Source organism: Pinus tabuliformis, chromosome 8 (genome assembly GCF_031772625.1).
Source record: "Pinus tabuliformis cultivar Carrire ecotype Pingquan chromosome 8, CPIR1, whole genome shotgun sequence".
Lineage (NCBI taxonomy): Eukaryota > Viridiplantae > Streptophyta > Pinopsida > Pinales > Pinaceae > Pinus > Pinus tabuliformis.
In genome coordinates, this window is record NC_142294.1 from 1,813,072,638 (window position 1) to 1,813,144,726 (window position 72,089).

Here is a 72,089-nt window from a genome sequence, read left to right on the forward strand (position 1 = left end):
TTGAGTTAAGCTAAAGTTCCAAGACACGTAGGTACACCATACATCACTAACCCTGATAGCGGGGCTTTGGAGCCACTGCTCACTCCTCAAAGAAAAGACTACAGACTCTCAAAGCTATGTGGGAGGAGCCAAGGTGAAAAGTATTTTGCATGTACAAATGAGGGGTACATATAGCCAAGGGTGAAACTGACCCTTGTGATTATTCGACTTCCCTCATGACTATTTGACTTACATAACTCTTCAACTTACATGACTCTTTGAATTCATTCATGCGTTTCTTAGACTTGCATGTTACATTACATTGATTACATAATTATGACCCAAAGTAGTGATGTGGCCGAGGTGAATCATGGCACAACTCGACATGACACTACTGGTGGTGGTGTCCATGTCGAGCTGCAGTGCTGTTGAGTGATGTGAGTGCTCTTGGTGTATCATAGCTTCCCATTTGCATGACAAGGTGTGCAAAGTCTTTGATGATCTTGGTTCGATTGATGTTTCACATACATGTCTCTCCTTCGCTTGTACTTGGCATGCTTCATGTGTTCATCTTTTCGAGAACAAGTCTCTTGGCATACACTCCTTGTTCATTATGTTCATCATCATGCCATGTATCATCCATGTACCTATATCTGTAGTCACTCATGACAAGACGACATCAAATCCATAAATCTCCTATTCTACCATGGTGCATCATCTTTCGTTTTTTATTCCAGGTGACCGGGAGAGAGGACAAGGCTCTGAAACTGTTTAGAGCACATTTCAGGTCAGGATGCGGGCTTTGGGCACTGTTAGGGAAAATTGCACAAAGATCACTCGGAGGCTGAGATGGGCAGTGCAGATCAGAAGTGACTATTTGCGGGATCTAGCTCAGCTAAAGGGCAGATCTGTGAAAATTTTCTAGGGAGGCAGTGTAGGCAGCAGGGAGGACACTAACAGTGAAAACTGCATAGATTATCCGGGGAGGTTGGCAGCGGGCTGCGGGAGCTTGTTGGCCAAAATTGTGCAGAACTGGGAGGCTGGCCTGCAAGACACCTCTGTGTAGTTTCTGGGCTGAGTGGGTTGTCGGGTAGCTGAAGGACAACCCATGAAAACTGTGTAGTTTTCATGAGGAGTAGCAGGTTGGCTGACAGAACTACACAAATTTTGAAGACAGTGCATTGATAGGAAGTGGGTGCGTGGCCTTCATGTCTGCGCAATTTCTTCATTCAGTGGAGGCAAGCATGCTAGAAGCTTCTACACAATTTTTTGGAGGAGTAAAGCTCAGGGTCACTGCTCGGTCAAACTCTCTAGTTGACCAATGGGAAGCTTGATATATTTGCTTGGGGGAAACGTAGATTGAGATGGCTTGATGAGCAACTTCTGCGTTGTTCTAGGTGACTGTCAGTTGTGTTGATTCTAGGATTTCGCATTCCAGACTGCCTGAGAGGCAGCCTCAAGGTCTGTGCAATTCTGGGTAGTAGTACATGATCACTAAGGGCTGAGACTATGAAGTGCAGCTCAGTGGAGGTCCAACTAGGGGAGGGGGTCCAAATCGACACAGTTTCAATAAAATGAGTAAGTGTGTGAACGAGTGAACCCGTCTATACATGACCTTGCGAACACACACTTAACATGACTTGATGACAAGACATCTCAAATCAATAAGACAACATATGCTCATTGTGATTGACTACAGGACTGTCTAATGATGACAGCAACAAGTGCAACACTATGGATAGCCCTTTGGATGACTGTGATGAAACTTGACCGATAGTGCTTACAACATCATGTGTGAGTGAGAAAGTTGTTTACATAGCGAGCATAACTCAAACACAAACCTTCAACATCACCAAAACAAGGTTGCAAGCATGAAATATCAATCATCATGTCGAAGATGACAGTTGGTTAATGTTATATCCCTTATTAATATTGTTGTGCCCCTATTGTCTCCATATTGTTATTACTGTGCCCCATAGAATCCCTCTATTGTTATTTTTGTGCCTTTCTATTATTATTGTTAGCTCAGCTGGGTTATATTGTGACTCCTTAGACTCCTATATATAGAAAGGATGTTTTGTAATTTGAATCATCAAGGAATCATTGATTTGTATAATGTACAGGAGGTTGCCCCCTCGAAGAGGCTGAATTATAAGGCGTTGATCTATCTTTTCTATCTTTTTGCGAGCTGGTTTCATAACATTTGGTATTAGAGATTTTGGATTTTAGGGTTTCGCTGCTCCAAATAGGTCATCGTGGAATTTTCGCTATAAATTTTTTCAGCGACGTTTCAAAGGAAAAAAAAAAACCCATTTGAGATGAAATCGCATTGAACCTTAGATCCGAATTTCAAAGCTTTTCGCATTATATTTGCAGAGATATGATCTGAGGAAGTTGGTCTTTTTGAAGACTCCTGAATTACATTCCAAACAGGTGACCTGGGGAGAATCGTCATAACTTCCTCTCTGTGCATCGGATTGAAATTTCGTAAGAAGTTGTAGAAATAGGATGGACTATAGTTTCTTGTGTATATTTTTCAGATCCAAAGGTCGAAACAGGGACACGTGGCACGTCGTACAAGTTAGCTCTACTGAACTAGTCTATAATCAGGTCACTGCGGGAGATTTGGCATAACTCTTCCTTGGAGAATCCAATTTGGATCAGACTAGTGGCATTGGAAAGAGGACATAGAGGGCTACTGTAGATCTCAATTTCAAAACTGGATGATCGAAAATTACAGAGATACATCAGAGGTAATATCAAGCTCCTACAAAGTGAAAAAAGGTGTGTAGATTTTTCTAAATTCTTGCTTAAGTTTGGTTTGAAAAATTATTTTGAAGGAATTCAAAGGGCATAGTAGAGCATTATTATCGGTAACTGATGCCTCGAGGAAATAAAATGTAAACACCTAGTAAGAAACCTAAAAGCTCTAGCATGACTCATGAAGAAGAAGAAGAAATGCTACATGATATATCAAAATTACAAGACCAAGTGCAACAAATGTCACTCTCACAAAAGCTAACAGAAGCTAAGATAAATGGCATGGAAGCTTAGATGGACAATTTGAAGATAGATTTCAACACAAATTTGAAGACATGCATGACGGATTTGAAGACAGTTTTGACAAATTTTCTACAAGAAATACTTACTAATGGTGAAAGGGTAGTAAAGGAAACTCATGATGCGAACAAAAGAAATGTTACTCATGATTTCATAGACTCTAATGTTCGATTGAAGACCCACCATATTCCAAAAATTGATATGAGGAAGTTTGATGGCAAGGATCCCGCAACATGGATATTACAGATGGATCAATTTTTTGATCTCAATAATGTGCAAAACACACAAAAGGTACATATTGCAACTTTATATTTGGAACCAAATCAGTTTATATGGTATTAATGGCTTTGCTCTCGTAAACAAATTATCACTTGGGCAATCTTTACGGAAGAATTAACAGCACATTATTAGGATACAAAAAGCAACACTTTTTTTAGCCAATTGATAAGTCTCAAACAAAAGGGTTCAATAATGGAGCACATTGAGGAGTTCCAAAAATTGAACATAATGGTAAAAAATATTTTAGAGGAGCATAGGATTGATGTGTTCATAGGGACTTTAAAGGATAATATCCAACATGATGTTCACCTTTGGGAACTTGATTCATTAGAGAAGGCATTCAGGTTAGCAAGAAAAATGGAAAGCAAAATTATGGCAACCAGGAAGCATACCACTCACAACTATAAAGATGGAAGTGTTGTTGCCCCTAGTCTTCCACAACCTATAAGGTTGACACCACAACAATTGGAAGAAAAAAGAGCAAAAGGGCTTTGTTACAGTTGTGATAGGAAATACACTAAAGGTCATAAGTGTGCTGAAAAGAAATTATTCTACATAGATTGTGAAGAGGAAGAAGAAAAGGATCAAGAAAGGTCAAAAGAAGAGGATATACTCTAGGAACAAAGCCTAGATAAAGAAGAAATGAATCTAACCATATCTTGTAATGCATTGGCTGGAATTACCACTCCTCAAACCATCAAGATAGAAGGACAAATCAAGAAGAAAAAGGTAATAGTGTTGATTGATTCAGGAAGTACCCACAATTTTATTCATTGTAAGGTAGCAAAAGAATTGAATTGCTTCCTATATCCAGCACCAGAGTGTCAAGTGATGGTGGAAAATGGAGGAACAATAAATTGCTCTGCAAATTGCCATAATATCAAGCTATCCATGGGAGAATATGTATTGACTAGCCCAATGCTTTCCATTCCAATGGGAGGTGATAATGTTGTACTAGGAGTCCAATGGCTACAATCCTTGGGTACAATAGCTTTTAATTTTCAAGAACTTTTCATGAAATTTTTTGTGGAAGGAAAGGAATTTGAATTAAGGGGTATTGCAGGGAAATCAGGAAAGATAATCAGCTCTAACAGTATGAAAAAGCTTCTAAAAAAGGAACAAAGAGGTGTAATTGCACAATTATGTTCGCTAGATGTTTCCACATCGAAATCATCTATTTCTCCAGATCTCCAAAATGTCTTGGACAATCATTCCAAGGTATTTGAGACTCCCAAATTTCTCCCACCTATTCATGATCATGATCATGCTATTCATCTAATTCCAGGAAGTGTTCCTCCAAACATCAGGCCGTACAGATATCCTTATGCCCAAAAGAGTGAAATTGAACATATGGTTGCAGAAATGCTAGAGGCTGGTATAATTCAACCTAGTCAAGGTTCTTTCTCTGCTCCAGTAGTATTGGTACACAAGAAGGATCTATCATGGTGCATGTGTTCGGATTATAGGGAGCTCAACAAGCTCACTATTAAAGATAAGTTTCTCATTCATGTCATTGATGAATTACTGGATGAATTGCATGGATCAATTTACTTCACCAAGTTGGATCTTCGTTCAGGATATCATCAAATCAGAATGAAGACATTCCGAAAACAACATTTAGAACTCATGAGGGTCATCATGAATTTTTGTTCATGCCTTTTGGCCTTACCAATGCACCTTCTACATTTCAGGGTTTGATGAATTCCATTTTCAAACCCTTCCTTAGAAAATTTGTGTTAGTATTTTTTGATGACATACTAATCTACAACAAGTCTTGGAAGGATCATGTTGAACATGTTGACAGGGTGCTACAAATATTGGAGGAGAAACAATTATATGCAAAAAGATCCAAATGTTTCTTTGGAGTACAAGATGTGGAATATCTGGGTCATATTGTATCTCATGAAGGAGTTGAGGTAGACCCTAGCAAAATTAAAGCCATTAAGGAATGGAAAATCCCCACATCCATAAAGCATCTACGAGGATTTCTCGGGTTGACAGGGTATTATCGCAAGTTTGTTAAGAATTATGGGAGAATAGCAACACCTCTAACAACATTATTGAAGAAAGATGCATTTTCATGGACTCTAGAAGCAACAAAGGCCTTCAAACATCTTAAAGAAGCAATGTGCCAAGCATCGGTCTTAGCTACACTTGACTTCAAAAAAACCTTTATTGTGGAATGTGATGCTTCAGGAAATGGAATTGGTGTTGTTTTAATGCAAGATGAAAGACCCATTGCTTTTGAAAGTCGTCCAATCAAGGGAAAGTTTTTACAAAAAGCTATTTATGAGAAGGAAATGGTGGCAATACTACATGCACTTAAGAAATGGTGACCCTACCTAATGGGAAGACATTTCAAGGTAAAAACGGATCATGATAGCCTTAAATACTTTTTAGAACAAAGATTATCCTCTGAAGAGCAACAAAAGTGGGTCACAAAGATGTTGGGTTATGACTTTGAAATCATCTACAAAAAAGGGAAGCAAAATGTGGTGGCCATTGCACTCTCAAGAAAGGATGACGATGTGGAAGCATTGTTGTGTGCCATTTCTATTATCCAACCAGATTGGATAAACGAAGCAAGGGAGGAATGGAAGAACGATGAAGAAGTGTGGGCACTTATTCGAAAGTTACAACAAGATTCTAGTACATCTGATACATTTAGCTGGAAAAATGATTCGTTATGGTACAACGATCGCTTATACCTCTGTAAGAATTCCCAACTTAAGCAAAAGATTCTTATGGAATTGCACACTTCTCCCTTAGGAGGGCACTCAGGATTTTTAAAAACTTACCACAGGGTTAAGAAGGAATTTTTTTGGGATGCCCTTAAATCGAATATTCAAAAGTTTGTGGCGAAATATTTGGTTTTCCAACAAAATAAAGTTGAAACAATTAAGATCCCAGGTCTATTACAACCTTTATCCTTTCCAAGCCAACGTTGGGAGGAGGTTTCAATGGATTTTATCATAGGTTTATGCAATTCTGAGGGAAAGAGTGTCATCATGGTGGTAGTTGACAGACTTACTAAGTATGCACACTTTTGTGCATTATCACATCCATTTAAAGCCAGTACAGTTTCTACTGCATTTATGGAAACAATTCAAAAGTTACATGGAAACCCAAAGATTATTGTAAGTGACAGAGATCCCATTTTCACTGGAAATTTTTGGACAGAATTATTTTCTTGTCTTGGTACTCAGTTAGCTTATCTTATCATCCTCAATCTGATGGGAAAACTAAGATAGTAAACAAATGTTTGGAAGGATATCTTCGTTGCTTTTTATCTGATAAACAGACACAATGGGTCAAATGGTTGCCTCTGGTTGAATGGTAGTATAACACGTCCTTCCATACAGCAAGAAAAATGACCCCATTTATGGCACTTTATTGATATCATCCACCATCCATCACATCATATTTAAAAGAAAATTCTAAGGTTCAAGAAGTGGAACATCACATCGAGCATCAACAACAAGTCCTTCAACTCTTAAAGGATAACCTCGTGTTGGCACAGAATAGAATGAAACAATAGGCAGATCAACATCGCAGCGAAAGAAGTTTTGATGTAGGTGATTGGGTATTCCTACGGCTACAACCATATAAACAAATGTCCCTCAAGCAAGCTAAGAAGGATAATAAATTATCACCAAAGTATTATGGTCTGTACAAGGTGTTGCAAAAGATTGGCACTATGGCATACAAATTGGAGTTTCTTGCAACTTCTCGAGTGCACCCAATTTTCCATGTTTCATGTTTAAAGAAGGTTATAGGCGACAAGCTCCTAGTTCAAACAATATTGCCAGAACTTGACGAGGAAGGAAAAATTATATTGGAACCAGAAGCAGTCACAGAAACAAGAACTCGACAACTACGAAATCGATCAATTTTGGAGTATCTCATTAAGTGGAAGAACTTATCCGTTTAAGATTCCACATGGGAGGATGAGAATTTTATACAGAATCATCCATAACTACTCAAGCGTTGGGAAAACACTTTTTTGAAGGAGAGGGGCATGTTAGGTCCCTATAACATTAGTGATTACCCCATTATTATTGTAGTTGTATCCCTTATTAATATTGTTGTGCCCCTATTGTCCCCATATTGTTATTATTGTGCCCTATAGAATCCCTCTATTGTTATTTTTGTGCCTTTATATTATTATTGTTAGGTTGGCTGGGTTATATTGTGACTCCTTAGACTCCTATATATAGAAAGGAGGTTTTGTCATTTGAATCATGAAGGAATCATTGATTTGTATAATGTAAAGGAGGTTGCACCCTCGAAGAGGCTGAATTATAAGGCTTTGATCTATCTTTTCTATCTTTTTGTGAGCTAGTTTCATAACAGTTAAACAATGAAAAGAAAGAAAGCCATGTAGAGGAAACACATGAAATGACCTTTTGTGTTTGTGCACAGGCATGTTACTGAGGACAAGATAATATGAAAATGACAAGCAGTCCTGCAAACTTAACTAAGAGGTGTACTTCGCAAGGTGTTCTTTATTTACCATCATTACTCTCAAGATGATCGAGCATCTGACAGAGTTTGCATGCGGTCCTAATCTTTTCCATTACTCGGTCTCTTGGACCTTCTCCTCAATGCCTTGGGAATGATCTCAACATGTCATCTTTTCCTGTAGTCACAGGGTGATAGATCAACATAGTTTTAGTGGGAAGTGACTGCTGCTAGAATGAGGCCTTGGGAGGCCTATCTGCGTAGTTTCAGCATGCAAGACCGACAAGACAACTTGGACAACTCTGCGCAGTTTTGAGGTTCAGGACACTATTATGGGATGAGGGTCCTGGGAAGACACCTCTACGTAGTTTCTGAATTCAGTGTAGCTAGACTGCTCTGTGCATTTCTAGAGAGCAGTGCTGACTGCTTGATTGCTCTGCGCATTTATGGAGAGTAGTGTTGACTGCCTAGCTACTCTACGCATTTCTGGAGAGTAGTGCTGACTGCCTGGCTGCTTTGCGCATTTCTGGAGAGCAGTGCTAACTGCCTGACTACTCTGCGCATTTCTGGAGAGCAGTGTTGACTGTCTGATTGTTCTACACATTTCTAGAGAGAAGTGTTGTTTAGGATCTCTACGGGCTACAGGGTTTCAACAAGTAAGCGAGGAATCTTGATGGTTGTAGAAGCAAAGTGCCAAGTTCCGGGAAGCTGAATGAGGCTAAGATGCTTGGGAAGTTAACTAAGTGTGATATCACAGATTGATTGGAAAGTGCCACTATAGATTGTCTCTTACTCATCCTACTGACTGCATATCTAAATAGGTTAAACACATACCCACTTGTAGATCTTCTCTCATCGAAATCTCCAGCCCAGTTTGCATCAACAAAGCCACGAATGTACAAAACTCTGTCTTGTTGGGTGTGGAGTCTGATTATCTTCTTTATTCGGAGGTATCACCACATTGTACCCCAGTTCGTAATGTGGCAACAACACCGCCCGTAATATTTGCGCTACAAGGGGGGTCTAGGTGGGGCGACAACGATCTTTAGGAGCAACGCCCTCGAAGCTAAAAATAGATGTAAAATTGCCTTGTAAAATGTTGTAATTTTGTAGTCAATCTGGGTTGTTCATTAGGTGGAGATCTGACGATATAAGTTATGTTTAATTTAGGGGTTTTTGCCCTAGAAGGCAACCCCTCTCTAAATATGAGGGAATTGTATTGCATCTATGTAGATCTGTATTCTGAGTGAGAAAGAGAGAGGAGGTTCAGTGAGAGAGAAGAGGGAATTACAACAGATCTGTTGTAGGTTGTATCTCTTCAGTTTGTTGGATAATATAAAAGGAAATACTAATTGTTTCCCGTGGACGTAGCCCAAATTGGGTGAACCACATATATCTGTGTCTCTCTTGTTTTATGTGTTTATATTTCTGCAATATATTTTATGTGTTCCATTGCTCTGTAATATATAATTCTCTAACATGTCAAACCTTGGTCTTCCTTGGTAGCACAAAGCATAATGACTAATGCCACACAAATACCTAAAAACCTGCTTCACTGCTGTCCAATGCCCCTTCCCTGGTTTTGACATAAAACTGCTCAATACTCCCATTGCATGTGTAGTGTTTGGTCTAGTACAAACCATTGCATACATTAGGCTACGGACTACACTTGCATATGGAACACAAAACATGTCCACTTCCTCTTCTTGTGTCTTGGGACACTATTCAACAGATAACTTTACACCTCCAAGAATAGGAACCTTCACCGGTTTACTATCCTGCATATTAAACCTTTGCAGTATTGTCTCGACATACTTCCTCTGGTTTAACCATAGCTTCCTCTTTGCCGATCTCGTTTAATTTCCATGCCCAAAATATAGTTTGCAGCACCAAGATCTTTCATGTCGAATTTGGAGGACAATTCGGTCTTCAAATCTTGGATAATTTCTTTGTCATTTCCAACCAACAACATATCATCCACATACAAGACTAAATAAATAACACGGTCACCAATTAATTTAAAATACACATAGTGATCTGCGTTGCTTCTGGTGAAGCCAAGTCCCTGTATAAATGTACCAAATTTCTGATACCACATCCTTGGTGACTGTTTTAACCCATACAAATACTTTTTTAACTTGCATACCAGTTCATTTTTACCCTTCACCGCAAAGCCTTCAGGTTGCTTCATATAGATCTCTTCTTCCAGATTCCCATGAAGAAATGTTGTCTTCACATCCATTTGTTCTACCTCAAAATCAAAAGCAACAACAATAGATAAAAGTAATCTAATAGAAGTTACCTTGGAAACAAGAGAAAAAATATCACCAAAATCAATTCCCGACACCTGGGAATAACCTTTTTCTACCAACCAGGATTTATATTTCTCCACCTTTCCTTCTGCATTCATCTTCTTCTTAAACACCCATTTGCTACCAATGGGTTTCCTTCCAGCTGGCAATGCCACCAGATCCCAAGCCTCATTTTTATGCAAATATGCCATTTCATCAACCATGGTCTCTTTCCAGAGTTTGCCATCCTCCAAATCTACTGTTTCCCTCACATTTTTGGGATCATCATCAGTAATATATAAAGAAAAATTTGAATAGAAAGCAGATGGACTATACCTTTTTGGCTGCCTTCTTTCTCGAACCGATCTTCTCACAGCTAGAGTTTGTGGCTCTTCATCTTCTGATTCCTCTTCTGCTATAGAGTCTAATTCTTCCTCCTTTAGATCAAACTCTATCTTCTCATGTTCCTTTGGTAGGAATTCATGTTTAATAACATCTTTCACCTCTCTAAACACCACATATCGATTGTACACAACCTTCCTTGTTTCTGGGTTCCAAAGCTTATAACCTTTTAAACCATCCTTATACCCAATAAAGATGCACTTTTCAGATTTACTATCCAACTTTGTTCTTTTCTCCTTTGGAACATGTACATATGCATCACATCCAAATACCCTCAGATGTGAAAGAGAAGGTTTCTTACCAATCCACACCTCTTGTGGAGTCTTATCCTCCAACGTTGATGAAGGTGATCTATTGACCAGGTAACATGCAGTCTCCACCGCATCTTCCCAGAATTCCTGTCCTAACTCGACACCACTGAGCATGCTTCTTGCCCTTTCCATCAACGTCTTGTTCATTCTTTCTGCAACTCCATTTTTCTCAGGTGTGTGTGGAGTAGTCTTTTGTCATGCTATACCACACTTATTACAGAACTCTTCAAATTCCTTCTTGCAATACTCTCCATCGTTATCTATCCGCAACACCTTTATCTTCTTCCCTATCTGGTTTTCCACCAGAGCCTTAAATTCTTTAAACTTGTCAAAGACTTCATATTTCTTCTTGAGGAAATATATCCATGTATTCCTTGAGAAGTCATCTATAAATTATACATAGTACAAAAAATTTCCTAGTCATGGAACCAACACACGTCCAAACACATCACTGTGCACAAGCTCTAATCTCTGTTTTGACCTATTACCACCAGAGGGGAAACTCACCCGATTCTGCTTCCCATATACACAATTTTCATAGAAATCAAAATCCAGAGAGCTATTAGACATACCTTCTACCATACCATTACCATGAATTATTCGAAGGCCCTTTTCTCCAATATTTCCAAGCCTTTGATGCCATAGCATGGTTTTTTCTCCAGAGACCACTAGATTTTATGCTCCACTTTTAGGAACCACAGAACTGTTGCACCCATCAATAATAGTGCTAACTTGAAGCTTGTACAGAGTTCCAATCCAAACTCCCTGCATCAATACCAGTGCTCCTTGAACCATATTGTAGGTATCTTTCTCTAACATTGTTTTCACACTTGCATCATCCAACTTTCTTACAGAAATCAAATCTCTGGCCAATGCAGGAATATGCAGAACACTCGAAAGTGTTATAATCCTTCCACCTTGCAACTTCAACTTGACTTTTCCATGACCAATGATTCTAGCCTTCCTGTCATCCCCTAAGAATACATCACCACCATCATATTTCTCATACTCGCAGAACCACTCTCCACAAGGAGTGAAGTGAAAGGATGTGCCTGAGTTAATCAACCATGCCTCATGATCTACATGTGTACTTGAAGAAGAAGCCAAGTACACATCCCCACCTTCACTGAGGTGGTTTTCATCTCTACAAAAGAAGCATCATTAGATCCCTTTACTTTCTCAGGAGCTTTAGATTTACAGTCCCTTTTGAAGTTCCCTTCCTTTCCGCATTTCCAGCACACCTTTATAGTTTTTCCAGGAGATTTGGATCTCCCTCTAGATTTAGATCTCCCACTGGAGGACTTATTTTTGTTTCTATTCTGGGACTGTCCTCGTACAGACAAGGCATCACCATTCTGACCCTCCATATTTTTCCATATCATCTCCTTTGACAACAAGGATGAGACTATTTCATCAAACTGCAACGCAGTTGCATTGCTACCTATTGCAACAACCAGACTATTCCACGAATCTGGTAGAGAACACAACAACCTGATGCACTTATCTTCATCTAAAATTTTAATATCAATAGATAATAACTGGCTTACCATAGTATTAAATGTATTAAGATTCTTTGTCACCAAGTCTCCATCTTTCATCCTCATGTTATATAGCTTTTTCTATAGAAACAATTTATTCACCGTAAACTTAGATTGATACAAAGTCCCTAACTTGTCCCACAAAACCATTACCAAAGCTTCCCTTGATACATTCAACAATACTAAATCTGAGATACACAATCATATTGTGCTCTTTTCGTTCTGATCCAACTTTGTCTAGTCATTAGTTGACATTGTTTTTGGTTTAATACCCAAATCTACCTTGATCCACTGATATTTATCCATTAGTAGATCCTCCATCTTGATTTTCCACAACTCAAAACTTTGGCCATTAAATTTCTCGATCTCTATCTTCCACTGCTCACCATCTTCTTTCACCACAAGAATCGATCCCGCAGATCTACCACAGGCCTAAGAAAAACCCCTCAGCAGCAAAGTCATCCCCTTGAAGCTAAAACAACTCTGATGCCAAATGTAGGTTTTAACCTCGTATAGAAATTACCTACATACGAATTCTAAAAGTAGAAAATAAACAATGGCGAGAGTAGAAAACATAAATTAGATATACACAGAGATTTTCCCCTGGATCCCAAAACCGGGACTACTAGATTGATTTTTCATTATGTTCCTTTCAATGTTACAATACATATATACACATGCGGAAGCATCATTAACCTTAGATTAGAACATAACCGCAGTTCCCTTGATCGGATCTACAAAATACCATGGACACTAAACCATCATGCCCAAAACCATGTGCGAAATCCATGCACAAAACCATAGGTAGGTCCGCCCACCTAATATAGGGTCCAATTTTTATTTTTATTTATTTATTTATTTTTATTTTTATTTTTATTTATTTTTTTTATTTATTTATTTTTTTTCGGGGTGCTGCCCCTTTGTTTTATGTTTTAGAATTCGTATGCAAGTAATTTCTACGGTTATGTTTTAGAATTTGTATGTAGGTAACTTCTGTATGAGGTTAAAACCTACACCCTAGACCCAGTGCATACTCCCGACAGGGGGGCAACCGCTCCCCCTGTGACCCCCGGGCAACACCCCGCACAACGTACAGGGGAGGCTACCGCCCCCCTGTGACTTCCCTATACATGGGCTAGTCGTGGAAAGAATATAACACAACCCAACAAGACTCACTTCCACCCTCTCCCTTTGCAGTGAAAGAACTTTGACACAAGCGACAATAAGCACTCACCAGGCACACGAACCTCGTTGTTTGAAGATAAAGCAAACCACTCTTAGGTGCTAACAAGAAAGAGCTAAGGGATATATTTAAGATAATGGAAACCAGGCCATCGTACTGGATGAGACTCCTACACCAAACGGTGTGAGGTCTTGTTGGGACTTCATATTAGGGATATCCCCTGAATGTTGGCGGATCCAGCTCCGTCAACAAGTGCAAAAGTAATATTTTCTCGAGTGGAAAAGTCATGAACTGAAAAATATCCTTCCAACAGATTTAACCATTTATCTACAACATTTGCATCGAAGTTAACTTGTACCTTAAAAGGAGTGGCGCCTCCAGAGTGGCTACTAGATGAAAATGCATTGCCTGTGGGTAGCCGTCGAAGGATCTGGGCAAGGTTATCCATCGTTGCATCCTTTTGTCGCTCGAGGGTTTCCTCGAGTAACATTTTGAAAGGATCTCCTGCCCCCTCATCTTTATTTTCTTCTGCCATGTGAGGTCGTCAAGTTTTGCGAGTCTGATCTTGTAATGGTTCAACCAGATCAAGCCCTAACTCCTTATACCCTGACCTCGTCGGGGATATTCAAAGAAAAACAAAGAAATAACATACTGCTCTGATACCATTGATCCAAACTTAAACATGAACACAACAACTTAAAAATATAATCATAAACACAGAGATGCAACAGAAAAACAATTCATTTCATTAATAGAAAAATACTCAACTATGCTTAGAAACATAATGGAAATAAGATAGCTCGAGCGATGTTAGCTTATCTTTGAGAAGAGATGTGGTGGCTACATGCCTCTGAACTATGTTACAATGAGGCTTAAGGGCCTATTTATTATTGGAGAACATGAAAAAACCCTAAACAACCAAAACCCTAACCCCTAGGAGATGTAACACCAAGAGTTTGTGGGCCCCCTTGGGGTTAGTTGGGAAACCAACTTCCTGGGGTCGTAACTTGGTCATATTATCTTCGTTTGGTGTGTACAATACCTTGTTGGAAAGGTCTCTTTGAGTACTACAGGTTTCACCATAGGCCTTTACCTATGGCAATGGGCCTGTCACGGACCCCAAAAAACATCGTTTAGGGGGTCAAAACTGCTCCGGAAGTTCAAGACCTGAAAAACTGCTAAAAATAGTAAATGATGAAGTGAAGAAGGAAATAGATGAAACTCACTGGAGGGTGTAAGTGGAATAGGCGGGTGGCCACCAATATACACCTAGATCAAAGAGTTTGGTCATTTATTTCTCTTCGTGTTGCTGAAGACTACTCAGATTCACCTCCTTCTGCATTGATGTACAAACAATCTTCTCATCCACATTCGAGCTACTTTCAACTTGGTTGCTCGAATTAGTGGCCATGAGATTCTTCTTCTTATTATCTTTCTTCTTGTTCTTCGGGTTTAGCTCTGGATGCAACTTCCAACACTTCTCCTTTGTATGGCCATCAATGTTGTAGTGGTTGTTAGGATCTTTGCAAGGGTGTGTTGTGGCTGTTGTCTTTTTATCTTTTCCCCTATTTTGCTTCTTCTTCCCCTCCTTAAAAGCGTCTTGTTGCTCCTTTTGCTTCGATCCACTTGATTACGCTCTTTTCAGGGCTATGTTCTCTAGGTATTGTTAATCCAAGTTGGATCATTATATTTTTTGTCATCCATCTCGATCCATTTGCAGTGGAAAAAGTGGAGGAATCAGCTCATGGGACTATTTTTACTGGTGGGACGCAGTTTGGCGAAATAGGGCCTAAAACCTTCCGAGAGCATTTTGAGGCATCAAACAACTTTTTTGGGGGGTAAAACATTACCACTTAAGCGCAAGACCTTTTCAAGCTATTCTATACATAAAAAGATTTCCAGTGACGCAAGAATTGCGTCAATCAGAGTCTGTATGCAAAAATTATGCCACTCAGAAGTTGACCTTCCTGTTTTCATACCTATAGTTTGGGAGGATGCCGTGTCAACCCCCATTATTCATGGAAAAGGGTCTAGCCACATGTTTGTGATGTAAAAGACTCTATAAGAGTCTATTTTGTAACTCTAGTTAAGAGTTGATTTAGTTAAACTTAACCACTAGTAGGCTATCAGGTTGTGTTATAACCGGGCCACTAGGAGGAAGAGGCATTCCATTCTTTCGAGAGCATTTTGTTCCATAGTTGAGAAAAGATAGCCATGAGAGATATGAGGTAGAGCACACAAAGAGGATCTATGCACTGTAGCAGCCCACGGGCCACAAACATTACTTCTTTGTATCTGCAACCATATTTCCAAACAGAGAAAGAGAGCGAAGCGGCCTCACCTTCCAGCTGGGTTTTCTCCGAAAGGGTTTCCTAGAGAGCATATCTTGTGCCTTATGTGTGTGAGAGCTTATTTTGTTGTTCTCTTCTTTTCTGCATAATTTACTTTTACATGCATGCATTAATTACAGTAAGATCTACAGATCGATAAATTAAATAAAACTATAATATTGTATAATATGAGGCTTTTAATAGAATACTGTCAGATATGTCATGATGAATTGTCCAGTGGAATATCCACGACAGTTTACAGATCAATTGTGCTTGTACACAAGCCTCATCCACCATTTTAGGCTTGAAAAACATCACTTGCTCACGTAGATGGCAGTGCAGACTCCCTAAATACTTGAGGAGTACATCTGGGTTCTTTGGAGAGATACCCAACATTATAGCCATCTTTCTAATTTTATGGTGTACTCCTGCATGCTTTGGCCCAACTTTCGCCTAAAGTAATGCCACCGGATCCACTGGTATTACACGTATCCAATGGGATAAAACTGTGACTTAATGAGGGTTTTGAAATCCTCCCACTTAGTCACTAGAGGTTCTCTCTGCAACCTCAGGGTTTCCATGTGGCTCTCCCACCAAGTCAGTGCATGGCCCTCCAATTTCAGTCGCGTGAATGAGATCTTCTGCCCTTCCTTGATTTGATGGAAACTGAAATTAAAATTCCAGTTGATGCAACCAGTGGTTCAACTTTAGAGCATCGATCTTACCATGGTATAATTTGATATTGACTTTTTCTTCTACTTTAAATAGGGATTAATTCATGACACTCGAATTGGGTTGATCTATTCTGGGTTCTTTCTTCGGCTAATTATCTGTGTATTCCGGATCTCCCAATCCCCCTTTTGATTTTTCCTCTACATTCGAACCCCCTTCTTCTCCAAATATCCCCATGTTATTGCTTAGGGTCACCATGAGGAGGTTTACATTGCGGTTTATATCCGTGACTTGTTCTTCAAGTCGCGGAAACCTCACCTCTACGGGATCATGAGGTGCGTTTACAAATTCGTCACCCATGATTAGGATTTTACGATTTTCGGCCTTCTCAATCTAGATACCTTCAATCTCCACAAAATACCCAAAGAAACCTGCTCTGATACCAAATGATCTATAAATTTCCGTGGGTATTCCACTGGACAGTTCGTCACAACATATATGATAATATTATATTAAAAATATGAGATTCTACACTATTACAATTTTATTTAATTTCTAGATCTATAAAATCAATTGTAATTAGTGCATGCATGTAAAATGTAAATCAAGAAAAAAAAGTAGAGAACGAAAAAATAAACTCACACACAGATAATACGCAAAATATGCTCTCTGGGAAACCCTTTCGGGAGAAAACCCGGTCGGAAGGTGAGGCCGCTTCGCTCTCTTTCTCTGTCTGGAAATATGGCTGTAGATACCAAGAAGTAATGTTTGTGGCCTGTGGGATGCTACAGTGCACAAATCCTTTGTGTGTGCTCTACCTCCTATCTCTCCTGGTTATCTTTTCTCAACTATGGAACAGAATGCTCTTGAAAGAATGCATTGCCTCTTCCTCCTAGTGGCCCGGTTATAACACAACCCGATAGCCTACCAGTGGTTAAGTTTGACTACATCAATTCTTAATTAAAGTTACAAATAGACTCTTCTAGAGTCTTTTACATCACAAACATGTGGCTAGCCCCTTTTCCATGAATAATGGGGGTTGATGCGGCATCCTCCTGAACTATAGGTGTGAAACCATGAAGGTTAACTTCTGAGTGGCATAACTTTTGCATACGGACTCCGATTTACGTGATTCTTGTGTTGTTGGAAATATTTTTGTGTGTAGAATAGCAAGAAAAGGTGTCTCTCTTTAGTGACAAAGTTTTACCCCTAAAAAACGTCGTTTGATGCCTCAAAACAATCCCAAAATGTTTTAGACCCCATTTTGTGAAACTAGGTCTCGTCAGTAAAAACAGTCCCTTGAGTTGATCCTTCACTTTTTCCACTTCAAATGCATCGAGATGGATGACAAAAAATATAATGATCCAATTTAGATCATACGTCGAGCATGGGCTTTATGTTTATATCCGCGATTTGTTCTTTGAGTCGCGAAAACCTCACCTCTAAAGGATCATGAGGTGTGTTTACAAATTCGTCGCCCATGATTAGGGTTTTACGATTTTCAGCCTCGTCGATCTAGATCCCTTAAATCTCCAAAAATACCCAAAGAAACCTACTCTGATACCAAATCATCTATAAATTTCTATGGGTATTCCGCTGGACAGTTCGTCACAACAGATTTGATAATATTATATTAAAAATATGAGATTCTACACTATTACCGTTTTATTTATTTTCTAGATCTATAAAGTCAACTGTAATTAGTGCATGCAAGTAAAACGTAAATCAAGAAAAAAGTAGAGAACAAAAAAATAAGCTCACACACACATAATACGCAAAATATGCTCTCTGGGAAAACCTTTCGGGAGAAAACCCAGTTGGAAGGTGAGGTCGCTTCGCTTTCTTTCTCTCTCTGGAAATATGACTGCAGATACAAAGAAGTAATGCGTGTGGCCCGTGGGATGCTACATTTCACAAATCCTTTGTGTGTGCTCTACCTCCTATCTCTCCTGGTTATCTTTTCTCAACTATGGAATAAAATGCTCTTGAAAGAATGCAATGCCTCTTCCTCCTAGTGGCTTGGTTATAACACAACCCAATAGCCTACTAGTGGTTAAGTTTGACTACATCAATTCTTAATTAAAGTTACAAAATATACTCTTCTAGAGTCTTTTACGTCACAAACACGTGGCTAGCCCCCTTTCCATGAATAATGGGGGTTGACGTGGCATCCTCCCAAGCTATAAGTGTGAAAACATGAAGGTTAACTTCTGAGTGGCATAACTTTTGCATTTGAACTCCGATTGACGTGATTCTTGTGCCATTGGAAATATTTCTATGTGTATAATAGCGCGAAAAGGTGTCTCTCTTTAGCGACAAAGTTTTACCCCTAAAAAATGTCGTTTGATGGCTCAAAACACTCGCAGAAGGTTTTAGACCGCGTTTCGTGAAACTACGTCTCGTCGGTAAAAGCGGTCCCTTGAGTTGATTCCTTCACTTTTTCCACTCCAAATGCATCGAGATGGATGAAAAAAAATATAATGGTCCAATTCAAATCATATGTCAAGTATGGGCTTTATAGCCATCTTTCTAATTTTGTGGTGTACTCCTGCATGCTTTGGCCCAACTTTCGCCTAAAGTAATGCCACCGGATCCACTGGTATTACACGTATCCAATGGGATAAAAATGTGACTTAATGAGGGTTTTGAAATCCTCCCACTTAGTCACTAGAGGTTCTCTCTCTAACCTCAGGGTTTCTATGTGGCTCTCCCACCAAGTTAGTGCATGGCCCTCCAATTTCAGTCGCGTGAATGAGATCTTTTGCCCTTCCTTGATTTGATGGAAACTGAAATAAAATTCCAGTTGATGCAACCAGTGGTTCAGCTTTAGAGCATCGATCTTACCATGGTATAATTTGATATTGAATTTTTATTCTACTTTAAATAGGGATTAATTCATGACACTTGAACTGGGTTGATCTTTTCTGGGTTCTTTCTTCGGCTAATTATCTATGTATTCTCGATCTCCCAATCCCCCTTTTGATTTTTCCTCTGCATTCGAACCCCCTTCTTCTCCAAATATCCCCATGTTATTTCTTAGGGTCACCATGAGGAGGTTTACATTGCGGTTTATATTCGTGACTTGTTCTTCAAGTCGCGGAAACCTCACCTCTACAGGATCATGAGGTGTGTTTACAAATTCGTCACCCATGATTAGGATTTTACGATTTTCGGCCTTGTCAATCTAGATCCCTTCAATCTCCACAAAATACCCAAAGAAACCTGATCTGATACCAAATGATCTATAAATTGCCGTGGGTATTCCACTGGACAGTTCGTCACAACATATATGATAATATTATATTAAAAATATGAGATTCTACACTATTACAGTTTTATTTAATTTCTAGATCTATAAAATCAATTGTAATTAGTGCATGCATGTAAAATGTAAATTAAGAAAAAAAAGTAGAGAACGAAAAAATAAGCTCACACACAGATAATATGCAAAATATGATCTCTGGGAAACCCTTTCGGGAGAAAACCCAGTTGGAAGGTGAGGCCGCTTCACTCTCTCTCTGTCTGGAAATATGGCTGTAGATACCAAGAAGTAATGTCTGTGGCCTGTGGGATGCTACAATGCACAAATCCTTTGTGTGTGCTCTACCTCCTATCTCTCCTAGTTATCTTTTCTCAACTATGGAACAAAATGCTCTTGAAAGAATGCATTGCCTCTTCCTCCTAGTGGCCTGGTTATAACACAACCCGATAGCCTACCAGTGGTTAAGTTTGACTACATCAATTCTTAATTAAAGTTACAAAATAGGCTCTTCTAGAGCATTTTACATCACAAACATGTGGCTAGCCCCTTTTCCATGAATAATGGGGGTTGACGCGGCATCCTCCCAAACTATAGGTGTGAAACCATGAAGGTTAATTTCTGAGTGGCATAACTTTTGCATACGGACTCTGATTTACGTGATTCTTGTGTTGTTGGAAATATTTTTGTGTGTAGAATAGCAAGAAAAGGTGTCTCTCTTTAGTGACAAAGTTTTACCCCTAAAAAACGTCGTTTGATGCCTCAAAACACTCCCAAAATGTTTTAGACCCCATTTTGTGAAACTAGGTCTCGTTGGTAAAAACAGTCCCTTGAGTTGATCCTTCACTTTTTCCACTCCAAATGCATCGAGATGGATGACAACAATATAATGATCCAATTCAGATCATACGTCGAGCATGGGCTTTATGTTTATATCCGCGACTTGTTCTTTGAGTCGCGAAAACCTCACCTTTACAGGATCATGAGGTGTGTTTACAAATTCATCGCCCATGATTAGGGTTTTACAATTTTCAGCCTCATCAATCTAGATCCCTTAAATCTCCACAAAATACCCAAAGAAACCTACTCTGATACCAAATCATCTGTAAATTTCTATGGGTATTCCGCTGGACAGTTCATCACAACAGATATGATAATATTATATTAAAAATATGAGATTCTACACTATTACAGTTTTATTTATTTTCTAGATCTATAAAATCAACTGTAATTAGTGCATGCATGTAAAATGTAAATCAAGAAAAAAAGTAGAGAACAAAAAAAAAGCTCACACACACATAATACGCAAAATATGCTCTCTGGGAAACCCTTTCGGGAGAAAACCCAGTTGGAAGGTGAGGTCGCTTCGCTTTCTTTCTCTCTCTGGAAATATGGCTGCAGATACAAAGAAGTAATGTGTGAGGCCCGTGGGATGCTACATTGCACAAATCCTTTGTGTGTGCTCTACCTCCTATCTCTCCTGGTTATCTTTTCTCAACTATGGAACAAAATGCTCTTGAAAGAATGCAATGCCTCTTCCTCCTAGTGGCTTGGTTATAACACAACCTAATAGCCTACTAGTGGTTAAGTTTGACTACATCAATTCTTAATTAAAGTTACAAAATATACTCTTCTAGAGTCTTTTACATCACAAACAAGTGGCTAGCCCCCTTTCCATGAATAATGGGGGTTGACGTGGCATCCTCCCAAGCTATAGGTGTGAAAACATGAAGGTTAACTTCTGAGTGGCATAACTTTTTCATATGAACTCCGATTGACGTGATTCTTGTGCCATTGGAAATATTTCTATGTGTATAATAGCATGAAAACGTGTCTCTCTTTAGCGACAAATTTTTACCCCTAAAAAATGTCATTTGATGCCTCAAAACACTCGCAGAAGGTTTTAGACCCCGTTTCGTGAAACTAGGTCTCGCCGGTAAAAATGGTCCCTTGAGTTGATTCCTTCACTTTTTCCACTCCAAATGCATCGAGATGGACGAAAAAAAATATAATGATCCAATTCAGATCATATGTCAAGTATGGGCTTTACATTTTGAGAACATCCACCCCACACCCCCACACCCCCCCCCCCCCCCCCTTCCCTTTCCAAAACAAAAAAATAAACACTAAAAATGTGCCCTGTCACATGGCATGGGTGCCTAATGTTACTGTCATGTTTTTGTTTTTTATTTATGTTTTGGAGTCATGTATGCATAATTTTGTGTAAATAAGTCAACATGATAGTAAGCTAAATTATTTTACATGAATCAACATGGTGATTGTGTAAATTTAGCAAGATAACGCTGTAAAATAATTGATAGTAAGTTAAATTATTTTACATGATTCAATAGGATGATTGTGCATATCTTGCACATGTATAGGTCTAAAAATTTGTGTACCTAGGATGAAAGCTTTCCATATGTTCAACATAGTTATAATAGAGCTCTCCATGGTCCTATTGGCCATAGTCCTTTTAGGTGTGCTTGGGGTTCCAACCATTGGCCCCCATTAATGTAGTTTTCCCCATCACATCTTCACGAACAGAGTCCTCCCATGCTTAGGCTAAGGTAGATAGAGAAACCAATTTTTTGAATGAATCTGACATCTCCAACAATAGGTTCATGATATCTTACAAAAAGCCAATGCCAAGTACAAACAAAAACTTGACTAACATCAAGTTACACACAAGTTTCATATTGGTGATGAGGTATTGTTACATTTGCGTTTAGAGAACCTCATATGCCTCAACAAGAAGCTTAAAACACTTCAATATGAGCCTTACACAACTACAAATGGTGTGGGTAAAAATGTTTTTGAATTAAGTATTCTCCCTTTTCCTCGGCTTGCACCCAATATTTAATGTGGAATTGTTTTGACCGTATTTTACACATGTATTGGACACCTTGGAAGTGACTAAGTAGCTCTCCCCCAAGGAACTAAATCCTCACTACATTGAGTAAACTACAGTGGATTCGATCATGGACACCTAGAAGAAGGATATTCACCAACATAACATACAACTCTACCTAGTTGTTAAAGTAGGGCAACTTCTTCACTAAGGCAAGTTCCTCACCAAGAGCCAAATACAATAGAAGTTTCCCCATTTGATGAGAGAACTTGACATAATGGAGATCATTACTTCCTAGGGAAGGGGGAGTGATCTAGATAGATATTGGGGGCCACTCATATCTTCCATAGACTCAATGGTTCTTTACCTTCTTGGCATTTTTTCTATGGTTTTTTGGGTTCCAAGCTTTAAAGGTTGTTTTGAGGCCCTAAAGGATCTTTCGTTGATCCTTTAGTGGCCTAGGGGTTGCCATGACATGCCCTTGCCCAAGCCAAAATTTGTAATCCTTGGATGGTTCTTTCCAACGAGTTGTTATGTGCCCTAAATAGAGATTGTATACAAAAGTTGCACCATTGAGAAGTTGACATGCCAACTAACCACCTTAGGGCTTGCAAACCTTTTGTTGCTTCATCTTTTAAGGTTAGGGTTTTAAAACTTTATGGTTCTTTCTTTATGTTAAAAGACCATTCTTTAGGCCTCTTGTAATAGCTTTTGTGAATGCACATAGTTGTCATCTCTCTATCTTCAGAGATAAACTACCACAATTCTAGACAGTTTGTGTTCTATAATAGTCTGTGATTGTATTTATCAATAGAAGTTGGGTTTCACGATATTATTGTGCTCACTGCTATATTTCTTTTTGTGTGTGTTTCATTTTGTTTCCTACCTTTCATTTCGTTCCTTATAGAACCCAGACCAGTGGTATTAAAGAAATCTACTCCTTGTTATTTCTAAGTCCACGTCCTTGATAAGCTCATGATATAGAGAGTTGGGTCTCGAGCTAGTTTCCCTTGAAATGATCATTCTTACTAATCCAAACAACTTCATAGGACAAAAAAGAAAAAGAAAAAATGAGGGACCAAGAAATCTTATCAAATTGTGCTTGAAAAAACACTAAATTAAATTATTTCAAATTTGTGTAATTTATAATTATTTTTATAATATAAATACTTTTTTCTTTTATTAAAATTGGAAATTTAATATATATATGTTTTTTTTAATATTAAAATTTTTAGGCTTTTAGGGTAAGATTATATTAAAAATTTATGGAGGATACATTTAACTAATAAAATAAAATAAAATTATATTATAATAATGTAAAGTAAAATTTATAATTATTTAAAAGAAAAATAAAGATATTTATTAAATAAAAGAATATATATATATAATTTAATGAGATTTGTCTTTATATATTTGACATATATTTTACTTATAATGGATTTAGTCGGTATTTTGTATAGTCATATTAAAATTGATTTTTTAACAAAAATATTTTTGTAATGAAATAAAAATCATATGAATTGAAGTTTCATATTATAAGAAGTGTTAGTTCACTTTACATGATATTTCTAATATATTTGTTCTAGCGTTTTAGCTCATTTTCATTGAAAAAAAGAGCTAAACAAAGTTTTTGACATTTCTTCCAATTGAAGAAAAAAGATGAGAAAATCAACTGACATAAGATTTAGCACTTTCTTGTCTTGGAGGATAAAGACAAAGCAAAAGCCAATGGTAGAAGGATTTCCTCATTCTCTCTCGGAATGAAAGACCTCTAGTGTTTTCATGAATTTAGCACTTTCTTGTCTAGGAGGATAAAGACAAAGCAAAAGCAGGATTTCCTCATTCTCTCTCGGAATGAAAGACCTCTAGTGTTTTCATGAAACTAACACTTCTCTTTCCAATTCAGTAGGCTTTTGACTTTTTGATTTCATTTTTTTTCTATGTGGTTTCACATAATATTTGTATTGACTTTTTGATTTCATTTTTTTTTTCTATGTGGTTTCATATAATATTTGTATTAGGCAGATCCACCTTAACAGAGCTCCCAAGAGTGTCGAGAGAATTGAACTCGTGATTTCTCAATAGGAAAGATACTTTTAACAATTAAGACTTGACCAATTAAACTAACCCTTGGGACTACAATTTTTTTGAGTTACAAATAGAAATGGTGAATCTTTCTTAAAAAAAAAGGGATAAAATTATGAGAAAGAAAAAAAAGAAAAAGATTGAAGATTATATTTTACAAAGTAAAAAATGACATGTACATTGATCATATAATTATTTTCTAAACGATATAGTATGACTATATTACTTTCTATATATAATGTGTTTTAGATATTTTTATAATATATTTTTTGTTTGTTTAAAATTAGAATATAAATTGTAATTTTTCTTTTGTTCCTTTGTTTTAATTCCATAAATCAATACCAATTAAAGATTATATTTTGCAAAGCAAAAATAACTTTTACATTAATAATGCAATTATTTTCTTATTTGGTATCTTTGTATATATAATGTGTTTGAGATACTTTTATAATATACCTTTTTAATTAAAATTAGAATATAAATGGTGATTTTTATTGGTAAATAAGAAATTATAACCCTAATAATTTGCATTTTCCTCAATTTAAACATAAATCTCCCTCATATAAACACAAGGTTTTTACCATAAACGTCACCTATATTCACCGACTTATCGTTATATTTCTCATCAATTGCGTTAAAATGTTTCTGAAGTATTTTTCCACCAAGGTGCATTTTTTACTCTTTGCTTGGGATTTTGATTTGTGATCAGAGAACTTTCTAGGTTTCTTCGTTTGAAGTATTGAGGGTTGTGTGAAATTTATTTAGCTTTCGGATTTCTAAATCAAAATTTGATGCGAGGAATCATTCAAGTATGTATATTGGTATAGAAGTCTAAGTTTACCTAATGATATCTGGAAAATGTGGTTTAAGCTAGCAATTTTGGAATGTTAGTGACACAAATTGGCCACTGTGAAATTGTGAATTGCTCTGAATCATGACTGATGTGCATCGCCGATCATGGTACGTTATTATATTTTAGATAGACAGCTTTTCCTTTTCAGTAAACCTACTTGGAGAACGACGGCTTGAGTCTCGATTCGGATCCATCAGAACCATATCTTTTTGTTTTGCTTGGTCATTGAAGACTTCGAATAAACTTTATTAGCCTGCGATTGTTCCAATCACTCCTATTGAAAAGTGAAATAGGTAGCATGAAATACAGTTACAGTTGTGACTGCCATGGAGTTCGACGATCTAGAAATTTCTAATCTCAAAATTTTACTTTGTTCTAATAGAATTGCTGGTGGAACAATCCAATCCAGAAACAGCGTGAAGGAAAATGAACGAAGCAAGCAGGAACGAGTGAAGGTGGTGGTAATGGTGGAGTCTGAACTATTTCCATTGTCAAGATGATATCAGCAAATCCATTAATATCAGTTAACACATTACCGCAATTCAAGCATCATGGAAGTTTGGTTTCACCAGAGGGGTTCCCCGCCAAAATTTTCAGGCCAAAAAAAATATTGAGGAGAGGGGCAGTTCGCTCAGTGTCAGTGACGCCACTAAAATCTGAAACAACCACTCAAGGGTGGTTTTCTCCTCTCGGGCACAAACTTAAACCTCTCCAGATTCAGCTGAATTCATTTGGTTGTCATGGCCATGTCATTTGCGGAGGCAGGGAAGAGGTAGAGGCTGTAGAAAAGTCACGGGTGAAAGAGAAGGACAAGCATGAGGATGTGGATATATTGTTGTTGAATGAGCAGCAAGAAAACAGCATTATGGTTTATGGTGGGTTTCTCCAGATGTGCGTCAAAACTGATACTGTAACAGGTGGCAAGAGATTACATGCCCACATTATCAAAAGAGGTTTTGAGGCTGGAGAGCAGGAAGACATAATGTATGTGGAGCATAATCTTTTGACCATGTATGCAAAATTGAACTGCGTAGTGGATGCACGAAAAGTGTTTGACAGAATGCCTGCCCGAAACACAGTGTCTTGGACAGCAATGATTTCAGGATATGCCCAGTCTTCGGACCATGGCCATGGAGAGAAGGCACTGAAACTTTTTGTTGCAATGCGGCAGAGTGGTGTACAGCCCAATGAGTTTACCTTGACAAGCGTCCTGATTGCATGCATTCAGTTGGTGCATCTTCAACATGGAAAGCAGATCCATGGCCATATTATCAGAACTGGATTTGAATCACATATTCACATTAATAATGCACTTGCTAATATGTATGCAAAGTGCGGGGATATACAGGATTCACGCCATGTGTTTGATAAAATGCCTAAACGTGACACTGTTTCATGGAATACTATGATAGCGGGGTATGCTCAACATGGGCTTTGCGAGGAGGCCCTTGAGATATTTACTGAAATGCATCGGGCAGGAATAAGACCAGAACAGTTTGCCTTCTCTAGTGTTGTTATGGCTACTGCTAGTCTATCATCGACATCCCCGGTGGAACAAGGCAAACAAATCCATGGGTATATCGTCAAAACTGGATTTGAGTTGAATGTGACAGTGAATAATGCCCTGGTTACTATGTATGCAAAATGTGGGAATATTGATTTTGCCACCAGAGTGTTCAACAAAATGCCTCAACGAGATGTGATATCGTGGACCGGTATGATTGCAGGATGTGCACAACATGGACAGATTAATAGAGCCTTCCAACTGTTTCAAGAAATGCCAGAGCAAGAGCGAAATTCAGTGTCATACAGTGCGATGATTGCAGGATTTTCCAAAAATGGGGAAGGTGATAAAGCTCTCCAATTATTTAGCCAAATGCAACCATGTGGCATACATCCAAACCATTTTACATTAGCCAGTATAATCAATGCTTGTGCCAACTTAACTGCCAAGCAAAATGGAAGACAGCTTCATGCTCACATTATCAAGACTGGATTTGAATCATACATTTGCATTGGAAGTGCACTTGTTGACATGTATGCCAAGTGTGGGATTATGGTAGACGCACACAAGGTTTTTGAAGAGATGCCCGAGCGAAACATAGTCTCATGGACTGGAATGATTACTGGGTATGCACAGAATGGGCAGGGAGAGGAGGCCCTCAACTTGTTTGGTGAAATGCGAAAGCAACAACTTCATGGAATTCGATTTGAAGCTGTGGACAACGAGTTCACTTTAGCCAGTGTCATTGGCGCCTGTGGCACACTAGGAGCCATGGAAGAGGGGAAGTCCCTCCATGCCAACATTTTTAAATGTGGACTTGCTGCTTGTGTGGGTATTGGAAATGCCTTAATAACCATGTATGCCAAATGTGGGAGCATAGAGGACTCACTAAAAGTGTTTAATAAAATGCATGATCAAGATCGAGATGTTGTTTCATGGAATGCTATGATTGCAGGATTTTCTCAGCATGGACGTGGCAAGGAAGCCCTTCAACTATTTCAACAGATGCAGGAAGCAGGCACAAAGCCAAATTGTATCACCTTTATCGGTGTGCTTTCTGCTTGTAAGAGCATACGTTCGGTCGATGAAGGACGTAGTTACTTTAATTCCATGAGTAAAGACTATGGTATCACTCCAGGCATTGAGCACTGTGTGTGCATGATTGACATTCTTGGTTGTGTTGGATGCATGGATGAGGCAGAGGATTTTGTCAATCGAATGCCATCATATGAACTAGAAGATACTACTTTGGTTTGGAAAGCCTTATTTCGTGCTTCCAGAATTCATGGTAATGTTGATTTGGGAAAACGTGCTGCAGAAAGTATTCTTGCATCAGAACCACAGGGTGTTGCAACATTTACCCTTGTGGCAAACATCTATGCGTCATTTGGTTGGTGGGATGATGCAACAATAGTAAGAAGAATGATGAAAAACAGGGGTTTCAAAAAACTGCCAGCACGTAGCTGGATTTTTGAGGGGAAAAGACTGCATTCATTTGTTTCTAGAGATAGAACACACCCGCGAATAGAGGAGATCCATGCAAAGTTAGATGAATTGATTAGGCAGGCCAAGGCGGAAGGTTATGAACCTGATACAAGCTTTGTCTTGCAAGATGTAGAGCCACATCATCAGGAGCACTTTGTCACATATCATTGTGAAAAGCTGGTTGTTGCTTTTGGGCTTCTTATCACACCACGAGGGACACCTATCCGGATCATTAAAAGCATCCGTGTTTGTGGTGACTGCCACACTTTTACCAAGTTTGTCTCCAAGATTGTCGGGAAAGAAATCATTCTGAGAGATGGCAGCTGCTTCCATCATTTCAGGGCTGGTTATTGTTCATGTGGCGATTATTGGTGATATGTAATGGGGGAACAGTTGTCTAAGTCTGTCAGCCACCATTCAAGATGAGCACACTTGAGTAAGATGTGAAAGCTTGGAATGTTTTTCTAGGCTTTAACTACAGGGATCTAAAGAGATAAAAGAGATAAACATGTTGTAGAGATTCTTCATCGAGGACAAAATAATTGAGGACTGCTATTAAACGTAGGGATTTTATGACAATCCCTGTTTGTCAAATATAGATGGGAATACATATAGTGCTACAAATTTTACTTGTGGACGGGAAATGACATGGGCAATGGGCAAGGAGGTCCATGCCAGTTTACCTTTTTTTATCAAGAATTCCAAATCTCCATGATTTAGTGGAGGAGTGTTGACACAGTTTTTAGTCATCATATACATGTATTTCTTTCCATGAGAATATCTTTGTGCAAATATGAAAAATAGTGATCGAAAATCATGGCATGTGGTGGGCCTAGCCAACCCACAAGATTAATGATTCACAGTTGCAATTTGTAATGGAAGAAAATAATTAGAAACCTATCATGTAGCTGAAAATCGGCAGCAAAGATTGATGAAAATCAGCTATAAGATGGCTGTGACAATGCAAATGGCATCCTTTTCCTTCTGAAACAAGAGTGGAGGAGTGGGCAAGCAGAGATTGTGGCAAGAAACAAGAAGGGAGTTCCTTAATGGTGGTCCCCTCAACCAAGGTGCAGTTTTTACTTTCTAGGTTTCTTCGTTTGAAGTGTTGACGGTTGTGTGAAATTTATTTAGCTTTCGGATTTCTAAATCAAAATTTGATGTGAGGAATCATTCAAGTATGTATATTGGCATAAAAGTCTAAGTTTACCTAATGATATCTGGAAAATGTGGTTTAAGCTAGCAATTTTGGAATGTTAGTGACACAAATTGGCCACTGTGAAGTTGTGAATTGCTTCGAAGCTTTGATCGCCGATTATCGTACGTCATACCGTAACTAAATCCACATGTATGTAGTCAAGATCTTTCCTCATTTGGTATGAAGTGTTTGACTTGGCAGGAAAACCTATGTGAATTGACGTAAATGTACCATTAAATTAATTTCAATGGTTGAAGGAGTTGCCTTTGCAGCTTCCAATTGTTTGATGACACACTTTGATGCACTGGAGAAGGTTCATTGTATTTGGGATTTATTCATCTCAAAACTGGTAAGGGTTTTTTAAATTTAGGGTTCTTGTTCATAGGGTTGTGTGCATTGGACGCAAGCTTCTGACAGACGGTGCCCATTCGCCGAAGGCTGCAAAAACTATTGACTCTTGGGACCTGCAAGCTGTATTGTATTGAGGGAATTTGTAGTCACTGTTATGTTGGGTTTTATACAGTGAGATCCTACTACAACTTGAGGGAGTGTATGAACTTTTTACATAGAGGGCTATAAGAGTTGCAGGCTTTCTGGTAATTTGTGTTTATGCATTTCAGAATGGGTATTAGTGAATTGTTGTTTATGCATCTAGGTTTTTTTAAAGTTTTTATAAATTGAGAGTTTATCGAGAGTTTTCAGATTTTGCAGAGACCAAGTGCTCAGGATTCTGTAAACAAGATGGCATTCAGAGCTGGGTGTCTGGCATTGTTCATGATCATCTGCATTTCACAGGTGCTCACTGCCGAGGTTAGTTTTTCTTGATATATATATATATATAATTTTTTTTTACCTGTATAAAGACTATTCTATTAAGATTAAAAAGAAAAATATTTACAAAGAGGTTTGAACCTCTGAGGGGGCTGTAGCCTGCCCTCTGTCAGAAAAACCGTTGCAATTAACACTTAGCCTTCTGTTTACAAAGATGAAAATCATAGACCCAAGACTAAATAGAGCTAGATAGGATCGACGCTTTAGTATGAGCCGCCCGATTACAAAATGCTGTTCTTTGCCACTATTACAAAAAAACTGGAAAGCCAAAATCATAACCTGGAGGATGAGAAAAACCATACTGAAGATATCAGAAGCCATACCCACTGAGAATTACATCCAAAAACCAGCAATCCTGAGATGACTTGCTGAGGCAGAAGTAGTTATGCCTGAGGTGGCGAGTCTGCGTCGTCTTCATTTGCCTTGTTGGGAGAGCTTACCCAATGAACCATCACATTATCTTCAACTTCCATCATGTTGCAGCCTGGAGGAGTCACAAGGTGCAGGACGCTGCCAGAGAATTGCGCCGGCGCACAAGCTATGATATTCTCTTGAGAAGAGTCTTGCTGATGGCGAGAATCTTCTTGTTGACCTTCTTCCTGCAACGCAGCGGGATTATTGAGGACATCACCCGCCAAGTTGCCCTAAGAGTCACTGGAATTTTGAGAAAGAGACTTTTCCTTGGAGGTTTCAACTGAGCCTGTGAGCTCATCTTCTTCCTCCGAGAAGATGACAGTTATAATTGCTGAGATAATCGGTTTGTTAAGCCTGCTCTTAAATTTGAATCGGGATGAGTGAAGAGAGCTGTTTAGGGAGGGTCCAGAGTGGTCTGATGGCGATGAGGCCGGCGAGGCATAGGCTAACGGGGAGATACGTCGAGGTCCAGAGCCACCACGACCCTGAAACCCTCCATGGGATCCTGAGTTACTACCCCGCCTGGGAATACCACGACGCCGGGCCATTGCAGAAAGGATTAACAAATTGAAAGTGCTAAAGGACTGAGGGAGAAAGGGAAGTGACCCGCCACAAACTATAAGAAACCGGAGTGAACAGACCTCTGATCTGAAGACCCCAAAGCAGAGCACACAGAGTGTATAAACGATCACGAGAAATAACCCAGCACTGACTGAATGAACCCAATACCCGACCCAGACACCTTTAGCAAAGACCGAAACGAAACCCCTTACAGAGATGGGCAAGAAGACTGGCTTAATACACCCGACGCATAAAGAGAAGACTGACTGACTATACCAGATAGCTTCGAAAAGAAACAAAACCAAATACCTGAAGCTGGCTAGATGTGAGCGATTATGGAGCCATGGTGGCTTCCAAATGCTCTGTACTGCGCCAAAGTTCTGAGGACATAACCACCAGAGAATGTCACTACCTGAATAAACCGGAGCGACTCTGTAACTGTCTGAAGAGACTAGAACAAATGAACCGTGAATTGTGCGCACCATCCTGAAATCCTTTCCCTGCGTGCCTTGAACCCAATGCATCATAAATGCTAATTAATATCCTGTCACGAATCGCCAAACCAACTCGAGGTATTGCCAGATGTCGGCGCCGCATGCTCGGGCATTAACAACTCATTAAGGCACCCGCATTCGGGTGTGAGCCTTCCTTCGATTGCATATCACTGGTTACTATGGTGTTGAAGGTAGAGAGTTGATTCTCCGAAGCTATACTGGAAATTGAGCCTTCAAAGAATTCCCTTCCACTGTCCACTCCTAAATTAGCAAGAAAGTCTGCCAGTTGATTCCCTTCCCTTCTAATATGTTTAAAGAAAATTGCTTGGTGATTAGTAAGCCATTGTTTGAGAAGCTCAAGTCGAGTGGCCATTCTCCAACTGCTACTTACCTTATACACCGGGGATCCCTGCATAAGCTTTGAGGCCATGTTGATAATAATCTGGGAGTCCCCTTCCACTATAAGGAGAAGGAATCCTCGTTCTTGCGCCAGATTAAGCCCTCTCCATAATCCTTCCAGTTACGCTGCGTTATTGGTATTCCAGCCGATTGATCCAACAAAAGTTATTAGGGGAGTACCCTGGTAGTTTCTGATGGCTCCACCAAATCCCGTTTTCCCAGGATTCCCTTTCGAAGCTCCGTCAAAGTTAAGTTGAAACACGTTGATTGGCGGTGGCGTCCATCTTGCTGGAGAATCTAGATGCTTTGAGGAGTTATCATTTGAAGAGATCGGATGCTTTAATTGAATCTGCCAGTTGTCCCATATAGCTTGTTCCTGCGGGAGAGATGGGAAATCTTCTTTGGACCAACCTTTAATAGACAGAGTTTCTTTGATGTTATGGTGCAATCCACTCCATATCTGCTCTATCGACTGTGATTGATCTTTAAAAATCCTTTTATTTCTCTCCTTCCAGATATTCCACATTAGTAGTCCCGGTATGAGTTGCCATAGTGTATTTAAGAGTTTGCTTTGATATGGCTCTTGGCTCCAAGTGCGAAGAGTACCTTTGATGTCCCCAATCACTCTTCCTTCCTTCTGACAGCGGAATGTAACTTTTTCCCACAATTTCCTTCCAAACGGACAGGTTTGCATAAGATGTAATGCTGATTCCTCTTCCTGTTTGCAGTTGGGACAAATAGATGGTCCAGAGAAATTCCTTTTCCTGAGATTGTCCCATGTGAGAATCCTGTTGTGAGAAAGAAGCCACAGAAAAGTTGAGACCTTCGGCCATATGGAGGAATTCCATATCTTATCCCATACATTGTCTTTGATTATCTTGTCTTTGATGATTATTTTATAAGCTTCCCTGGTTGTGAAGATGCCCTTTTCCTCATATCCCCATCTAAGAATATCCATACCTGCCGAAGTGAGAATTTTCCGTTTTTGAAGTTCTAAGGAGAGAGAGAGTTGAGTTTGCTCCGGGCTGTGAGGTATTATATGCCTGGCCTCTTTCCACTTTCTATGTTCTTGGGCATTGTGTGAGTTCCAAAATTGGCTCACCTTATCATATTGATTTATATCTTGATCTGAGATTCCCGGAACTGTAACTCTAAGGTTTGGGAGCTGCTGCCATGAGTCTTCCCAAAACCTAGCTGTGTGGCCATCCTTCACATCCCAAAAACTGTGCTTTTGAATTATATCTCGATGTTGAATGGCTGAGTTCCAAATAACCGATCCTTTACTGACTTCTGACATTCTAATTCTCTCCTCCATGGGCGTATTGCTTGCATATTTCGCTGTCCAAAGGGAGGCCCAAGGTGTACTGGGATTAGAGAGCCATTTCCACCAGATTTTGGCCCCCATTACCATATTACTATGTTCTGGGTCTCTTAGCCCAATGCCTCCTGCTTTTTTGGGAAGACATACTTTATCCCATTTGACTAGTGCCCATTTTCGATTTGGCCCCAATTTTCCCCATAGGAAATTACGTTGAAGCTGTTTGATAGCTTTGAGAACCCACTTAGGTGCTGCTGATATGGAAAACAGGTAAAGAGGCATGGACTGTAGAACTGCTTTGATTAGTACTAGCCTGCTAGCCATATTAAGTGCTCTATGAGTCCAAAGGGACAATTTGGCTTCCAGTTTTTCTAAAAGACTATTCCAAGAGGAATGCTTGAGAGCCGAGGCAATTAATGGAGCACCCAAATATTTAGACGGAAGGGTAGCGATGGTGAAGCCAAGGATACGGGCTATTGCTCTTTGGGTGGTGGGAGGCGTGTTGAAGAAGAATATCTGGGATTTAACTTTATTAATGAGAGCTCCTGAGGCATCCGAGAAGTTTGCAAGAATAGATTTAAACGATCGAGCTTCTTGAACAGAAGGATGACCAAATAGCATGTTATCATCTACGAATTGCTGGTGCGAAAAGGCAGGGGCCTGGTGGAAAGCTAGACCTTTGAGTTGATGAGAAAGGATAGCCGCTTTAATGCTACGGCCTAACCCTTCAGCTAAGATGACAAACAGAAAGGGCGAGAGAGGATCCCCTTGGCGAATTCCCCGAGAAGGACGGAATGTGGGCGACGGGATTCCATTAATGAGAATAGAAAAGAACGAGGAGGATATAAGACTATTGATCCATCTATTCCAGGAGGGGGCGAAACCAAAGGCCTGGAGGATTTTTTGCATATATTCCCAACTAATACCATCAAAAGCCTTAGATAAATCAATTTTGAGCATCATACTTGGTTTTTTTGAGTGCTTGAGAGAGTGGATAATTTCATGGGCTAAAATTATCCCGTCCGTAATCTGCCTTCCTTCTACATAACCAGATTGTTCTGGAGAGATGATAAGGGGAAGCAGGGGCTTCAATCTGGAAGCTATCACCTTGGAGACAATCTTGTAATAATGTTGCACAAAGCAATCGGTCTATATTTATCCGGAGTGTTGGATTCCTCTTCTTTAGGGATTAATGCAATGAATGTTGCGTCGAGACCTGGATACATCCATCTTAGAGTGCGCGATTCTTCCACCACCAGCCAAACTTCTCATTTGACCAGATCCCAGAAATGATGAAAAAAATTTGAGGTAAATCTGTCGGGTCCTGGCGCTTTCCCTGCTTAGTTTTTCTTGATATTATGGTATATATGAAATTGTATTGTTTCTGCTAATTTCACAGGCTTTGAAGTGCAGGCATACTCTCGTGTTGAGCAGGAAATACATCCTGTAATAAAGGAACCATACACGAATAATATAGAAGAATTACAGAGTAAAATTAAGTAAGTTTGTTTTCTTTAGTCTGTCCTCTTGTTGTCTGTTCAATCCAATATCAAGACTAGCCAGGAGATGGGATACGCCACCATGATTAAATCCAAGGATTCCATGGTCATAAATAATTGAAAGGATAATCAAAAAATAGATGTAATTTTTTTTTGACAATCTATCCTCTTTCTAAGTGATACTGCAGTACTTTTGTGCATTTTTGTGCTTGTGAATGTAACCCAAAGTTCAATAGTTCTATATATTTGTTTTTTTGTCCCATTGTTTCCTTTGGACCTATTCTTAAGTAGTGGTTGTCAGTTTATGTGCATTGATGGTTTTAAAATGCAAGACACAGCGTCCCTTAAACAGAAACAGATGAAAACCTTCTAGGTCTTATGAATGTAATCCAAGGTTCAGTAGTGTTGTATTTTTGTTTTCTGTCTCTTTGTTTCGTTTGGACCTATTTTCAAGTATTCATTGCTAGTCTCTGTGCATCTTTGGATTTAAAATGCAAGGCACAACGTTCTTTGAACGTAAACAGAAGCAAACCTTTCAGGGTTTTTTTCGTAAATGATCTGTTATATGCATTTTATTATAGGGTAGAACTTTGAAATCCAGGAGGTCCACTCTCTTTGGCATTTATTAACACGTACTCAGAACTTTTGTAATAAATCTACTTTTTATTTTATCCCCATTTTTATGTTTTATTTTCAACTGACAAGGGACTAAGGCATGGATGCGAAATCAAAGATAACCGTGGCTTGGTAAATTAGAAAAATAACTTTGTTTTCTGGATTTTTATCGGTTTTAACTCTCTTTAGTTGTATTGACCTCTTATATCTCTTTTGCATTATACGTCCTTTTCCTTCTGTTTTCTCTGTTTCAGATTGGTGTCCTGCTTAGGTCTCTATTTTATTTTATCAATTTTCACAAAGAAAATTCATAACTCTTTTATTTCATGGAAGACAAAAATGAAGCTACATTCCACAAGTGCACATGGAACCACGAAAAAATGGAAAAGAACATAATTAGCTACCTGCCTGAAGCTCAAACACAGTTTGTAATACATCTGCAAATTGCCTTCAAAAGTTCAATATTTTGGTTCACTGATTATCCCTACTGACATGAAGACAGTCCTCTTGTTAAAATTGGCAACTAGGGCCAAACTCCATGTGGGTCTTCTTATTCATGGCAGCTGATATTTTTCTTGGTTTCCTCTTGTCAAGAGGTGTAGGATTGATCTGATCATCCGATTCTGATAAGTATTCATGGAGATATGTATTTATTTGTGTTATGGGACAATTCGTCAAGGTCGGCCAGCAACCAAATGCCCCCACTTGTGCTCAACGTTTTAGTATAAAAGGAGGTGGTTTGCTAGGCATTTGGACACACACTCTTCTTTTGAGCTCTTCATCTCCACTTGTCTTTGGGTTTTGGTGGGAGGAGAGATCCTAAGAGACAATGCTGCCCTAATGGAGAAGGCTCTATGCTATCATGGAGAAGGCTAATCGCTGGTATGAAAAGGCCCTAATCGCTGGTATGAAGAAGCCCTAATCGCTGGCCTAATGATGCCCTAAACGCAGCCATGAAGGTAGAATGCCCTAGCCGCAGGTCTAAAGGGAGTTTATGCAGCAGAGGAGACCTGTCCACGCAGCAAGAAGATGTCACCTAACCGCAGTCACTAGAAGCCTCTACGCTGCCCTAAAATGAAGGTTCTATGCAACGTAATGTAGGATCCTTTCACGCTGGGCAGAGGAGCCCTTATCTACCCCTAAACGCAGTCAAAAGGAAGACGGTTCACGCTGCCCTAACCACAGTCTTATGAGTCACAAACTGGTGCCCTAGACGCTGTCAATTCACAGTCCATGAAGGGAACTCAATCCGCAGTTAAGGAGGACAGTTAGAAGGAATGTTAGAGGACTGTTAGAGACAGTTAAGTAGAGACCTTAACACTGTCTCTATATACCCTAACACTGCCCTAAACGCAGTCATGGTAAAGTCCTTAATGCTGTCCATAAGGAGATCCCTAACTCGCTGTTCTAGGCCGCAGTTAACAAGGGGTTCATCTACAACAAAAGGAGGATGTACATACTGCGCTGTAAGGAAAGGTGACTGTGCAGTTATAAGGCTGATTGGAAGACAGTGCTGTCATGATGCTGTAGATGATAAGCGTGTTAAGGACTGTCTGGGCATATTGGTGATGAGCTTGATTTGAAGGGTTGCTACAACTAGCTGCTTTGCTAGGCTGCAAGCCATAGCAAGCAGCTAAGTCTGTCCCATGACAGTATTGCAGTGTACACCACAGTGATGATGGACAATATATTAAGATGCAACATACTTGGATGGATGCAACATGAATAATGAATGCATTGATGAATGCAGTGACTGCTGTGGGCAACATGGTGCAGTATGGTGCAGCACAATGAATGCAGCATGGTGCAGCATTATGGTCAATGTTGCACGAAGCGGGGGCTAAGCGGAAGCGTTTTTTGGAAGCGGGGACGCAGAAGCGTCATTTTCCAAAAATCTAGGAAGCGAAGCATCCACAGAAGCGTCTGCTATATATATATATATATTTATTTTTTTCGCATTTATACTCAAAACAAACATCCCAAATACCAAATTAATTGTAGAAGACATGAAAACATGCATATTTTTGCATGAATCAAGATAGATATGGCATCCATGATTCCATTGTAGTTACTAGTATGTACAACAATCATCTATATTCTAGCTATTACAAACATACATCAAATTTTTAAGCATATTATAAAACATAAAACATTTAAGCATATTATAAAACATAAAACATAGAGCATATTATGATTTATCTAGCAAGTGAGCAACTGTCAACATTTGTCATGTCCAAAATTCAAATAATAATGTTTACAAAATATGTCACTTGGTCACCGCCAAGACAAAAAAGGTTCAAAATTCAAATTCACAAGCCTACAAGTCTAATGAGTAATCTATGACAAAAAGTAGTAGATTGTGAATATATCTACTAATCTCTCCTCCTTCCACCACGAAGAGAACGTGGCGGCGGACCTCCACGTGGTGGCAATGAAGAAGATGGTGCTTGTGGAAGTTGTGGCACTGAAACTGATGAAGAAGAACCCCCTGTTGTTGGTGTTGAACCATGGAACCTAGGAACCAAGGGACCAGATGGGGGTGGGGGTGGCATATCAACACGATCATCATCATCCTGGAATCGCTCAAAAAATTCATGCAAAAAAAAGAAAAAAACACTAGTTAACAAAAAAATGAAAAACATGAATTATAGAAATGCTTTATAAGGAAAAATTGGAAAATTCATACCACAATGGATATACCTGGATAAGAGCATCCTCTAATTGCTCTAATCGCAACACTCCATCCTCCAAATTGGGCTCCTCTGGGTTCTTGTCCCAAATCAACAGGTCTTTATTAGACTTCACATCTTCACAGTAATGGGACAACAATCGCAAGTTGTAATGAACATAAACCAAGCTCTCTGCCCGGTCTAAACTCAACCTGTTCCTTTTTAACACTGTGGATGAAAGAATAAGAGCTCCAACACCTCTCTGCAGAAGAAGTGCTTACCACCTGTGATAGCACCTGCAATGCCAAAGCCTGTAGAAGTGGAGTACCTCCTCCATGCATGTTCCACCACTCAAGAGAAGAAAAAGTCTCTCGATCTTTAATTGCATGCATGCTCCCAAATGGACCAGTGTTAAGCGTATAGTTGCTCACCTGTCTCCGTACCAATGCAACCTCCTCCTCATCAGGGATTAATTTACTCAATGCAGCCATATATTTTCTGTGAACCTCTTGATCTTGGTGTGGTTTTCTCTTGCTTCACCCCCCAGGTGCTGTTGTTGAAAGCCATGATGGATGATAGTATTTAGGTGTCAAAACATATGTGAATGCATGCAATGGAACATTTAGCGTTTCCCATCGGTTTTCCACCTCTACACGAATATAATTGTACAAGGTGGTATCTCTAGGCTCAACAATGTCTTTAATCTGCCCCAACATGCTATCCATTTGCGCATACACCTCCCCAATTACTGGTCGATCTGAATCTGCAAACTTGATCATGTAATAAATTGGTTTGGTGAATTGCAAAACATATTTAACCTGTGTCCAAAAGTAACTATCAAGAACAATGTCCTTGACTGCATTAGCACCATCTATGTCAGTGTTAATTTCATCCCATGTTTCAGCACACCAGATTAGTTAAGCTTGTCTCACCTTCACTAGTCGCCTAAAGGTGAGGTAATAACTAGCAAATCTTGTCTTTGCAATTTTAAGCAACTACAACTTGGAGTAAGTGCCATAGAAGTAGTTTACCCTTGTATGCCCTGTGATGAATTTAATGAGTTGCTTCCCTCTCCTGTAAAGCTCAGTAATCCACCCACATTCTTTGTGCTTCACAATATCATGTATCAAAAGGTTCAATGTGTGAACCAGACACCCAGACCAAAAGATGTGTGGATGAGTACGCTCAATAATTTTTCCTGCTGCCTTACAATTTGCTGCATTATCTGTGATCACTTGAACCACATTATTCGGACCAACATCTTTGATTGATTGCAATAGGAGATCTGCAATGTTTTGTGTAGATGCACTGATGGAGGAGGAGTCATGACATGTAATAAATACTGCACCACTAGAAGAAACACCAAGAACATTTATCAAATGTTGGTTTCTAATATTTGTCCACCCATCTGATACAATGGATACCCCATAATCTACCCACTCATTTGTAAAACGTGTCAAAGCTCTTTGAACCTTAGCTTTTTCTCTTTCTAATAACACTGTTTTAGCTTTCTCATAGTTGGGGGCCTTGTATCCTTTTGGGGCTTCATTGATGGCCTTTACCATTTCATGCCAATAGGGAGAGCGAAGCACATTGAATGGTACACCGCAAGCACAAAGAAAACGGACTATCTTTCCATCCACATCATCCCTCCCAGCAACATTAAGGAAATTCCCTATTGTTCTTCTACCTCCAGAGCTTGCAGAAGTACCATAAGGAGATGAGCAGCTACCAAATTTAGAGGTTGCACTTGATTCAGAATGAGTTCTTTGTTTCTTGTTTTTTTGTTGTGCAGGCATCTCTATTTGGATGTATTTTCTTCTTTCTTCAGTTGAAATGTTTGGGCAAATTTGTACCCCCACAGGACCCTTTTTTCATCACTGTCCAGCACCCCACAAAGATGCCTCCTCAGACGGGTATATGAACCACAATATGGTTTTGCTCCATGACAACCATGAGGACACACAAATTTGTAAGAATCCACCAACCTTTCCCCCATCAAGTTTGGTCACATAGTTCCACAAGGGTGTTGATGTAGCTTTCCCATCTTGTGTTTCAGTGTCCCCTTCAGGTTCATCCCCTTCCTCTTCAAACCCTTCCTCCTCATCATACATTGGGTCACTCATATTGGGACCACTGTCCTCTTGTGTTTCTTCCCTTCTATTCCTATTCCCCTTTGCCATCATTAAAACCAAGAGTGGAATGATACATAGGAGCCAAAAGAACACCATCTTGGAATATGGATATAGGTGGTGGACAACCTGTAAGGAAAGGAGCAAGTAGAAACAATGGGAAAGAGTAGGAGAGGGAGGAGAAAAATACAAAAAAATTGTCAAAATATAAGGGAGTTTGGGGTTTAAACTTACCTCTTTAGTTCTTGTAGATGAAGTCCTCCAAGCTCTTGCTCCAAGCTCCTCCTCCTTCTCCTAGCTCCTCCTCCTTCACTCCTCCAAGCTCTCCTCTCTTCTCTTCTCCAACTCTCATAAACTCAAAGTGAGAAAATGAGGAATGAATGGGGGCTTTATTCTCTTCATTCCTCACCTAAACCTCACTCTAACCTCACCTTAACCCACCCCCTTTATGCTAAGTTAAAAAAAAAAAAAAAAAAAAAAAAAAATTGATTTTTTGCCTTGCGCGTGGCCTCTTCTGGAAGCATATGGGAAGCGTACGCTTCCTCCTCCGAAGCGCCACGCTTCCGAGGCTCGAAGCGCCGTACGAAGTGCGCTTCGGAGGCCTGGAAGCGGTGCTTCCGTACCACGCTTCCGAAATTCCAGGAAGCGGCGCTTCCGAATTTCAGAAGCGCGCTTCCGACCATGCTTTCTAGGCGCTTCCGTACCGGACGCGCTTCGGGGCTTGGAACTGGGGGGGGGGGGGCGCTTCGTGCAACATTGATTATGGTACAACATGATGATGATGGGCATGGATGTATAGCAGTAGCTTGATGCATTGTAGCCGCTTGTTGATGATGGGTACATCACGATGATGAGGTACTGCTCAATGAGGGAGCAGCATAGTGATGAGAGCATCTCAGTGATTGGGTGCAGCACAGTGAGATCCAACATGATGATTGGGTGCAACACAGTGAGGTGCAACACAGTGAGATGCAGCATGGTGATGGAGTCAACTTGGAGGATCAGTTGAAGCAGTATGCCTTCACCTGAGTTCAAATAAGCTACCTCATGTGTTATCTTTTTAGTGAAGTTCTCTGCTCTTATTTTGTCACGTCAAAATGTTGACTTCTGATGTATATGTACTATCTCTCTCTCTGCTGAACTATTGAAGAACATAAGAAGAATTGATCAAGGGTTTCCCCACATTGGGGTTTGTCCCTGGCTGACGCCACATCTTGTGTCCTCTTGTCTTGGCTTGTTTTCTGCGATTTATGTTTATGTTCCATCTGCATTTTACTATCATGCTAAATGTGATTGCTAATCTGGAATTGATATTGAGCTAATATGGAAAATTGAAGTAAATTTGCCATCAACATAGAACATACCTAAAATTAACATGGTATCAGAGGTGAAGCGATGACAAAGCCCAAGCAAGAGTGAAAGAGGAATCACCAAAGACAGTTGGAAAGGACAAAAGGCTAAGTGGGTTCCTCATCCCTCTTCAAATTCACCAAGGGTGAAGTCAAAGCAGAGAATATAATCCGAATGGCGCAACGGAAGCAGCATCTGATGGCCTACCTAAAGATCACTTCAATGGGAAGTCTGGAGCTAAGAGTGGAAGGAAAGGCAGATGCCTTGCTTGCAATAAGTTTGGCCATTATGCGAAGGAGTGTCCAAATGGTAGAGACACATCACTTGATGATGGTAACAATCATTCCTGGGACATCTTCAATGATCGGAGGAATGATAGGTAATGCAGGTCATCAAGGAAATGGCCGACTCTTCAAAGAAAGCAAGGAACCCCAGGTATGAAGAATCAAATGTTGTTTCTGATAAGTTAACGGAGTGTTATCTTATATGGCCTTCTCCACTACTCCTCCAGACTCTTTGGGAATCTGGCGTATTGATTGTAGTGCTTCAAGGCACTTCATCGGATAGAAGGAAGCTCTCTCTAATTTGGTAGAGATGGAAACAATCGTGGGGATTATACTTGGAGTCAATGACACCTTTCTCGGAAAGGGTGTAGGGAATGTTACCCCTCAATTGAGTGAGGGTAACACGATTCATTTACAAGAAGTTCTTTATGTACCTGATCTTAAGAAGAGCCTGGTGTCCATTTCGACAATGGAAATCATAGGTTTCAAGGTGGCATTTATTGATGGAAAGGTACGTGTTTGAAAAAAGAATTTTTCAAGATGCTTTTATTCTTGGGTTTAGGGTTGGCAATTTGTATCAAGTTGCAGGAAGTCCAGTGGGGACCATGTCAATTGACACTAATCAATGAATGGATTGAATTGATTTACAATGAGCAATGAAGCTCAATAAATAATACAAATGTATTTACAGAAATAGAAACAACAAGTTTCTACTAAGAAATAGAAACAACAAGTTTCTAAGAAGAAACTGCTAATAAGATCACAGACGATCTTATTCGAATGAGCATTAAACACTAAAATAACATTATTCTAATACCCTCCCTTAATGCTCAATCTATTTACAACACCTATAGACCCTCTGAATTTTACAAACTTATCAGGACCAAGGGGCTTGGTGAAAATGTTTGCTAGCTGCTCCGTTGTGGGAACATACAACAACTGAATGGATCCGTCTTCAACAAGCTGTTGAATGTAGTGACAATGGGTTTCCACATGTTTTGTTCGTTCATGGAAGACTGGATTCTTGGCAAGTTTGAGCACTCCCTGATTATCACAGAACAAGGGAGTAGGACCTGCCTGGGAAACATGCATATCCGCAAGCATACGTTGAAGCCAAACTGCCTCACAAGATGCCTTAACTGCTCCCCAATACTCTGCTTCTGTCGAGGAGAGAGCCACTGCCTGCTGCTTCTTACTAGCCCATGTGACAGCACCAGATCCTAGACTAAACACATACCCAGCTATAGATTTACGGCCATCAACCAAACTTGCCCAGTCAGAATCTGTATAACCACTGAGTGTAGGATCTGAACTCTGAGTGTACAGAAGTCCATAATCAGGAGTGCCACTCACATAACGCAGCACACGCTTCGCTGCTATCCAATGATCAGCCTTAGGAGCTGACATGAAGCGTGAAATGTAGCTCACTGCAAAACTGATATCAAGTCTAGTGGCAGTAAGGTAGATGAGGCTGCCCACTAATTGCCTGAATAAAGATTCATCCACAAGTGGTGAGGATGACTGAGCTGAAAGTTTGAGCCCTGGTTCCATAGGAGTCGTGGCAGGTTTGCAATCCTGCATTCTGAACCTGTCCACAAGACTTCTGGCATACTTGGACTGAGAGAGAAAGATGTTGATCTCTGTCTGCCAGACTTCAACCCCCAAAAAATAATGAAGAAGTCCCAAATCTGTCATATCAAAAGTGTTGCACAAATCCTGTTTGATCCCGTGGATCAAATGTGCTGAACTGCCAGTAATGATAAGGTCATGCACATAGACAACCACAAACAGAGTATCATCACCCTTATGTTTGATATACAGGTTTGCATTAGACGGACTCCGCTGAAAGCCATGATCTGTTAGGTACTTATCAATTTTCATATACCAAGCCCGAGGGGCTTGTTTAAGACCAGAGAGTGCTTTGACTAATCTACAGACTTTCTGTTCTTGACCAGCAACCTTGAATCCTGAAGGCCACATCATGTAGACTTCTTCCTGTAAGTCACCATTCAGAAAAGAACTCTTTACATCCATCTGATGGACTTTCCAACTGAACTGAGTTGCTAAGGCAAGGACGAGCCATATGGTACTCATCTTGGCTGTAGGAGCAAAGGTCTTCTCATAGTTTATGCCTTCCTTCTGTGAGAACCCTAGAGCAACAGGCGAGCCTCATACTTGTCTAGGGTTCTGTCGGCTTTGTATTTCACTTTATACACCCACTTGCAGCTAATGGGCTTCTTCCCTGCAGGAAGATTAGAAAGGGTCCAAGTGTGATTCTTCTGAAGACTCTGGAATTCAGCTTCCATAGCATGTTCCCACTCAGGTATACCCTTAGCCTCTGAATAGGTTTGAGGCTCAAAAACACTGTGTAGGTTAGCCATAAGAGCAAAATTTACTGTAGGTTGCTGTTTGCTCTTATTTCTGGAAGTTCTACCTTCAAGGAGCTCATTACCCCGGAGATCGCCAATAGTTTTAGCCCACCATTTAGGCCGGAGAGTAGAAGAACCAACATCTGGAGTAGGTGGAGAGGCTCAGGAACAACATGAGCAGTGAGAGGAGGATTATTTCCTGGAGGGAACTCAGGTAGTGCATCATCAAGTATTGATGCTGCATCATCCCTCCCATCAGGTGGACCTAACGGAAGAAGAACACTGTGAGGTTGATCCTCAAAACACTGCTCAGAAGGAGGGGACTGAAAGAACCCTCTGTCTTCATCAAATACTACATCCCTACTGAAGATAAGATGATCAGTGTCTAAATCTATCAGCTTATAGGCCTTGTGGTGATCACTGTACCCTGTCATCATGAGTTTCTGGCTTTTGGAATCCAACTTAGAGCACTTAGCAGCTGGAATCCAAACATATGCAACTGAGCCAAACACTTTGAGGTGATTGATCTTAGGCTTACGGCCAGACCAAACCTCTTTTGGAGTCTTCCCCTTAACAGCCTGAGTAGGTGATCGATTAAGAAGATAGACAACAGTAAACACTGCTTCAACCCAAAATTTGTTCGGAACACTCCTGTGTTGTAACATGGAACGAGGCATTTCAACAATCGTATGGTTGCGACGTTCGACAACATTGTTTTGCTGAGGAGTGTAGGGTGTAGTTAACTGGCGTTTGATGCCATGGGTATCACAGAAGTTGGAGAAAGCAGAAGAACAAAATTCCCCCCAGTTATCTGTCCTAAGGGTTATGATATTACAACCAGACTCTTTTTCAACTAAGGACTTAAACTTCTAAAAGATACTAAATACATCAGATTTATGTTTTAGAAAGCACACCCACATCTTTCCATTGAAATCATCTACAATAAGCAGAAAATATTTGCAACGAGTAACTGAAGATGTATTCATAAGACCACAAATATCAACAAGAATTAACTGGAGTACTTTAGATGCGTGCCAAGATTCTCCATCCTTGAATGAAGACTGATGTTGCTTGCCAGCTTGATAGACGCCGCACACTCCCAACTGCTGAGTCTGAATATCAGGTAACTCTGACGCAAGTCCCTCCCGTGATAGCTGAGAGAGATACTGAATGTTTAGATGCCTAAATCTCTGATGCCACAGAGTGCTGATGGGAGAAACACGAGCTGCTAGAGCCACTTCTGGAGAATCACTAGTGTCAAGAAGTCTATATAGGCCATGATCCTCTAGGCCAACAGCGACCATAAGACGAGTTTCCCTGTCAATAATGGAGCACTTGTGCGTACTGAACACCACATCGAGTTGAGGAGAGTTCCTCATAATCTGGCTGACAGACAACAGATTAATTTCCATACCAGGAACATAGTACACATTCAGGAAGATGAGTGTGCGCCCATCAGACTAGATCTGAACTGTACCTCTGCCAACCACTGTGTACTCCTCACCTCCGCCGAATACCACAGAATCACTGAAAGATGAGAAGTGAGTAAACCAGTCACGCCTGTGAGAGAAATGACGCGATGCACCAGAGTCAATGTAGCAGACAGAAGACGGGGCATGATCTGAGGTCCTCTTAGCCATAAAGGCGTAAAAGGTAGATTCCTTCTGCTCGGAATGTTCTGCAACATTCGCTTTCCGATGAGACCCTCCCTGCTTCTTCTGTTCAGAAGCAATCCTTTGTCGGCAATCTTTCTTCATGTGGCCGAACTTGTGACAGTAATTACACTGCACATTTTTCTTCTTAGCAGGATCAGAAGGTTGAGAAGAACCTTTCTGTTGAAAGGACTGAGAAGACTGATATTTGGCAGCAAAAGCATTTTCTGAGGAGGCTGATGAAGCACTACTACCAAACTGCTATTTCCAACGATCCTGCTGCAGGAGTTTGATGCATAACTCCGGAAACTTTAGATCAACATTAGTGGAGGTAATGTTGAGTGTTTCGATGAAGTGCTCATAAGGTTTTGGTAGACTTTTCAAAGTGATGACTACCATATCTTCTTCCTCCATGGTCCAACCAATGGCATTGAGCTGATCTCGAATGTCTTTAATCTTGTTAAGATGTTCCTGTAAAGACATACTTTCGTCCATCATGATGGAGAACAACTGATTCTTTAGAAAGAAAGCTCTGCACTTGTCAGATGTCTCGTGCAATTCCTTCAAATGTTGCTAGGGTTTGGCAGCTGTCTTGCCGGAAGGAATCTGTGGTAACTGATCATCAGTCACAAAGAGTTTGAGAAGCATAACAACCTCTCGATTTCGATCATCAAACTTATCTTGATTTGTACCAGGTGTACCAAGTCTGAGCTTTTTGCCCAAAACGAGCTGGTCAAGATGCCTATATTAAAAAATGGTCAACATTCTCTATTTCTAGATGTTATAATTGGTGCCATTAAAGCGCTGACTACCTTCCAACATCAGGTTGGTTAGTGAGGCCATCTGCATGTTTCCCAAGACACAAAAAACAGCAAAGGAGTTCGGCACAGATTTCAATGCAGAAACTCGAAGATCTCGTCAAAATTCTCTACCAGACAGTCAAGAAGCTATAGCCTGGGTGAGACTGACAACGACCAAGTTCGAAACATAGAACAAACCCTTTGGCAAAACCAATCCACCTTGCGTCAAATTTCGTTTTCAGCAATGCCTCACTTCACTTCAATGGAGAAGTCTGCAGAAGCCAAAAAGTTGGATTTCTGACTTAAAATCGAACAATTGTGGTGCAAACAGGACGTGGATTTCTAGGTCAATTTGAACAACTGCAAACGCGAAACGAACTATTGCGTCACGGGAAGTAGGGATGTAACCAATTGTTCCGATGCTGAAGAAGAAAAGACTGCCGAGACGTCAGAGGGAGAAAGGCTGAAAGTTGGGCGGCAGAGTACAGGGTCGCGTTTATATCCTACTCTCTTAAATTGTGAGAGCAGCGAGATCAATCCCTCGCAAAAAAAAAAAAAACTGACCAACGATTGAATTACGACAATGTGGTTCTCCCGTGACTCAATCCCGCAGGAGTAGATGCCGATCCAAGAGAAAATTTCCTTTAGATCAGATAACCTTGTCCGCACAACCTGAGAGTGGATGCACACAAAGGTCAGAAAATGAGTCGTAGCGTACTATAGAACTTTGTTCGGACCTGACAAATATTTGCTGCTCCAAATACTATCTCCAACACCACCGACTTTGAGTTACGTCCTCACTTGCTCAACAAGAACTCGGGGTCTTGTCCAGTAATTCGGCATTCATCAACTGCACAGGGGTGGCCCTTCACCGAATTAGAATAGAGGTCGCAGGGTCACACAGAGAGCCCGGGCTTCTTAAAACAGACCTTTGGTAGAAGTAGGGTATCCACAAGGTGATTTCGTTACACAGAGAAATCCATGACCATGAAAATATTCATGTCCAGAGATATTAAAATCCCAACCCCATCGGAAGATCAATAGCGTCGGATCGAAACAACAGTGACTCAATTCATACTGAGTGAATGTTCCCAGGAATTTTTTTTTTCAGACTCCTAGAGAGCGATTTCGAAATGAAGTACGAAATTTTTCAAATAGTGAAAAATTATTTCGAAAAATGCCTGTGCTCTAATACCATAATCAATGAATGGATTGAATTGATTTACAATGAGCAATGAAGCTCAATAAATAATACAAATGTATTTACAGAAATAGAAGCAGCATGTTTCTACTAAGAAATAGAAACAAGAAGTTTCTAAGAAGAAATTGCTAATAAGATCACAGACGATCTTATCCGAATGAGCATTAAACACTAAAATAGCATTATTCTAATAGACACATCTCTTTTGTAGCACCGAAGGCCTGCTTATTATGGAGCCGTACCCAATGTGAGTCAGATGGTGACAGGGATGCTTGAATTCAAGAAGAGCATGAGGGTACATATCCGATGTACTGAAGGAAATCTTACAAGGGGACCATTCCCCTCATGTAATAGCAAGACCTCAGATGTGGAACAGCCCGAGGGGTTGAGATCCATGATTGGGAATCTCATGTATGCAGGTTGAAGAAAGCTCTCTATGTTTTAGAGCAAACATCCTGGGCTTGATATGAGAGGATTGATAACTATTTGATGAAGCTAAAATTCACTAGGAGTGAAGCCGATCCAAACCATTGCTTCAAGGTTGTGGATGATAGACCTCTCATACTGACACCTTATGAGGACGACCTCTTTCTGACAGGTGCAGACCCTCTCATTTGCAAAAATAAGAGGGAGTTGGATTCCAAATTTGGAATGGTAAACTGCAAGCCCGTGACTACCTCGATGGAGTTTAACTTTCAAAAGTTATGATGCTGGACCTGATTTGGGAAATGCCTCTGAGTTTCATAAACGCTTTCTAGCATTGATGTTCTTGGTGAACTCTTGTCAGAATATATGTTTTGCAATTAGCATGTTGAGCTCATATATGGTTGAGGCTCACTGGATTGGTGCCAAGAATCATTTGAGATATCTTCTGGGCACAATCTCTCATGGATCGAGATACACTGCCAGTAATGTGAAGCTGCATGATTATGCTGATTAGGCAGGTAGTGTGGAGGATCGCAAGAGCACTTATGGGTGCTGGTTCTCTTTGGATTCTGCTTTGATGCCCTGAATGAGCAGGAAGTAGAAGTCGGTTGCTTTGAGCACTGTTGAGGCCAAATACATAGTTACGAGTATGACCTCGTGTGAAACTGCCTGGTTGAGGATGCTCTTCAGTGAGTTGTTTGGACACGTGTTAGATACCATTGTGATCTTCTGTGACAACCAGAGGGGGATTCGATTGTTGAGGAATCTCATGTTCTATGATCACTCCAAGCATATAGACATCAGGTACCACTTTATCTGGGATATGGTACATCAAGGAGCAAGAAGGTTCCATCACATTGGGTCTGATGTGCAGGTCGTCGATATTCTGTTGAAGCCCCTGGTAAAGGTCAAATTTCTTTACTTTCCGAGAACGACTAGGAGTCGCAGAGAGACTCTCTCCTAAGGGTCCTGTATGATATGTACATTGAGCTCTGGGAGTTCTAGGGGGCTTGGGGGTACATCGTGGAGCGATGAGCAACCATAGGGTGAGTGGTTCAACCTTCCCCTAGTGGTCTGCTATGTAGGCAGGATGAGTGGTTCATCCTTCTCCTGCTGAGACACACTCATAGGGTGAGTGGTTCAGCGTTCCCTAGTGATTTGTTAGTACAGGGTGAGTGGTTCAGCGTTCCCTAGTGATTTGTTAGTACAGGGTGAGTGGTTCAGCCTTCCCCTGGGATACCCCTGGCGACATGTAGGTAGGAAGAGTGGTTCATCCCAGTGTTGTTAAAAGCGCGATTAAATCGCGCTTTTTTCAAAAAAGCGCGCTTTTTTCCCTAAGCCGATTTAATCGCGCTTTTTATGGGAAAAAAGCTCCTAAAATTTTTTTGCCGTTTTTTTTGAAAAAAAGCGCGCTTTTTTGAAAAAAGCCCGCTTTTTTCACAAAAAAGCTCGGGGGCGCGGGGCAGCGAGTTTTATAATGAAAATTTGGATTTTTTTTGGTCATATTTTTTGTTGATATTTTATTATTTTGAGGCTGAGCTGGGACTCAGGAGTCAGGACTTACTATTCAGGACATGATTCAATGTTATGTGTGATTTTAGCGCTAGAAATGATATTAAACATCTTATATATTAGTTTTACTTTTCTTATCATATTTATGTGTCAATGTATTTATTTTATGTTGTAGATGGTTTAGATATTAAAAAAATTGAAAAAAAATGAAAAAAAATGAATATTTTTGTACCAAACGCTTTTTTCTCGCTTTTTCCCGCTTTTTCCGATTTTTTCCGCTTTATTCCCGGCGCCGATTTAATCCCGCTCGCGCTTTTAACAACATTGGTTCATCCTTCTCCTGTTGAGGCATCCTACTCATGCAATCTGGGACTCATGGGAAGTACGTCTCATCTAGCCAATGAGTAGGGAAATGAGGATAGGGACCGTAGTAGTACCGATGGATGCATTGTGTTACTACCGTACTCCCTATGCTAGCATGATATTGATCTGGGATCAATTGGAAATGACTTTGAGTCAGTAAGAGTGATATAACTCACTCTCTTTTGGAACTGATTTCGGATCAGTAAGAGTGGTATGAGACTCTCTTTTATATGGGACCGACTTCGGGTCAGTAGAGGATGGTATGATACATTCTCGATCACTTCTTCTTCTTAATAGTTCAGCAAAGCAAAGCAATGCAGGGCATTTATGGCAGAGATAGTACAGTCTGGCAGATGGATTAGCAGATGGAGTTCTCCCTAGTTGAGAGGGAGTGTTAAAATTGGCAACTAGGACCAAACTCCATGTGGGTCTTCTTATTCATGGTAACTGATATTTTTCATGGATTCCTCTCGTCGAGAGGTGTAGGATTGATTTAAAGATCATTTGATTCCGATAAGTATTCATGGAGATATGAATTTATTTATGTTATGGGACAATTCGTCAAGGTTGGCCAACAACCAAATTGCCCCCACTTGTGCTCAACGTTTTAGTATAAAAAGAGGTGGCTTGCTAGTCATTTGGACACGCACTCTTGTGATCTCTTCCTCTCCACTTGTCTTTGGGTTTTGGTGGGAGGAGAGATCCTAAGAGACAATGTTGCCCTAATGGAGAAGGCTCTACGCTATCATGGAGAATGCTATTCGCTGGTATGAAGAAGCCCTAACCGTTGGCCTAATGATGCCCTAAATGCAACCATGAAGGCAGAATGCCCTAGCCACAGGTCTAAAGGAAGTTTATGCAGCAGAGGGGACCTGTCCACACAGCAAGAAGATGTCACCTAATCTCAGTCACTAGAAGCCTCTACGCTGCCCTAAAATGAAGGTTCTATGCAACGTATCCTTTCACGCTGGGCAAAGGAGCCCTTATCTACCCCTAAACACAGTCAAAAGGAAGACGATTCACGCTGCCCTAACCACAGTGTTATGAGTCATAAACTGGTGCCCTAGATGTTGTCAATTCACAGTCCACGAAGGGAACTCAATCCGCAGTTAAGGACAGTTAGAAGGAATGTTAGAGGACTGTTAGAGACAGTTAAGTAGAGACCTTAACGCGGTCTCTATATACCCTAACACTGCCTTAAACACAGTCATGGTAAAGTCCTTAATGCTGTCCATAAGGAGATCCCTAACTTGCTGTTCTAGGCCGCAGTTTACAAGGGGTTCATCTACAACAAAAGGAGGATGTACATACTGCACTGTAAGGAAAGGTGACTGTGCAGTTATCAGGTTGATTGGAAGACAGTGCTGTCATGATGCTGTAGATGATAAGCGTGTTAAGGACTGTCTGGGCATATTGGTGATGAGCTTGATTTGAAAGATTTCTACAACTAGCTGTTTTGCTAGGCTGCAAGCCATAGCAAGCAGCTAAGTCTGTCCCATGACAATATTGCAGTGTACACCACAGTGATGATGGACAATATATTAAGATGCAACATACTTGGATGGATGCATCATGAATAATGAATGCAATGACTGTTGTGGGCAACATGGTGCAGCACAATGAATGCAACATGGTGCAGCACAATGAATGCAACATGGTGCAACATTATGGTACAAGATGATGATGATGGGCATGGATGTATAGTAGCAGCTTGATGCATTGCAGCAACTTGTTGATGATGGGTACATCATGATGATGAGGTACTGCTCAATGATGGAGCAACATAGTGATGAGAGTAACTCAATGATTGGGTGATTGGGTGCAACACAGTGAGGTGTTGAACAGTGAGATCCAACATGATGATTGGGTGCAGCACAATGAGGTGCAGCGCAGTGAGAAGCAGCATGGTGATGGAGTCACCTTGGAGGATCAGTTGAGGCAGGTTGCCTTCACCTGAGTTCAAATCAACTACCTCATGTGTTATCTTCTTAGTGAAGATCTCTGCTCTTATTTTGTCAAGTCAAAATGTTGACTTCTGATGTATATGTAGTATGTACTATCTCTCTCTCTGCTGAACTATTGAAGAACATAAGAAGAATTGATCAAGGGTTTCCCCACATTGGGGTTTGTCCTTGGCTGGCGCCACATCTTGTGTCCTCTTGCCTTGGCTTGTTTTCTGCGATTTATGTTTATGTTCTATCTGCATTTTACTATCATGCTAAATGTGATTGCTAATCTGGAATTGATATTGAGCTAATATGGAAAATTGAAGTAAATTTGCTATTAGCATAGAACATACCTAAAATTAACACCTATTATGTATACCTCAAAAAAAAAAAAAAAATTAGCAATGTTAAGTTCAGAAAACAGTTCAATGTTCTTCACAACCTCCTACAAATAAGAAGAAGAAGAAGAAGAAGAAGAAGAAGAAGATAAAATCTTCACTATCTTGTACTCAAGGATACCATATTAAAGTAAGACCATATCTCCCAAAGGATGAAAATACTCATTCACAGGTAGATCTGGTGATTGTGGGTAGGATTCCCCCTCTCTAGCATCCATCAAGTTCATTGACCCAACCTTAAGCGTCAAAGCTTGTTTTGATAAACCATATGTGGCTATATCATGTTGAAACTTGAAAGTAATAGTGGTGAACCTGCTCAACATCAAATGGATCTGGTGATAACATGTTTGCAATGTAAGGTTTTGAAGCCTGTAACCAGTTTTGAATCACCAAAGACCTGTAGAGAAGAAATACCCCTTTCTACTGCAATTTTGAGGGGTGCAGCCAGATCTCGCAACTCAGCGCAATGATTTTTCTTCTATTTGGACCTGCCTGGAAGTTAATGTGGTGACCCTCAAAAAACAATAAATCACCTCTTGCCCCACATGGATTTTGGTTCCATTACCATAAAGAAATCTCTAATCTCTAGATTTCTCAGTGCCCAAGGAACCAATCTGTCTTGGATGCTTGGTTTTAAGAGGTACTGTAATGAAATCATAAGCAAACTTATTTTGGTAAAATACTTGTGAAGTGGAGAGAGTGTTTAGTCTCAGAAAAGCATGACATTTCTAGTTGTCCGTGTTGCCATGATACTACAACTGGCAAAGGTTTGTGCTCTGTTCCCTCTGCGTCCTGACACCAATTTTTATGCCCTTCTGCTAAGTTTTCACCCTGCCAATTTCCTTTGCCTACGATCTATGTTCTAGCAACATCCCATACCTCCCTAGCAAAATGAGTTTACTAAACATGTTGGGATCATGATTGCTGTTACACCAAAACCCACGGGTGTTAGTAAACAGACACATCGCCAGAGTTAATGGATCCTCGAGAGGCAGTCAAGCACATGTCGCGAAACACATAGGGAGAACTGCCAAGTCCAACAATCTCCCCCCAACATGAGCAGGGGGTGTTTCGAATTCGAGACCTTTGGCTCTGATACTAATTGTTGTTGGGATCACAATTGCTGCTACACCAAAACGTGCAGGTGTTAGTTAATGGACGCATTGCCAGAGTTAACAAATCCTCGAGAGGTGGTCAAGCACATGTCGCGACACACATAGGGAGCGCTGTCAAGTCCAACAAAACATATATATTGTCCCTATTAGTTTTTGGTAGCATCGGATGTGCTCTAGCCATGAAAATTGGTGGAGAGGCTAAGGCACATGAGTTTTAAAGAACCCAAAAACCGTTTGGTGAAATTCCACCTGGATTTTATTTTATTAAAATAATTAATATTTTTAATGGGGTTCCTAAGTCTAAACTTAGAAAAATTAAGTATTAATGGCATTAATTAAAATATGGGTGAGAATGTTCTAGAAAGCGGATCAAGTCAAGATTTAATCGTAGCTGTTGATTAGAGACTTAATCTCGGCCGTTGAAGTCTCAATGTGAAAAGTATAAGAAAGAGGCTTGGGGTTCATTTGGAGATACACAGAGAGTTGATCAATCAATTCGATATTCCTAGGGTAGGGTTTTGCTAAGGAATTCAAACAAGTGATCAAGTAGTGAGGATCAAACGCAGTACTGAAAGGAAGTGATTTCCAGTTCTAGTGAATATACTTCAGAGAAGACAGTGAAGGATCAAAGAGCCAGCGTAGTGCCAAGGAGGGACAACGCAGCAACTGGAGGAGGTTGATGCAGAGGGACAGTGCAGTGATTGGAGGAGGTTGACGCAGAATTGCTGGGGGATAACAAAGATCAATGCCAGGAATCACTGTGGGTGATTGGCAGGAGAAATCTCGATTTCTCAGCAGCGGAAGCAGTAGCAGCCAAGGTGATGCAGTCAGAGGGAGTATCCACGCAGTGACTGCGTAGGCTCACACAGAGACTGCGCAGTGGGTCATCCAGGAGCTGGGGCCAGTGCCAAATCTCCAGATTCAGTGTGAGAAAATTCTCAGTTATCTTCTTTGACTGGATTGCCATTTTCTCTGGGGCATCCAAATTGTATTCAGAAATTTACTGCCAATAATAGAAACCCTCAGATCTGCTGTACAGGTTTTCCCGCATTGGGTTTTTCCGGGAACGATTGTACAACAATAAGTGTGTCCATGTGATTTTTCATATGCTGGTGTTTCTCTTGCCTTTTAATTTTCAGTTCTTAATTTGTGAAGTCTACAACTGAATTTATTTTGATATTTAGTGAAGCATTGGTAAATAACTTATTTTGGTAAATAAGTAGGAGAAATAAATCAATCACTGCAGCAAAATTTTCACATTCCCACTTCTATGCCTGCACAAAACACAATAACCAGGGCCTTGCCATGAGCATTTCTGCAGAACTTCCCATGCGAGGATCTTATTGGAAATTGCAATCCATAGAAAAAATGAGCTTTTATCTTCCAGATTGGTTTCCACCAACAACATACATCCTCCTGCCCTCTGGCAAAAACATAGCTGAATATCCCAGGCTAACTGTGTATTCTGCATTGACAGAACTTTTTGACCAGAAAAGTGTTTAATAGAACTATTCAGTAGCCTCAGCACCAAGGAATTCCATGTATTAGTATCTAAACCTTCCAACCCTAAGCTTTCTGCACTTTTCCCCACTTGGTGCTGGAGAGTACTGTTGCTTTGGTTATTATTAGTCTGGGTTGTACATTTAAATTTTTTAAAATGATAATGTCTATGGATCTTTATCAAGAAAAGAACAATAGCATGTGGTATCATTCCTTGTGATATTGATACAGGTTTTGTTTTTATTAAGTGTATTATATAAGCCAGATATGTTTCTGGTCTATATTTTATTGGTGTATTTTGTAAGAGTTGTTCTTGTATTTGCATTTGTAGGTATCAATTCAAGGATAAGGTACTGTTGACGAAAGCACTGACTCATGCTTCATTTTCCCAAGACAACAATGGGGCCTTGAATATCCTAGGATCAGAAATCATCAAAGCTGCCATTTCTTTTCGGTACCTATGGAAAATTTCTATTATCTCAAAGGGAGACCTGGCTTCCCAGATGGTCAAGCTTTCCAATTGCGGTGCTGTTTTAAAAGATGCGTTTGATTTGGAACTCCATGAGTTGATTAGAGTGGCCCCCAAGATGGATCCAAAAGAAAAAAGTATAGCATGTGGCTGCTATTGTTTGGGGCTATTGGAGTTGATGCAAAATGTCCAGATATTGCAAGGGAGAAATTTTGGATTAGGCAGGGATGGAACAATATTAAAATACATGCAAAAGCATTTCCCACAACAAGATCTTAATTCAGAAAGGCTTGATGCTTTTGAGTAGTCCTTTCTTACTGTTCATAAATGAATGCTGATTTCGTTTTCTTATTTTGGGATGTAAATATAATTATCTATTATTGCTGAAACTTTAGGCAATGAACCAACCTTGCTTTCTGATAAATCTGCTAGGAATCAAATAGGTATATCCCCTTTTGTAGATGATGATTTTGAGAAGCTGAGAATTGGGTAGCGACCTTGCAATATGCAATCAAGGCCCAAGTGGGTACATCCACTCTCATAAATAGTTATTTTGATATTTAGATGGGAGCCTTGGGAGGCACAATCTTTTCTTTCTTTGGGAATGTAAATATAAGTATCAATTACTGAAATTTTATCCAGTCAACCAAACTTGCTTTCTTATATATCTGCCATGAATCATGACCATGTCTACTTTTGTATATGTTTGTTTTTGAGAAGCTCGAGTATTTCTACTTTTGTAGATGTTGTTTTTGAGAAGCTTAGAATTCGATAGTGACCTTGAGATATGCAATGGGTACAACTTCTTTCTTAGATGGTGATTTTGTGAAATTAGATGGCAAAATTGAAAGGTGTAAACTCATGAATCTCAGATACATGGCCAAACATCCATGGTGATCTTTTGACATAGTTTCTTGGAAATCCAGTAAATCTTGCTTGAATACGTTACGTTATTTTATTTTATGGGATGGCTTGGAATCTTGGATAACTCTAAAATCTGTTCCTAATGTCTGTTGTCCTAGATACCAGAGAGCTATTTTTATTTTATTTTATAAAATATGTAATTCAGAATACCTTAGTATGGTTTATTGTGTAATGATGGATAAATGCGTTTAGTTTTATCTAATTTCTATGAGAATTGTACCAATGAATACATTTATTTCATTATATGAGATCGAGTTTTAAACAAAACAATATATTCTGGTTTTACATTTGATTAATAATCAAAGTAGTCAGACCTGGATTTTGGGAGCTTTGTAAAATATTCATATATGTTATGTTATATAAAAAATAAACATAGGGAAAATTGATACATAAATTATAAATTTTGAAGTAAACAACTTTTGATAGATTGAACATGATGTATGACTTGAGTTTAAAATTTTGAAACTTCTTGATAGATTAAACATAATGGATGACACAACTTTTTGATAAATTGATCATAATAGACGACTTTAATTTGAGCAATTCTGTTCTGATGAGATAAAATAGTTTATATTTTTCATTTGCAAATCTGTAATTTGCAATTCTTCGTTGATTGGATAAAATAGTTTGCATTTTCCATTTGCAAATCTGTAAATAATCACAAATGGATTCCCCTGCTCTCTTTGGCTAAGCAAATTGTTATAAACCAAATCAAGTCCAAACGTACGCAAGCAATGTTTGGTAAATGAAGGCAACCAAGTGCTTCAAGACTTGAGATACAGGGTGAGGGTCTTTCGACTATTTTAGTTAATGACTTGAAGTTGGCATGTGATCAGGCTGTTTCAGTTAGGGTTTGTTAGGCCGAGTCAACAACTCACTTAATTCATTTTGTTTAGGGTCTGTTAGTCTCATTTTGTTTGAATGCATGAAGTTAAAACAATCGTTTTTGGGAGATTTGGGATCGTTTTGACTAGATTGGTGTTAATAAATAAAAATTTCAATAATTTCTAATAAATTGATATGGTTTAATTGCACACATCATTATTAAATTGATAAATAGACAAATCACTTGTGGAAATAAAAAAGTTTTTCGAAGAAGCTTATCTTTTATCTCTTTGCATAGATAAGATTTGTTTTTGCTGATAATTTTGCTGAGATGAATTGATTACAAAGGAAACAAGTGTGTAAGAAAGTCTTAATCATATAAATGAATTTCACATGTAGACTTGAACATATATAATTTTGATTTTTTTTAATAAATATAAAATTAATTGTGTTTGGATGAATTATAGTGTTTTTTCTTTACTTGATTAACATTGGTAGTGGATGATATGTAGTGAGTTCTTTTTATATATCACAATTCACCATTATTAAATTAGTTGAGTTTGTTTTGTTAATTTTGAAAATTGGTATAAAATGTTTTAAAGTGATTTCACGTTTGTGAAAATATTGAATTTTGATAAAAATGAATGTTGAGTAGAATGATACTATTTTATAAAAGTGACATGGGTGTTGAGGAGGTGACATAAGGAAGAAAATGTTTATAATATGTTTATTGATTTTGGCATCATCATGAATAATAAGGTAGAAGTGCTTGTGGTTTTATAGGACCTTCTTGTGCCCAAACAAAAAGGAGTTTGTAAAGTCACAAGTTTTGACAATTCTATTAAGCTTAGAAGAGCGTTCTATATGAATAGACTCCCCCCTCAATCCACATCAACTCAAAGATGAATAAACAAGGGGGTTCTTCTTGGTGTGGAGCAACTAAGTGAAAGGAAAGGGATCATCTCATCACTTATCACTTGTTCCCTCCCATTAATAGTGTTGAAGATGTAGCCTCTCACTCCAACATGCAACATAGCATGTGAAAGGGGTGATGGAGATTGAGTCCTCTATGTTTTCCTTACCTCAGGGCTTCATTAGCCTTCATCTAGTGTAATGCTGAAAATGCAAAGCTAGGGACATCTAGATGTGGGACGAATTGGTGGATAGATTTTTTGAGTCTGGTCATGTCAAAGGTAGAGGGTGTTCATATGCAGGTGGAGAGGCTGGGAACCCAACTAGCATTGGGATATCTTGACTTGGATAACCCCAAGTCTCCCACAACCACAATAATCACATATTTCCATTGAAGCAATCGATGTTTCATTATTTGTGACTTGAAGGACTCGTAAAAGGGTTGAAGTGGTTTGAAAAGGATGTGGTGCAACAAGTTGTAACATTAGAGACTTGGTGTTGCTATGGGATTGAGAGAAAGAAGAGTTTGAACACCTTTTGATAGAGAACATTAGGATTAGGGATCAATGTGTAATTGAGGCATGGGACCTTATTTTGAGTTTGAGAGAATGGGGCCCTCGAGGTGTAGATTAATTAGTATAGTGAACTATTAAGGCACTCCTTGTGATGTCATTGGTTCAAACCCCCAACTAGCCTTATGTACTACATGAGAGGCCTTGTTGGTATGCCTAGAGGTTATAGTAATAGCGTCAAAATTGACCTTCTGTCATGTGAGTAAGAGTTAGGCCCATTAAGCAATTGTGTTAGTTCACCAAAAAAAGAAGTTTGAGAGAATAAAGTTTTGTTCCCCCATGATAACACAATGGGAAACAAGTGGAGATGGACTCCATTATTACATTACTCGAGTCTCTAATTGGACAAATGGTGGTTCACTTCAATTTTCCTACTACTCTCATGGCATCTCCCCTATTTGGTACATTCAACACTCTTGTGGATTGAACTTCTCTTCTTGTCTATCCTACACATGCTACCAAAGCCTCTTTGGACCACTCTGTCACCTTTGTTGAAACTCCCCTTGGGACGAATGCCAACAACATAGTGTTTTTGGCAAGGGTACATGACAACCCAACAGAAGGGGACTTGCAAGTTAAATCTTGCTTTAGGTTTCTTTAAATTTTAGTTTTAATCTCAATGTTAGGATATGTTTTTCCATTTTTTTTTTCATTTTATTAAGTCAATATGTTCAACAATAAACTCATGGTTTTGTATCCAAATGAAACTGGAATGACAACATTAATTTTCTTTTGAATGGAACACAAATATTTGATGACAAAATGGTTATGGTACTAGAGCTACCTCCTAATTTTATAAACCTCGAGTTGGATGGTTTGACAATGATACTTTAATATAAATTCTTCATTTTTAGTGTTAAAAAAATAATCTCGCTGCATGCTTGGTGATATAATCACAAAAATTCATGTGGGTTGGTGTAAGCAAAATATGCATGGCATAGAGGGTATGTGGATATAAACATGCATTGTATAGATGTGTGTATGGGTAAATGGTTTATATATGTGTGTAAGTGTGCATCTTTTGATGAACCAAGAAGCAAGAGGTAGTTCAGTCATATTTGCCACCTTTTTATATTATCAATTTTGGTGTAGTGAAATGTACTCTCACTCCTCAATAGTGGCTTGTTGGGTGGGTGAAAGTGGAGTGTTGTGATTGGCCCCACCAAATTTTAAGTCTATCAAATGATGTTTGTGTTTGTGCTCTTGTTAGCTCATGATTTGTCCTTGCAATAATAGTGAGAACCACATCTAATAAGTCTTGGGTGACTACCATGGATTTGATATCTCCCACTCATGGCATCTAGTCAAAGGGCTTAAGTTAAATTTTATATGTTGGATACAATGATGCATGAGCAACATTCCCTCTTGTAGTGCTTCAATACCCAACTATGCAAGCAATTGTTTTATTGTGGATCACTTCTACCGAAATTTGAGACATGGTTGTTTCATTGCATGGTACAACGTCAAGCTTCACATCGAAGTTATATTTTTGTAGAATAATAATCCTAATGTTTATGTACAAAATATTTCATTACAAGGAATACATATCTGACATTAAATTGAAGTCAATTCATTGTGGGACATTGATATTAAGCTTCATGAAGTTATATCACACTATATAGTGACAACATTTATCTAAGGCTTGAAGAATGACTATGATTTTTAGGTTAAGAATTGGTCAAGGATGAGTCAATTTAGAGTTTGTTACTCTTCAATCAAGACCATGTACAAGTAAGTAAATGAGAAATACTAAAGGTAATTTGGAGGTTTGCATATATTGGCGGTTCATTCAGTTGGAACATATTAAAGAATGGAAATGACCTTGGGATGTCTCTTTCAAAAACTTATAGATGAATTCACGAAGGAAGACTTGGAACATCTGGAGGAGGATGTTTAGTGCCTTGACGTGAACTTATTACTGCTTTTGATGCATCTCCGATACTAGTGGCTACCTAGGAACACATTTTAATAATGGTCAATTAGGGGCTAATGGATAATGGGTCCCATAATTATTTATTGTGGGTAAGTACTTGACAATTTACAAGAGTACATGCCACCCCCTTTTGACAACACTTCTTTTCATACAATGTGAACTACTTATGAATGCCTTTCACTAGATTTTGAAACATATATGAGAGGTTTAGGTTCCAAATTACTTCAACATATAGTTTACATAAGGGGGTGGACTAAGTATGGAAATGGTATTATGACTTGTATTGCACTTGAGGTAAGAATATTGGAAACAAGGCTCGAGTATTTGAAAACTACAACATTAGACAAGTCACCTTATTTTTTTGTAGTCATTGAATTATATAAACTAGAGTTAACACCATACAATTCCTTTATTACAATGGATATTCATCCATTGAAACTTGCACCATTTGTTTTATTTACTATTAATTTACAAGTAAACTTGCACCCTTTGAATGTGTACCGCTAGTGAATTACTATACCATCCACTGTGACAAATGTGTGTTCTTTCTCTCCATCCTAGGCATCAACATTCTTTTTGCTACAATATTTCCATGATCCTAGTTTTCTTTCATTGAATTAATCTTGTTGCTTAAAAGTTCTTTTCTTTGCCATTGCCATTGTTGGTTATTTTCAAATTTTTTCTTTAACATTGCAAGATTAAACTCCCACACCATGATACCATGGTAGTATTAGGGTGAAAACAACATTATGATTAAATTTAATATATAACAATCATAAAGTGACAAATATTAATATTCAATAATGTGGTGATTGAATTATTTGCCTTGATGATTACAAATGAGGTCTATATACTTTATACCATTAATTTAGATGCAACTCCTATGCATGGGATAAGTTGGCTTCCCATTAACAATCTATGTGACCACAAGTCGACTATTCAGGATTTACAATCATAACCCATTAAGTCCATAAATTGGTATTTAAAAATTTACTCCGTTGGATAAAATTATCCACTCTAACATTAGCACAAATACAATGAATCTATAATATTGATGAGTATTAAATTTGATATCTATGTGTTGTATTTTTTATTTAAATATCTTAACCAATTTCATATAATCAAAAAATATGTAAAAGTCAATTAAAATATAAAAATATTTATAATGATTATTTTTATAATTTTTTAAACAAAAACGAGAAGAGTTTATATTAAAATCTGTGCCTTGACGCAAAAATTACACAACAAATGAGTTATAATATGTTCTCCTTCTTGTAAGCCCCATTGACTAGTTTCGATTAAGTGCACTTTTACATAAAAACTAAGAAACCAACCTCCTCCTAGAAAGAGCAAGGAAGGCGAAGTTCCAAAACTAAGACTTCTGATTTTTAATCCTACTACTTCATGAGAGCAGGAATAGAATTTAACAAATTGATTGTACAAGAAAATACATAAATGAAACATTTCTATAAATCACCAGGGGATGGCCCATCGCTTAGCCGTGGGAGTTTGGGCCAGAGGTATTTTTACCATGATCTTTCTTACTTCTTGTTACTAGTGGGGAGGACACTGCATTTTAAGCACATCTAAATAGGAAGGGGGAGAAGACGACTTCTTCTTGTCCAACTTACTAGCTTCTTCTCTTTTAATGCAGGAGCGACCTTTGGGGAAAGCTTTCCCACCACAGTGGCTTTCCTTAGAGGGTCTTGACCTAGCTCTTCTTCATCAATCAAATTAGGAGGGGCCTTTGGGACATGATTATTTGGAATTTGGGCCTCCAAATTCTCACCTTCTTTCTCTGAATTTTCAGCACCTTCTTCCACAAAAGCATTGAAGACTTCAAAGTTATTTTTGGAAAGGGACTGATGCTTAGATTCAACCTTACTTGTCTGTTGTTTTTTACTTCCTTGCTTTTTATGTTTCCTTTTAATGAGAATGAATCCTTGTGCACTCTCTTTGCTCTAGAGGAGGTGATGGATTTGGAGAGCTTTGAGAAGCTGAAGCTTTTGGACAACTTTTTGCAAAGTGTCCATATTCACTACACATATTACATTTGAAAGGATTTTTTCGTATTCCAGAGCCTGGAGATGAGACTAACCATCCAAATTAAGCTGAATTGCCTCAGGGAGGCATTTGAAAAATCCATTTCTACCCAAATTCAGGGGCATGAATATTTGTTCCACAATGCCATGTCATTGGTAATATATCTGCCTAATTTATCTCTTATATCCTTAATATTCTTTTATCCAGCAAAGAAGATGGGAAAGGCAATCTAATCCACACATATGTAGATGAGATCTCCATCATAGGATTAAATTCCAAAGATCAATGAGTGAAAAACGAACCTCTGATGCCCATGAAATAGGGACCTGATTTGTAGATCTAGACTCTATTTTCTTGGTTTTCAAAGAGAAATAAATAATACCCATTTCCACAATAGAAATTATTCACGAGTTTGTGATTTGCTCATTTGTCAGAAGCCCAATGTTTAACAACTTAATAACTTGGCCACATGCTAGTTAACTTTCCCATTAGCGATTTTCCTTAAGGAATACCACATTCTCTTTTGCCGAGGAGAGCAATGCCAGATCCAAAGAAGGGTTTAATTTTGCTTTTTTCACAAATTTATCTGGGGTGCTCATTGTGCATGCATAAAGCACATGAAAAAAAAAACAACCCAAAAATTCTCATGATGGCCGCTTGCAAGTAGGCCAAATAGTGAGACATAAACAAACTTAGATCTATGCATAGATTGCATTCGGCATATACATCATGACGGATTCAAACTCACCCACGATCTTTACCACATTTGCAAGTAGACAGGGTGATCAAAACAACTATAACGATTTGACCATAGGCTTTAGGCACAAACACAATAGTGCAACTGGTTCGACAACTTGAAATAGGGATTACCGATCAGACATTCCACAGATCTCCACTCCGGTTCATAGGACAGGGCGCAACTGCGCAGTGACATAGGTTGCTAAGGAGACCCTAACTGCCTAGAGCCCATGCCAGAGGTTGACAAAGCTCATGCCCGCTTACTATCTAAAACCCTATTAATTTTATAAAATTATAAATATTAATAAAATTTAAATAATTAAACTATCATTTCAATAATAAATATTTAAGTTTTGAAATTCTTTATTTCTTTTAACACAACATGCATAAACAAATATCACATATCACAAATGTCATTTATTATGTAAATAAACGCTCCCTTGAATAAATATACAAAAACACAAGTTGTGTCTTGTAAGGTTCATATTTCTAAATACCATTCTAAGAGTGAAGCTTGATGAAGGCATACTTGAAAAAATATTCACCTAATGTCAAATAGGATCCATGCACATTTTCACATCTTTTTTTAGTCAATCTTAAATGCTAGTTGCAATGCCTTTGATGAGGGTTTATTGGTTTATAAGTAAGTTTTATTATATGTAGGATTTAGTGGTTCTTTCATGTTGAGTGATTGGGAATTGATTAGTTGTAGTCTATGCTAATTTCATTAGAACTCTAATATCATTTTTTTCATTCATTATTTTCGCTATTTTGCATATGTTTATTTATTAATTTTGCTATTTGATTTTTGCAAGTTATAGTTTGGAAAACTTCACTAATGTCATAGATTGTGACAATGTTTGCAACTTGATTTTCTACATAGAAACATAGCACTTCAATAACTCGATCATGAATGAGTTTTCTGATGGAGTGCATTTTTAGCTCAATATGTTTGTTGTCTTAATATTGGAACCATATATTTGGAAAATTTTATGGCACTCTCATTATCATGCTAGAGGGTTGTTTGAAGCTATTGCTAGAGTCAAAACTCTAATTTAAAGGATCTGTTGAAACCACAAGGCCTCTTGACTTGCATTAACCATTGCTTGATACTTTGATTTTGTCGAAGAAATAATAATAGCTTGATACTTCTTACAAGTCCAAGTGATAGGCCCTAAATTAAGATTGAAAACATAACCTACAATAGACTTCTAATTATTAGGGTCACCAACCCAATCTGAATAAGTGAAACCAACCAACAAAGGAGACCCCTGCAACCCCCCTTGAACTATAATGTATCCCAAATTGAACTATACACCAGATATACCAAAGTGATTTTTTTACTGCTTGCTAACGACTCTCATGGGGTGTCTGCATATGTCGGGAAACAAGACCAATAGAAAAGGAAACATCAAGACGAGTGATTGAGGTTGATCCAGAAATAAAAGTGGCCTTGAAAATAAATCAAAAATCAAAGTCATCAGATGGAGGTGAAACTAGGACCATATTGTAGTTCTCAATACGCTGATTCCAACGGTGTGAACGACACTCAAATCCAAGTTCGTATGCTCAAGTTATAGCGGGTTAAAGTTGGCCAAGTAGCAATCACTAACAAGACAACAAATTGGCAGAGTCCCAACGCATGGTATCTAGCCAGCGGAATGGGTGAATTTGTCACCTCTTTGATTTGTCTAATATTCCTTATTTTCTAGAAGGAAAGTTTGAACCATTGTGTTATTAAAAAGCATTTTTTCTTTTATAATTAGGGTCTTAGGCCACCAACCCCACCACCCACAACAATATTATATATAGTGGGTGGGTGGGCGCGATGTTCCTATATATAATGAATCTCATAAAAGACACATCAAGGCATAATATGACAAAAGTGTCAAGCCTCGTGTCTTCTTGGAAGGAGACCTTGTTCTTCTATATGACCATGAGTCTAATAAGTTAGGTGCAGGAAAGTTTCAACCCGTGTGGTTAGGCCCATACATTGTAGAGCGAGTCCTTGCAAACAGAGCCTACGAGTTAAAATATTTTGATGGAATTTCCCTGGCACAACTTAGAAATGGGCCGTACCTAAAAAAATACTATGCTTAATCTTAAGTGTAGTTTCACTGTGTACATACAATCTATAGGTGTGTTTAGTGTGTTTGCAGTGTGTCTTTTCAAAGTTTCATACGGTTTCTATTGATCCCCTTTTTTGGTTGGTTCGCAGATGTCGACATCTCTTGAAACTTTTATCGATTATGTTAATGGTGCTGGTTGTAGTACTCAGAACCTATCTTCCGCAACATGGGCTATCTTTGCTCTGAATGATGATTTAGTGAGTCTGCAAGGGATTTGTATTGGTTGCTCCACCAATAATATCGCCAAGTATAGCACATTGGTCGAGCTACTGTTTGATGCTATTGCACATGGTCTCCACCATTTAGTCATCAGATTTGACTCACAACTCGTAGTACTACAACTTGCTAGTGTCTATTCAGTTAGAAGTTCCACCATATTACGCATGGTTTTAAGAGTTTGCCTTCTACAAAAACATTTTGACTTCATACAATATGAACACATTTCTAGACATCTAAACGCATTGACATATGCCCTAGCTAATCATGTTTTAGATAGACATTTGCAAGGAATGTAATTAATTTTCAATTCACATCACATCATATTGAAAATACAATAGAAACCCAAAAACACTGTATATATATTAAGTTTGGTTTTACAAAATTTGTGCCCGAGACACATATGGCTACATCGCTTGTATGAAAAACTACATGCAAAGATGTAAGTATACAAATCAAAGGTGCTCATGATAGAATGAGATTGCACGAGCCATCTTGCGCAGTAGTCGACCAATATGACTAGACACTCCTATAGTGTATCGCTGTAGTCATAGTGGACTCTGTTCAACTGCAGTTTCATTAATCCTGTGTGTCAACCCTTCCATGTGGCACTCTACCTCTGATAGGACCTCTGCTACATCTAGATCTTGTAGCATATCCCGTCCTATTGCAGTGATCCATGCTGGTTCTACTGCCTCCTCTTTTTGTCGTTCCCATTCACGATGGAGATATGAAGCACCAATAGGTTGAACTAGTCCCACATCTGCATGAAACATCAATAGTTTAGTCTCAGAAACATCAAAAAACACAAAAAAAATTGTAAAAATTTCAAAACTTAAAAGGTCAAAATTTCTTACCTGAAGCACCCCATTCCTCACCCTTAGGAAGCATGAGCTCAGGGTCATCACAGAAATCCATGCCTGCGTAAGGATAGTTGTTGATCATAATAAAATGTCTGCGTAGCCATCCGAAGAAGGCTGGTGAGAAGCTGATCACCGACGACCTTGCATGTTGGGACATGTGATCTATCCACCTCCTCATCTGTGGCACCCTCAGATCAATAGGCTCAAGTATAATCTGCTGAGGCTGAAGTAATGGAACCTATTCTAGTGCAAAGAAAACTAAGATCGAATCATATCCAAAGTTATTTAGTTTTCCTTCCTTTTCTTTAGATAATTGTTCTTTCATATTGACCAGAACTCCCTCGCTCCAGTTGAAAAGTGTTGGCTCTAGACACTCTAACCCATATTGCATGTATGATCGACTTGCTACATGTAATGTTGAGCTATCTGCTAATCTTGCAATAATGAATAAGATCATTCTCAAAGGTAACTGGGTCACGTTTTTTATGCTGATATTTTCATCCTTGGTTGGCTGGGCAAGAGGTCTGCAATAGGTGGCGATATAATATTTCACTATCTCTCCACCACTTTTCCCACCCAGAGAGATATGGGGGCACCTCTCATAGATACTCCTGCCATAAAGTATATATCCTCTACCTTTATCTCGAGCCAGTGTTCCCCAAACTTGAATGCTTGTACCTGAACATCCAATGAACAAACAAGGTATTTCAACAATTCCATCTGTTGCCTCATACCAGGAAGCCAGAAGAATTTTAGTAATCCATAGTTCCTTAATTCTTGGATGGTAGCAATATCATTTGCTGCATTCAAATCTTGTTCCTCATGTTCTCTTTCTCTCCACACGAAATCCATTTATGATGATGAACCCCCGAAACATCAACAAGAGATTCATTAGGATCCTTTTCATGCAAAAAATCGACAAATTTTGAGGGAAAACTACTGAACAAACTTTGGATTTTCACCCAACACACACCTAAAGAGAAAACCAGAGCATTGAACCCCTTATTGCTGTACATGACTGCTTAGGTGCAATGCACTTTTCGACCCTCTGGCCCTGCGTTGGTCCTAGGATAAAATTTTGGAACCACAGGGCCCTAAAAAACTCTGAAATTTTGCATGAAATCATAAAATGGAACCACAAAAAGAAAGAGAAAGGTTTTAGCTCCTACATGGAACCGACGGTACTCAAAATGGTCCACTGGATTGGCTGCAATTAGCTACACAAGATTGAGGGAAAAAGTACTCAAAATTATCACTATTGAAGGTAAATGTGAAATGGTGAAGATGAACGATCATTTTTGAATATATATGGTCATATTTTCATTATTTATTCATATTTAATGTTTTGACCTAGTCATGATTCACTTTTACCATGAAACATGTCTGTTTAATCCTTTTTATGTTGTTTTGAGCAGGTCAACAACTGTTAATGGATTTTGTTGTGCTTTAAGTAGGTTATTTTGACCAAAGAGTACATTTTATCTCTTTTTCGGGCTTTTAAACCTACGAAAAAGGAACCCCTTGGAGTCCTCTTTTAACTCTTTTCAGACTCCCAAAACATGAAAATATTATCGAGCGCTTGTCTTTTCGAACTCGTAAAAGTAAATGAAAAGACGTCTACTCAGTATAAGTTTAACCCTTTTCCAGACCAAGATAGAATAACTACGAAAAATGAAAACCTTAGTCGAACATGGCTAAGAGGTTCTCTTGGGTATTGTTTTCTACCTTTTTGGACTTGAGAGACTATCTACGAAAACGGACATCTGGAGTTTTCATTTTCGCCACTTTTTCAAAGCTCTCTAAAAATGAAAAAGATGTTGAGTTTTACCTTTGATGGACTCGTTAAAACATCAAACATTGATGGACTTGTCGAACATGACCAGACCGAACCACTCTTTCTTAGGGTTCGTTAAATATACTCAGAAGGATTCATTCGAATGATGGACTTATAGATCATTCATATGTTATCCTCCTCAAGATTGTTAAAAAATAAAGAGATACTGGCCAGTATGGTTGGAAAAATTGGGAAAACATGGTACTCCATTTGTTAATGGTAGTGAGTCTCTCTTGAACACGACACTCTTCCACTTCATCTCCGTGGCCATTGGGTTAGGTAATATTCTTGTCTTTCAGTTCATCATACCTTCACAGAACCTCCCTTTTGGTTTTGGGTCAATGCTGCCAACTCCATTCAATGTCACACGCGTGTTCAAGAGAAGTATTTCAATTGATATCCATTACAATACTCTTAAGCCTTCATTCCATGTTTTCCTTTCCTGATCCAGTTCCATATCAACATCATTCTGATAATTCTGTCTCAATCATCATTCCTGTTTCGTGTTTTTGATGGGGGATACATCAAGGCCCTCTTGCGATGGGTCTCTTCGTATCGACATCAACACATTATCCAGGAAGTTGACTTAGACACACCCATTGATACCTCAGTGTTTGCATACATCAATGGAAAGTTTCTTCGCTCTAGGTGATAGGTTTACATCAATGGCCTTCGATCGGAAGATTCTGTGTGGTGTTCGACATCAAATCATTTATTCACACCATACAGATTGTACCTGAGTATGTTGAGAGACATTAACATCATCGGTGGTTTCTCTCACATCTGTTAATGAATCACATCATTGGTCGGTAATAAGATGGTGTCTACCATGCTCGACCTCATCTCATTGATTCACATGGTTATATTCATACATTGGTTGGTTGTGTGAACGAGATAGAAGACCCTAGATCTAATTTTTGCTATCCGGGATGCGATTTCAGGATTATAAAATATCACTATGTATGATGGCCAAGATCATGCTGACAGTCTTCCAATCATGGGTCCACCATCAGTCATCAGTGGACATGTCTTTTGATCATTATACATGTAATGTTAGCTTATGTGCCGAGTATGGGCATGCCTCCCTCAACAAAAGGATGCCATGATGTAAATGTCTTGTAATAGGAGACAATCTTGCCAATTGTTCTTGATCATGACTTATCACAAGGTAAAGCACTTCAGTGACCAGTCATCATCTGTGACTTTGCGCTTTAGGGGGCACTCTGTTATAGGCCATTTTGTCGCATCCAACTAATAGGCCTCCTAATGGGATCAATCAACATCCTATTACCCCTTTACATCATCATTGCACAAAGCCCTATGATGACTCTCTCATTCCCCAGAGTTTTTTTCCCCAAACTACATCATCTGAGCTAGTTTTAGGACCAACGCACCCTGGCATCTTGTTGGACAATGTCCACGTACATGTTGCTCCATTGTGGCCCACGTTGATCACCTATAGGTTTCTCCCCTTTACACCTGTGTTGGTTCTAGAAATTCGCGAAAAAGAGAGAGAATCTCGAAGCCTCCATTTCCAAAAGCTTCCAAGATCTGCTAATTCATATCCTATACTATCCTACCTTGGATTTTCCATCCCTTATCCTTATATCTCATCCTCCCATCAAGAGTGGCTCTCAATCCCGAGATTGGTAAAAGGATAAGAACTAAGTATTGGGGTTTTCATAGTGCATTATATTAGATATCATTTTGGGATTCAACTGCGTTAAGTAAGTCATTCATCTATGACCATTTCCATGAGAGGATAAGAACTCCCAACTTACCTCACTCCTTTATATATTTACAGCCTTCCATATGCAAGAGGTTGGATTTTGGAGAGTGATTCTACCCTTATGCTGCTGTTGTGAGAGTGATCTTTTCATGCATTTGGGGTGATTGGAGGTACACTTTGTGACAAAGGAAGGACAAATCAACAACTTGGAGGATCTCTTCTACAAGATCAACACCCATTTATGGTTGTAACTCACTCCATTTATATCAATATAAAGAGTTCTTTGTTTTCCTATATGTGATGTCATTATTTCATGTATTTCAATACCATGTTGATATGTTGAATAAAGTATATAGATGACGTTAGATATATCTCGTAGTTTTTTGGCTTGTGTTGTCTGCTTGTGCAGATTCTAATTTTGGCAGCTGAAGGTAGGATTGGAGCATTCAAGCCAAAGGAGCGAAACATGCGATAGATTCCAAGTAGGTTTCATCCATTCATATAATTACTTTCAATGGGTCCTTTGTCTCTCTATTTTTCTAGGTTAGCCACCAAACCTAGGGGAGATACTTTTGTCCGCAACCATAAATCTTGCATAACACCAGAGGAACCACAACATATAATCGTTTTCCAGTTGCTGACGAAATCGTGTGTTGACCACCACCATCGAATCATATGTTAACCAAACATTTCCACATTAAAAAAAACCGTAGGGCTTATATGGGAGGCGGGGGATTTGAATTCGGAACCTCCGCTGACCTAAATGATGCCACCACCAATGAGCCATGGATTGTTCCTTGGTGTTTCTGCCCAACAACATATACTTAAAACTTCAACCAAATGAATTTGACTGGAAGAGTGGTGAAGGAGTAGTAGAGGTATGGGCACAGAACCCTGAGTGTCCCAAGGGCGTGGAACCACGAGCAAGGGTATCATTGAGATGATGAAAAGATTCCCTTAGAGGGCTTGATGTGCTAATGTCAGAATTGGGAAAGTTTATAGTCAAATTTGCATGTTTTCATGCTAGGAATCCATCCATGTAGTCCGTTCCCCTAGCTGAGCTCTCCATTTTTAGACCATCATCTGAATTGGAGGTATAAAGGTCAATTTTTGTAAAGTTGCTTATAACTGATTTCTTTAATTCCACTTAATGAAAGAAGGCCTCCCCACTTTGAGCAGGGATTGGAGATGTAGCCCACATTGGGTGAACTCCATAATAAAATCATTTGTGTGCCTTTGATCTCATGGTTGCTTTATTATTTCTGTTTCTTTTTCATGTGTTAAGTTACTTGGTTAATATGCTCTTTTATATGCAA

General features: G+C 39.1%; 2 pseudogenes across 2 annotated transcripts; both read left to right on the forward strand.

Moving 5' to 3' along the window:
- The first annotated feature begins 25,346 nt into the window (after positions 1-25,346).
- Positions 25,347-28,969, forward strand: LOC149243514 (putative pentatricopeptide repeat-containing protein At1g68930 pseudogene; annotated as a pseudogene). The gene is made up of 2 exons (XR_016246695.1): positions 25,347-25,658; positions 25,934-28,969. The product of XR_016246695.1 is annotated as a putative pentatricopeptide repeat-containing protein At1g68930 pseudogene (transcript).
- A 503-nt stretch (positions 28,970-29,472) lies between these two features.
- LOC149243515 (protein NUCLEAR FUSION DEFECTIVE 2-like) lies at positions 29,473-56,705 on the forward strand (annotated as a pseudogene). Its single transcript, XR_016246696.1, has 4 exons — positions 29,473-29,610; positions 30,450-30,533; positions 35,169-35,254; positions 55,918-56,705. The product of XR_016246696.1 is annotated as a protein NUCLEAR FUSION DEFECTIVE 2-like (transcript).
- Positions 56,706-72,089: the final 15,384 nt, after the last annotated feature.